The 69,313-nt window shown below is 52.5% G+C and overlaps 3 protein-coding genes across 5 annotated transcripts; 2 read left to right on the top strand and 1 right to left on the bottom strand.

Moving 5' to 3' along the window:
* Positions 1-23,559: 23,559 nt before the first annotated feature.
* LOC104681238 (claudin-4) lies at positions 23,560-28,503 on the top strand. 3 transcript variants are annotated; one of them, XR_004058018.1, is made up of 3 exons: positions 23,929-24,009; positions 24,220-24,305; positions 24,414-24,452. XR_004058018.1 is itself a non-coding variant. In XM_010387467.2 (2 exons), exon 2 carries the CDS (start codon positions 27,021-27,023, stop codon positions 27,648-27,650), a length of 630 nt encoding a protein of 209 aa, XP_010385769.1. In that variant the 5' UTR covers positions 23,560-23,637; positions 24,414-27,020; the 3' UTR covers positions 27,651-28,503. The 3 variants fall into 3 exon arrangements, 2 of the variants coding, with proteins under 2 accessions (XP_010385769.1, XP_010385770.1); XM_010387467.2 differs by lacking the exons at positions 23,929-24,009; positions 24,220-24,305 and adding an exon at positions 23,560-23,637 and having other exon boundaries at positions 24,414-28,503; XM_010387468.2 differs by lacking the exon at positions 24,220-24,305 and having other exon boundaries at positions 23,986-24,009; positions 24,414-28,503.
* A 2,253-nt stretch (positions 28,504-30,756) lies between these two features.
* On the bottom strand, positions 30,757-44,378 carry METTL27 (methyltransferase like 27). Its single transcript, XM_030932010.1, is given in 5 exon segments — positions 30,757-30,883; positions 30,885-31,005; positions 33,582-33,675; positions 33,963-34,097; positions 44,292-44,378. Coding segments are annotated over 5 exon segments (564 nt in total).
* A 7,598-nt stretch (positions 44,379-51,976) lies between these two features.
* Positions 51,977-53,852, top strand: TMEM270 (transmembrane protein 270). Its single transcript, XM_010387469.2, has 3 exons — positions 51,977-52,078; positions 52,955-53,383; positions 53,539-53,852. The coding sequence occupies exons 1-3, from the start codon at positions 52,007-52,009 to the stop codon at positions 53,833-53,835; spliced, it is 798 nt and encodes a 265-aa protein (XP_010385771.2). The 5' UTR covers positions 51,977-52,006; the 3' UTR covers positions 53,836-53,852.
* The last annotated feature ends 15,461 nt before the right edge of the window (positions 53,853-69,313 follow it).

Raw genomic sequence — 69,313 nt, 5'->3', positions numbered from 1 at the left:
GATTTTCTATTTTATCAGGATAATTTATTGTGCTTGATGACTGAACCAAAAACTGGACTTGTATTGTTCAAAGGAAAGAAGAATGTCTTTCTCTTCCCCAGTGCAAGACCCAATTGCAGTGCCCTTATTAAATGTCCCTAATAGTGATTACAATAGTCCCAAATAGGCCAGGCATGGTGACTCATACCTGTAATCCCAGCACTTTGAGAGGCCAAGGTGGGTGGATCACCTGAGGTTAGGAGTTTGAGACCAGCCCAGCCAACATGGTGAAACCCTGTCTACTAAAAATACAAAAATCAGCCGGGCATGGTGGTACATGCCTGTAATCCCAGCTACTTGGGAGGCTGCGGCATGAGAATTGCTTGAACCCAGGAGGTGGAGGTTGCAGTGAGCCAAGATCATGCCACTGCACTCCAACCTGGGCCACAGAGCAAGACTTTGTCTCAAAAAACAAACAAACAAACAAAAAACAAAGCAAAAAACAAAACCAAAAGCAATAATCCTAAATAAAGTCTTCCTTACTGTGCTTTAATGAGTATCATTGAGGCCGGGTGTGGTGGCTCACGCCTGTAATCCCAGCACTTTGGGAGGCAGAGGCAGGTGAATCATGAGGTCAGGAGTTCGAGACTAGCCTGACCAAAATGGTGAAATCCCGCCTCTACTAAAAATACAAAACAATTAGCGGGGCATGGTGGAGTGTGCCTGTAATCCCAGCTACTCAGAAGGCTGAGGCAGGAGAATTGCTTGAACCTGGGAGGCAGAGGTTGCAGGGAGCCGAGATTGTGCCATTGTACTCCAGCCTAGGTGACAAGAGCAAAACTCCGTCTCAAAAAATAAAAAAACAAAAACAACAACAACAAAAAAACACAAAACAACAACAACAAAAACCTCAAGTATTATTGAATAATTTTTTTCCTTAACATTAGTTTATGTTATACATATATACATTCATATATATGTGTTCATATATAGCTATATAAAATCCATCCTATAGCCAGTCTCTCCAACACCCACACTTTTTTTCCTTGGCTTAAGTTAGGCATTGTCAGTTTTGATTGCTTTCCATCAAAATAATCATATCTAGCACCTCTGCTATCTTCTATATGGAGGCCTTAGTCTGATTGGAGAGACATGGCCATGCCTTTGGGAGACGCTTCTGAAGGAGGCAGGCCCTGCCCTGGGAAGCCTTGGTCAGAAGGGGAAAAATAAGTCATTGCTGTCGGGTGCAGTGGCTCATGCCTGTAATCCCAGCACTTTGGGAGGCTGAGGCGGGTGGATCACCTGAGGTCAGGAGTTTGAGACCAGCCTGGCCAACATGGTGAAGCCCTATCTCTACTAAAAATACAAACATTAGCCAGGTGTGGTGGTGCACACCTGTAGTCCCCGCTATTCGGGAGTCTGAGGCAGGAGAATCGCTTCAATCTGGGAGGCGGAGGCTGCAGGGAGCTGAGATCACGCCACTGCACTCCAGACTGGGTGAGACAGACTAAAGAAGTCATTGCATATACAGGAAGCTCCAAACAGGTTTGCAACTTGGGTGCTCCGGCTGTGTATCCAGGTGCTGGGCTGTTCTGACAAGTATGGCCATGGACTCCAGGGACTTCCTGGAAGGGTGATTTCCCAGCTAACTTTTGTTATACTGACATCTAGGCTGAGACACCGATATTTATGTGTGTTCTCAGAGACAGAGCCTGAAGTGTGGAGACAGTACTGGGGGCAGGAGGCAGAAGAGGGAGGGGTGGGGGCAGCTGGTGCTCATGGACAGGAAATTTCCTCTTAGAGCTTCCTGCAAGTGGGAAAAACACCCACACCTTAGGTGCCTGTGACCATACAGTGCCTGGCCCTGGTGAGTTAAAACTCAATTTGAGGTGGGGTGCCGTGGTTTGCACCTGTAATTTCAGCACTTTGGGAGGCAGAGGCGGGAGGATTGCTTGAGGCCAGGAGTTCAAGATCAGCCTGGGCAACATAGGGAGACCCCTGTCTCTATTTTTTTTTGGATGGAGTTTTGCTCTTGTCACCCAGGCTGGAGTATAATGGTGCGGTCTTGGGTCCCTGAAATCTCTGCCTCCCGGGTTCAAGCCATTCTCCCGCCTCAGGCTTCTAAGTGACTGGGATTACGGGCGTCTGTCACTACACCCAGCTAATCATTGTATTTTTAGTAGAGATGGGGTTTCACCATGTTGGCCAGGCTGATCTCGAACTCCTGACCTCGTGATCTGCCTGCCTCAGCCTCCTAAAGTGCTGGGGTTACAGGCGTGAGCCACTGCACCTGACCTGCTTTTTAAAAAAGGAAAAAACAGTCCAGGTGTGAGGGCTCACGCCTGTAATCCTAGCACTTTGGGAGGCTGAGGTAGGAGGATTGCTTGAGGCCAGGAGTTCAAGACCAATTTGGCCAACATAGTGAGACCCTGTCTTTAAAAAAGAAAAAAACAAAAGAAAAAAGAAGGCCGGGCGCGGTGGCTCAAGCCTGTAATCCCAGCACTTTGGGAGGCCGAGGCGGGCGGATCACAAGGTCAGGAGATCGAGACCATCCTGGCTAACACTGTGAAACCCCGTCTCTACTAAAAAATGCAAAAAAACTAGCCGGGTGAGGTGGCGGGTGCCTGTAGTCCCAGCTGCTCGGGAGGCTGAGGCAGGAGAATGGCGTGAACCTGGGAGGCGGAGCTTGCAGTGAGCTGAGATCCGGCCACTGCACTCCAGCCTGGGCGACAGAGCAAGACTCCGTCTCAAAAAAAAAAAAAAAAAAAGAAAAAAGAAAACAAAAAACTACGTAACTTAATTTGTGTTTTTCTTCCTGTGAAAAAAACAAAAATCCAAAAAACCATGTAACTCAGTTTGTGTTTTTCTTCCTGTGCAGTGGGGTTACTGGCATTCACCCCTCCCCAATTGCCATTTCCCTATCTCTGTTGCCCCCAGGCTCCTTCTCTTCTCTGTCTAGCTCCCTGAAGTCCCTAAGCAGCCTCTTTTTTCAAGACGGAGTCTTGCTCTGTTGCCCCAGGCTGGAGTGCAGTGGTGCCTTCTTGGCTCACTGCAACCTCCATCTCCTGGACTCAAGCTATTCTTCCGCCTTAGCCTCCCGAGTAGCTGGGACTACAGGCGCCCACCACCACGCCTGGCTAATTTTTGTATTTTTAGTACAGACGGGGTTTTGCTATGTTGGTCAGGCTGGTCTCGAACTCCTGACCTCAGATGATTCACCCGCCTCAGCCTCCCAAAGTGCTGGGATTACAGGCGTGAGCCGCCGCACCTGGCCCCCTAAGCAGCCTCTTACTCTGGCCATCTGAGAAGCAGAACTCTTGAGGTGAGGGGTTTGGTTTGGGGCTCAGAGGGCCGTGTGTGTGCCTCTGTCTGTCTGGAGAAGGGGTGGGCGTGTTTGGCTTTCGAGGTGGATTCGTGCTTGTGTGAGAGGATGTGTGTTTCTCATTCCTGGTGTTCTCAGTTCCGGGCGTGGCCTGTCCCTCCGTGTGAGTGGCGGTGGGAAGGTGAGGTGAGAGTGGCCAGGGCGGGGTGGAACTCTTTTCTCTCGCCCGTCTGGGTTGGCTGCTTTTGGGTAATTCCCAGGCTCTGAGATGTCACAGAGCCAGGAAGGGAGGAGTGAGTCACCCCCACCATTCCACCACTGCCCTGAAGAAGCTTCTTCCCTGTCCCCAGGGCCCGGTTTCACTGGGAGCCATAAAAAGGCCCTGCCCAAGCTTGGTTTCTTCCGCTGCTAAAACCAAGCCTGGGGGCAGCCCAGATGGGGCCCAGCCCAGAGGGAAACCAGCCCAGCTGGGACCCATCACCAGCTAAGACCAGGAACCAGAGCCCACCCTTGGGGGCTGTTCTGTTCCTGGTCTCATCTGGTTTGTATCTTTTTTTTTTTTTTTTTTGAGACCGTGTCGAGCTCTGTCGCCCAGGCTGGGGTGCAGTGGCATAATCTTGGCTTCCCTCAACCTCCGCCTCCCAGGTTCAAGTGATGCTCCTGCCTCAGCCTCCTGAGTAGCTGGGACTACAGGCATGTACCACCATGCCCGGCTAATTTTTGTATTTTTAACAGAGACGGGTTTTCACCATGTTGGCCAGGCTGGTCTCAAACTCCTGACCTCAAGTGATCCACCCGCCTTGGCCTCCCAAAGTGCTGGGATTATAGGCAGGAGCCACCGTGTCTGGCCACATCTGGTTTATATCTTAAGCCCCTCTGCCCATCCTTCCCCTGCAGGACTATGCCCCAGGCCCCCTCCACTCCCAGACTCCCCTCTCTAAGGTCCCCTTTTTCCCCGAACCCCACTCCCCTCCAAGAGTCCCCTCCCCTATCTGAAGCCCCTCTTCTCCTGGAGACTCCTCCCCTTCCAGTCCCCCTGCACCCCCTCCCTCCACTGCCTCTCCCTCTTAAGTCCCCTGCCCCTCTGTGTCCTGTCGCTTCCTGGAGCTCTCGCTCCCTGGGGTGGGAAGGCCTGGGTGGGGAGGAAGGAGAGGGGGCTTGGCGAGGGGGCTAAGAGAGGGGAAGGGACTCAGGGTGGGGGCAGGGCGTGTCTGGGGGCTAGCCAGCTTGTCTTGGCCTGGCTGGCTCTCCATTCCATTATGAACATGTGGCCGGGGTTTCTGCCATCTTCCCAGGCCCTGGTGGGGTGGCTGGGACTGAGAAGGTAATGGGGAGGGGAGGAGGAAGGGGCTGCAACTCCAATCACATCACCCCAGGGGTTAGGAACACCTCCCACCTCTCCTCCTCCTCCCCTTCTTTCTCGCCCCCACTCCCCTCCCCACCTTTCAGAGTCAGTTAGCCCAGGGCTGCAATGATGCCCGCCACCACTAGAGACCCTCCCCTACTCCTGGGGCCATAGCTGCTCCCCCAAGGGTGGGTTACCCTCTTGCCTTTTGACCTTCCCAGGGACCTGGCAGTCCTGCCCCAGGGTGGCCACCTCAGCCTCCCCCAGAGCCTTGGCCACCCTTGCTGTGCCCTCTGCAAACACCCAAGGGGGCACCATGCCCAGTCCAGGAACCAGGTAGCCATCACCTGCCCAGCCAGACCCTGGGAAGGATAGACCCACAGCTAGCCATACACAGGGCACTGGGCAGCTTTTACTTTTCATCATGATAAGCAACTTGTCCAAAGAATCTGCAAATGGACAGGCGCGGTGGCTCCCGCCTATAATCCCAGCACTTTGGGAGGCCAAGGCAGGGGGGGGATCACCTGAGGTCAGAAGTTCGAGGCCGGGCGCGGTGGCTCAAGCCTGTAATCCCAGCACTTTGGGAGTCTGAGACGGGCGGATCATGAGGTCAGGAGATCGAGACCATCCTGGCTAACACGGTGAAACCCCCGTCTCTACTAAAAAATACAAAAAACTAGCCGGGCGAGGTGGCGGGCGCCTGTAGTCCTAGCTACTTGGGAGGCTGAGGCAGGAGAATGGCGTAAACCCGGGAGGCGGAGCTTGCAGTGAGCTGAGATCCGGCCACTGCACTCCAGCCTGGGCGACAGAGCGAGACTCCGTCTCGAAAAAAAAAAAAAAAAAAAGAAGTTCGAGACCAGCCTGGCCAACGTGGTGAAGCCCTATCTCTACTAAAAATGCAAACATTAGCCAGGCATGGTGGTGTGTGCCTGTAATCCTAGCTACTCGGGAGGCTGAGGCAGGAGAATCACTTGCACCCAGGAGGCAAAGGCTGCAGTGAACTGAGAGCTTGCCACTGCACTCTAGCCTGGATGACAGAGCAAGACTCCGTCTCATAAAAAAAAAAAAAAAAAAAAAGCCAGGCGCTGTGGCTCACGCCCGTAATCCCAGCACTTTGGGAGGCCGAGGCGGGCAGATCACGAGATCAGGAGATCGAGACCATCCTGGCTAACACAGTGAAACCCCATCTCTACTAAAAATACAAAAAATTAGCTGGGCGTGGTGGTGTGCGCCTGTAGTCCCAGCTACTTGGGAGGCTGAGGCAGGAGAATGGCGTGAACCTGGGAGGCGGAGCTTGCAGTGAGCCAAGATCACGCCACTGCACTCCAGACTGGGCGACAAAGCGAGACTCCGTCTCAAAAAAGAAGAAGAAGGAGGAGGAGGAGGAGGAGGAGGAGGAGGAGGAGGAGGAGGAGAAGGAGAAGGAGAAGGAGAAGGAGAAGGAGAAGAAGAAGAAGAAGAAGGAGAAGAAGAAGAAGAAGAAGAAGAAGAGGAGGAAGAGGAGGAAGAAGAAGAAGAAATTATAAATCCTACCTCTGGCTCACCATTAAAACAGCCAATTTGGGGGTGTCTGGGGCAACCGGTTACAATTCTCCCTCTCCATCCCTCCACCTGCCACTAGCACAGGTGCAATTTTCAAAATTTCCATCAACCGGTGTGGGACACCCTGGAGGTTGCAGTTCTCACAAGCAAACAGGCGAGGGCAACTCTAGGGAGACTCACCGCGGCCGTGGGCTGGCCTAGCCTTGGGGAGAGCAGTGACACACAGAGTTTGCCAGCACCACGGCCGGGATGCTGCCTTCTTGCTGGAGGTCCCTGCTCCTTCTGGACAGGGATTTGTGGTTGGGGGTAGGGTGCATTGCTTAGAATAGGAATTAACTAACCATTTGACTGACTTTTTGGTTTTTTGCTTTTTCCCCATCTATGTCACATTCACTGACTTCATTATCTCTGTTCTACTTTTGAGCTCATTCAAGGTTTTATATTATTATTATTATTATTATTATTATTTTAGAGGGAATCTCACCTGTCGTCCAGGCTGGAGTGCAGTGGTGTGACCTCAGCTCTGCAACATCTGCCTCCCTGGTTCAAGTGATTCTCCTGCCTCAGCCTCCTGAATAGCCGGGATTACAGGCGCACACCACCATGCCCGGCTAATTTTTTTTTTTTTTTTGAGACGGAGTCTCGCTCTATCACCCAGGCTGGAGTGCAGTGGCCGGATCTCAGCTCACTGCAAGCTTCGCCTCCCGGGTTTACGCCATTCTCCTGCCTCAGCCTCCCGAGTAGCTGGGACTACAGGCGCCCGCCACCTCGCCCGGCTAGTTTTTTGTATTTTTTAGTAGAGATGGGGTTTCACGGTGTTAGCCAGGATGGTCTCGATCTCCTGACCTCGTGATCCACCCTTCTCGGCCTCCCAAAGTGCTGGGATTACAGGCTTGAGCCACCGCGCCCGGCCTGCCCGGCTAATTTTTATATTTTAAGTAGAGACGGGGTTTCACCATGTTGGCTAGTCTGGTCTTGAACTCCTAACCTCAGGTGATCCACCTGCCTTGGCCTCCAAAGTGCTGGGATTACAGACGTGAGCCACTATGCCCAGCCTGGCTTTGTTTTATTATTGTGGTTATTACATTGTTTAGTTCTAAACTTTATTTAAATTTTATTTATTTATTTATTTATTTATTTATTTATTAATTATACAAGGTCTTGTTCTGTCACCCAGGCTGGATTGCAGTGGCACAATCATGGCTCACTGCAGCCGCCACCTCCTGGGTTCAAACAATCCTATCTCAGCTTCCCGAGTAGCTGGGACCACAGGCACAAGCCACCATGCCTGGCTAATTTTTAATTTTTTTGTAGATGTGGGGTCTTGCTTTGTCGCCCAGGCTGGTCTTGAACTCCTGGACTCAAGAGATCCTCCTGCCTTCGCCTCCCAAAGTGCTAGAATTATAAACATGTAAAATTTCTGTTTGGGGCTGGGTGCAGTGGCTCATGCCTGTAATCCCAGCACTTTGGGAGGCCGAGGTGGGAGGACCTCTTGAGACCAGGAGTTTGAGACCAGCCTGGGCAACATAGTGAGACCCCATTTCCACAAAAAAATAAAGTATTAACATAGCGTGGTGGCTTATATCTGTAGTCTCAGCTACTCTGGAGGCTGATGTGAGAGGATCACTTGAACCTGGGAGGTGGAGCCTGTAGTGAACTATGATAATGCCACTGTACCCCAACCTGGGCAATAGAGGGAGACCCTGTCTCAAAAGAAAACAAAAAATTGGGCCGGGCGCGGTGGCTCAAGCCTGTAATCCCAGCACTTTGGGAGGCCGAGGCGGGCGGATCACGAGGTCAGGAGATCGAGACCCTCCTGGCTAACACGGTGAAACCCCGTCTCTACTAAAAATACAAAAAACTAGCCGGGCGCGGTGGCGGGCACCTGTAGTCCCAGCTACTCGGAGGCTGAGGCGGGAGAATGGCGGGAACCCGGGAGGCGGAGCTTGCAGTGAGCTGAGATCCGGCCACTGCACTCCAGCCTGGGCGACACAGCGAGACTCCGTCTCAAAAAAAAAAAAAAAGGAAACAAAAAATTGTTTGGTTCTCCTTTGCATCTTCTCTTGCCTGCAAAGACTTTCCGTATTTCCATTGATTTCAAGAGTATTGGCCTTTCTTAAAACATTTTGATAATAATTGCTTTAAAGCCTTGATCTGATATTTCCAATTTTTTGTCATCTCAGCATTGACCACTGTTGATGGTCTTTTCTCCTGTGAGTTGAAATTCTCCTGGTTCTTTGTATGCTGAGTAATTTTGGAGTGTCTCCAAGGTATTTTAAATATTAGGGTATAGGAATCTGGATGTTTGTAAAATTCTATGGAGAATGTTGATATTTTTGTTTTTGCAGGCTGGGTTTTTCTTGTTGTTGTTGTTGTTTTCTTATTGTTTTTGGACATGCTGGACCTAGGAACCCTGAATTTCCACTACCTTGCCGTGTCCCCCTCCCTTATCATAGCCCCGTGCCATCTCAGGCAGCTCTGATTGCCTCCTGCATGTCCATGGCCTGACCAGAAGCCCTTGAAGAACTGGTGTGTGGGTTTCTGAGTTCCTCCCCAGCATAAGTGAGTTTGGGGTTCAGTAATGTCTTGGAAACAAACTCGGGTAGACTTGATGCTTGTTATAGTTACACACCCTGGTTATACTAAGTGAAAGAAACCAGACACAAAGCATCTATAATATGTGATTAATGATTCCATGATTCTGGACATTTCATAGACCTATGATTCCATGCCTGCTTTGAAATGTTCAGAATAGGCAAATCCACCAAGACAGAAAGATTAATCACTTAGGGATATATGAAATATATGGAACGGGGATAAAGGGTTTGGAATTTCTCTCTCTTTTTGTTGAGAAACAGGGGCTCACTCTGTCACCCAGGCTGGAGTGCAGTGGCATGGTCATGGCTCACTGCAGCTTCAAGCTTCTGGGCTTGGGCCAGGCGCAGTGGCTCATGCCTGTAATCCCAGCACTTTGGGTAGGCCAAGGCAGGCGGATCACCTGAGGTCAGGAGTTTGAGACCAGCCTGGCCAACGTGGTGAAACCTCATCTCTCCTAACCATACAAAAATTAGCTGAGAGTGGTGGTATGTGCCTGTAGTCCCAGCTACTTGGGAGGCTGAGGCAGGAGAATTGCTTGAAACTGGTAGGCGGAGGTTGCAGTGAACTGAGATTGTACCAATGCACCCCAGCCTGGGTGACAGAGTGAGACTCCGCCTCAAAAACAAAAACAAAAATCCCCAAAAACTTCTGGGCTGGAGTGATCCTCCCTCCTCAACCTCCTGAATAGCTGAGGCAGCTTTATTGAGATATAACTGTTTACCAATGGTTCTGCGTTCAAATCCTAACTCCACTAGCTGTGTGACTCTGGGTGAGTCACTTTAATCCACCAAGTTTCTGTGTCCTGAGGGTTAATAGTGGCTGTGTGTGGGGCCAGCCTGGCATTGGACAGGCATTCAAGAAGTGCTAATTATTATTTTTGAAGCAACTTTATTGACACAGAAGTCACATATCATACAATTCCCCCTTTCAAAATGCACATTTCAACGGCTTTTAGGATATTCACAGAGGTGTGTAACCATCATCATGGTCAATTTTAGAACATTTTCATCACTACAAGGAGAAACTGCAAACAAGAGCTGGGTGTAGTGCCTTATGTCTGTAATCCCAGCAGTTTGGGAGGCCAAGGTGGAAGGATCACTTGATGCCAGGAGTTCGAGGCCAGCCTGGGAAACATAGAAAGACCCTGCCTGTACAAAAAAAAAAAAAAAATGTAGCTGGGCATGGTGGCACGCACCTGTGGTTCCAGCTACTCAGGAAGCTAAGGCTGGACCGTCACTTGAGCCCCAGGAGGTTAGGGCTGCAGTAAACTCTGATTGCACCACTGTACTCCAGCCTGGGTGTCAGAGTAAGACCCTGTCTCTAAAAGATAAAAAATAGAAAAGAGCCTGTAGCTGTGTAGCAGCTCACGCCTGTAATCCCAGCATTTTGGGAGGCCGAGGTGGATGGATCACCTGAGGTTGGGAGTTTGTGACCAGCTTGACCAACATGGAGAAACCCTGTCTCTACTAAAAATACAAAATTGGCTGGGCGTGGTGGTGTCCTCCTGTAGTCCCAGCTACTTGGGAGGCTGAGGAGGGAGAATTGCTTGAACCTGGGAGGCGGAGGTTGTGGTGAACCGAGATCATGCCATTGCACTCCAGCCCGGGCGTCAAGAGCGAAACTCCGTCTCAAAAAAAAAAAAAAAAAAAAAAAAAAAAAATATATATATATATATATATATATATATATATAAATAAATGTTACTGGCCTTGTCCTCCAAGATGAAAAGGTCTGAGCTCTCCCTAGTCCATCCAGAACACAGAGAAGGGAAAGAATTGGGAGGGTCATTTGGACCAGATTCATCCAAGACGATGTTAGATGGGACAGGGATGCCACATCCCCAAAAGCAGGGAAGCCAGATGTACAGGGTGCTGGTCAGATGTTAGAGAGAGAGCAGGGAATTGTGGCTTTGGTGGTCACGGGGCTGAGGACACGGGGACAGGGAGAGCCTTGTGTGTGTGTCTGCTAGTATGACTCAGCCCTTGGGTGGCTCTGGGGCCTGGGCAAGGATGGACTGGATGAGGAAGCCAGGTTCAAGGAGCTTCCATCCTGCCTTGAGCTGATTGTCTGCTGCCTCTGTCCCCTTGCTGTCCCTGCACTGTCCCTGGGCTGGCACACCTGCACCAAAGCTCTTCTCAGCATCTCACCCTGAAGATTCTGATTCTGGCCTGTCTGGATGTCTTAGTGCCTTTCGTGCTGCTATAAAGGAATATTTGAGGCTGGATAATTTTTTTTTAATATACTTTAAGTTCTAGGGCACATGTGCACAACGTGCAGGTTTATTACATATGTATACATGTGCCATGTTGGTGTGCTGCACCCATTAACTTGTCATGTACGTTAGGTATTTCTACTAATGCTATCTCTCCCCCACTTCCCCCAAGGCTGGATAAATTTATAAGGAAAGAGGTTTATTTGGCTCATGGCTCTGCAGGCTGTACAGGAAGCATGGTGCCAGTACCTGCTTCTTCTTTTTTTAAGAAACGGAGTCTCATTCTATCCCCCCAGCTGGAGTGCAGTGGTGCAATCTGGGCTCACTGCAACCTCCACCTCTTGGGTTCAAGCGATTCTCCTGCCTCAGCCTCCTGAGTAGCTGGGAATACAGGTGTGCACCACCACGCCCAGCTAATTTTTGTATTTTTGGTAGAGACAGGGTTTCTCTATGTTGTCCAGGCTGGTCTCGAAATCTGCCTCTTTATAAGAGACAAGGTCTCACTCTGCTGCCCAGTGGGAGTGTAGTGGTGAGATCCTAGCTCACTGCTGCCTCCAACTCCTTGGCTCGAGTGATCCTCCCACCTCAGCCTTCCAAGTAACTGGGACTATAGGTGTGCACCAGTAAGAAAACGTCCTTTTTTGAGATGGAATCTCATAGTGTTGCTCTGGATGGTCTTGAACTTCTGGGCTCAAGTAATCCTCCCTAGCCTTGGGCTCCCAAAGCTTTGGATTCACAGGCATGAGCCACCTCACCCAGCCAGCACCTGTTTATGGTGAGAACCTCAGGAAGTTTCCAAAGGTGTTTGTAGATCACATGATGACAGAAGAAAGTAGAGAGAGTTGGTGGGGAGTGGGGGAAAGGAGGTGTCAGGCTCTTTTCTTTCCCTTTTTTTTCTTTTATTTGAGATGGAGTCTCACTCTGTGGCCCAGGCTGGAGTGCAGTATTGCGATCTCGGCTCACTGCAAGCTCCGCCTCCTAGATTCACACCATTCTCCTGCCTCAGCCTCCTGAGTAACTGGGACTACAGGCGCCCACCACCACGCCCGGCTAATTTTTTGTATTTTTTTCAGTAGAGATGGGGTTTCACTGTGTTAGCCAGCATGGTCTTAATCTCCTGACCTCGTGATCCACCCGCCTTGGCCTCCCGAAGTGCTGGGATTACAGGCGTGAGCCACTGCGCCCGGCCGTCAGGCTCTTTTCAACAACCAGTTCTTGCAGGAACTAAGAGTGAGAACTTGCTCCCTTCTGCAAGAATGGCACCAAGCCGTTCATGAGGGATCTGTCCCCAGAAGCCAAACACCTCCCACCAGATACAACTCCAACACTGGGGATCCATTTTCAACACTGGGCCGGGCGAGGTGACTCAAATCTGTAATCCCAGCACTTTGGGAGGACGAGGCAGGTGGATTACCTGAGGTCAAGAGTTCAAGACCAGCCTGACCAACATGGTGAAACCCCGTCTCTACTAAAAATACAAAAATTAGCCAGGTGTGGTGGCGCATGCCTTTAATCCCAGCTACTCAGGAGGCTGGGTCAGGAGAATCGCTTGAACCCGGGAGGCAGAGGTTGCAGTGAGTCGAGATTGTACCACTGCACTCCAGCCTGAGCAACAAGAGCAAAACTCCATCTCAGGAAAAAAAAAAAAAATTCAACGTGAGATTTCAAGTGGACAAACATGGAAACCATAAACCATAGCACCAGCCCCTCCACCTCCAGTTGCCCTCCCTCACCTTCTTTCAGCCACACCTCCCAGCCCAAGGTCCTACCCCGGCTCTCCCATGCCTCTGGGCCTTTGCACAGGTAGTTTTCCACCTGGAAGGTGAGTTCCTCCCACCCACTCACCTGACTCGCCCCTTCTTAAGTTTTCTCTCCAGTTTTTATTTTGCAAACTTAAAACCAGGCTGGCTGGGCGCGGTGGCTCACACCTGTAATCCTAGCACATTGGGAGGCCAAGGTGGGTGGATTGCTTGAGCCCAAGAGTTCAAGACCAGCCTGGCCAACATGGCAAAACCTCATCTCTTTTTTCTTTTTTTTTTTTTGAGACGCAGTCTTGCTCTGTGGCCCAGGCTGGACTGCAGTGGCCGATCTCAGCTCACTGCAAGCTCCGCCTCCCGGGTTCATGCCATTCTCCTGCCTCAGCCTCCTGAGTAGCTGGGACTACAGGCGCCCCCCCCACCTCGCCCGGCTAGTTTTTTTGCATTTTTTAGTAGAGACAGGGTTTCACTGTGTTAGCCAGGGTGGTCTCGATCTCCTGACCTCGTGATCCGCCTGTCTCGGCCTCCCAAAGTGCTGGGATTACAGGCTTGAGCCACAGCGCCCGGCCGGCAAAACCTCATCTCTACAAATAATACAGAAATTAGCTGGGTGTGGTGGTATGTGCCTGTAGTCTCAGTTAGGAGCCTGAGGTGGGAGGGCCACCTGGGCCCGGGGAGGTTGAGACTGCAGTGAGGCAAGTTGGTGCTACTGCACTCCAGCCTGGGCAACACAGTGAGACCCTGTATCAAAAAAAAAAAAAAAAAAAAAAAAAAAAGAAAGAAAGAAAGAAAAGAAAAACTGAAAAGCTACAGAAGTCTGAGTGCAGTGGCTTGAGCCTGTAATCCCAGCACTTTGGGAGGCTGAAGAGGGCAGATCACTTGAGGCCAATTGTTCAAGAGCAGCCTGGCCAACATGGTGAAACCCCGTCTCTACTAAAAATACAAAAATTAGCTGGGCGTGGTGGTGCACACCTGTAATCCTAGCTACTCAGGAGGCTGAGGCAGGAGAATCGCTTGAACCTGGGAGGCAGAAGTTGTAGTGAGCCGAAATCATGCCACTGTGCTCCAGTCTGGGCAACAGAGTGAGACTCCATCTCAAAAAAATAAAAAACAAAAAAAATCTACAGAAAAGTTGCAGAAATAGCCCGATGAACTTTCAGATGCACTCTACTCCGGTTCGCCAAATGCTAACATTGCTATGGTTGCTGTCTGTCTTTTCTCTCCCTATATACACGCACTTTGCTTTTTCCTGAACCATTTGAAAGCTAGATGAATATATCATGACAATTGACTACTCAGAACTTCAGCATGCGTCTTCTATGAACAGGACATTCTCCACCAGAGGTTCTGGAACTTGAGCAATGTTGAGTACTGAGTCCTGCCTGCTGGCTCCTTCAATGCCCCTTCACGGCCCAAGCAGAAGCCAGGAAGGCTCCCTGGAGGAGGTGAGACTCGGGCTCAGTTTCCCTCCTTTCTTCCTTTGATTTCCTCCCTCCCTCCTTCCCTTCCTTCCTTCTTTCCTTTCTGTCTCCCTCCCTTGCTTTCTCCCTCCTCCCTCCCTCCCTCCCTTTTTCCTTCCTTCTCTTTCTCCTTCCTTCATCCCTTCCACACTCCTTTGTTTCTTCCTTTCTTCTGTTTTTGAGATGGACTCTTGCTGTGTTGCCCAGGCTGGAGTGCAGTGGCATGATCTTGGCTCACTGCAACCTTCACCCCCACAGGTTCAAGTGATTCTTGTGCTTCAGCCTCCTGAGTAGTTGCAACTATGTTGAGGGCCACCACGCCTGGCTAATTTTTGTATTTTTAGTAGAGACGGGGTTTCACCACGTTGGCCAGGCTGGTCTGAAACTCTTGACCTCAGAAGATCCTCCTGCCTCAGCCTCCCAAAGTGCTGGGAGATTAGACTCGAGCCACTGTTCCTGGCGTGTTCTTTCTTTCTTCCAGCCCTTATTTTTTTATTTATTTTTATTTTTTTTATTTTTTATTTTTTATTTTTTATTTTTTTTTGAGACGGAGTCTCACTCTGTCACCCAGGCTGGAGTGCAGTGGCCGGATCTCAGCTCACTGCAAGCTCCGCCTCCCGGGTTCACGCCATTCTCCTGCCTCAGCCTCCCAAGTAGCTGGGACTACAGGCGCCCGCCACCTCGCCCGGCTAGTTTTTTTGTATTTTTTAGTAGAGACGGGGTTTCACCGTATTAGCCAGGATGGTCTCGATCTCCTGACCTCGTGATCCTCCCGTCTCGGCCTCCCAAAGTGCTGGGATTACAGGCTTGAGCCACCGCACCCGGCTATTTTTTTATTTTTATTTTTTAAATTTTTATTCATGTATTATTTTGAGACTGGGTCTCACTGTCGCCCAGGCTGGAGTGCGGTGGCACGATCTTGGTCCACTGCAACCTCTACCTCTCAGTTTCAAGCAATTCTCCTGCCCCAACCTCCTGAGTAGCTGGGATTACAGATGCCTGCCACCATGTCCAGCTAACTTTTTTTGTATTTTAAGTAGAGACTGGTTTTCATCATGTTGGCCAGGCTGGTCTCGAACTCCTGACCTCAGGTGACCCTCCTGCCTCTGCCTCCCAAAGTGCTGGGATTAGAGGCATGAGCCACTGGGCCCGGCCTACAAGCTTTATTTTTAAGAACAGTTTCAGATTTATAGAAAGATTGAGAAGATCGTACAGAGTTCTGTATATCCCCACACTTTCTCCTACTATTAAAATCTTACATTAATACTGCCTATTTGTTTCAGTTAATGAACCAATGTTGATATCAATATTGATACAATGTTATTAACTGAAGTGTATGCTTTATATGGATTTCCACAGGTTTTTTTTTTCTAGACAGAGTCTGGCTCGGTGGCCCAGACTAGAGTGCAGTGGTGTGATCTTAGCTCACTGCAACCTCCGCCTCCCGTCTTTAAAAGATTCTCCTGCCTCAGCCTCTTGAGTAGCTGGGACTACAGGCGCCTGCCACCACGTCCAGCTAATGTTTATATTTTTAGTAGAGACGGGGTTTCACCATATTGCCCAGGCTGGTCTCGAACTCCTGACCTCAGGTGATCCACCCGCCTCGGCCTCCCAAAGTGTTGGGATTACAGGCGTGAGCCACTTTGCCCAGCCACACAGTTTTTATCTAATGGCCTTTTTCTGTTCCAGCATCTCATCTGGGATCCCATATCACATTTGTTTACATACAGTTTACATTTGTTTACACACCATTTACATTTATTTACACATATTTGCATTTGTTTACACACCATTTACATTTATTTACACATATTTGCATTTGTTTACACACCATTTACATTTATTTACACATATTTGCATTTGTTTACACATATTTGCATTTATTTACACATATTTGCATTTGTTTACATATATTGATTTCCATGGCCCTTCCCCAATGTCCTGTTTCTGTTTTAGGATCCCACCCAGGACACCAGGTGACATTTAGTCATCACGTAATGACGCTCCTCTTGGCTGCCACAGTGTCTCAGACTTTCCTTGTTAGGACAATCTTCAGGTTTTAGGAGTGCTGGTCAGCTATATCACAGATGCTCCTGTCTGGGGATTTGTCTGATGTTTTTCTCATGATTAGATTAGGATTATGGGTTTGCAGGAGAAAGATCTCAGGTAAAGTGCCATTTGCTTTACATTCTATCACTAGTGTAGATTATCAACCTGACAAATAACTACTGATGTTGACTTTGATCTCCTGGCTGGGGCAGTGATTGCCGGCTTTCTCCACTGTAAGGTTACCCTTCCTGTACTGTACCCTTGGAACTAAGTCACTGTGCACAGCCCATACGTTATTCTCCCCTCCAAGAGGGCAGAAGTATCTGCCTACATTTTTTGGAGTTAAACATTTTTTTTAAAACTAAAAAAAACTTTTTTTTTTTTCAGACAGAGTTTTGCTCTTGTCGCCCAGGCTGGAATGCAGTGGCCTGATCTTGGCTCACTGCAACCCCTGCCTCCTGGGTTCAAGCATTTCTCCTGCTTCAGCCTCCCAAGTAGCTGGGATTACAGGCGTGCACAACTATGCCCAGCTAATTTTTGTACTTTTAGTAGAGACGGGGTTTCGCCATGTTGGTCAGGCTGGTCTCGAACTCCTGACCTCAAGTGACCCACCCACCTGGGCCTCCCAACGTGCTGAGATTACAGGTGTGTGGCACCATGCCCGGCCTAAAATCTTTAAAATAATTTTTTAATTTTTGTAGAGACAGGGTCTTGCCATGTTGCCCAGGGTGGTCTGGAACTCCTGACCTCAAGTGATCCTCTCACCTGGACCTCCCAAAGTGTTGGGATTACAGGCGTGAGCCACCTCGTCCGGTCCCACCAGTGATTTCTGATTCCTCAGTGTGGCTGCAAGGCCACTTAGACCCAGGCCCTGAAGAGACCACACAGACTGAAGCCTGGAGGTTTCCATGGCAGCCAAAGCTTGGCGATGGCTGATGGGACAAGTGAGGGCCTTCCATTCCCGATGTCCTGGGACCGCATATATCTAGGTCAGAGCAGGAGCTACAGGAGGGACTGACTGTGAGTTCTCTGCCAGCCTGCTGAGATGGCAAAGAATGGGAATAAAGTTGCCTGAAAGCAAATAAACATGGATGCTTGTTGCACGGCTGTGGGTGAGGAGAGCCAGCCTGTATGGGGACATGGGGATGGAGACTGATGCTGGGAGGTAGTGACACCAACTGGGTGGCAGCTAGCAGGCCCCTGGGCATCCACACTGCCCCTGCTCAGTTGGCAAGAAGCAAGAAAGCATGAAGGGAGGGAGGGAGAAAGGAAAAGAAGTGGGAGTGGAGTGCTGTGGGTGAGCACTGAGGCACACTTCAAAAGCTCAAGCCACGATGCTTATGCCCTGATATAAAAAGAGCATTGAGTTGAGCACGGTGGCTCACACCTGTAATCCCAGCACTTTGGGAAGCCGAGGCGGGTGGATCAGTTGAAGTCAGGAGTTCGAGACCAGCCTGGCCAACATGGTGAAACCCCGTCTGTACTAAAAATACAAAAGTTAGCTGGGCGTGGTGCACGCCTGTAGCTACTCGGGAGGCTGAGGCAAGAGGATCGCTTGAACCTGGGAGGCGGAGCTTGCAGTGATCCGAGACTACACCATTGCACTCCAGGCTGGGTGACAGAGTAAGACTCTGTCTCAAAAAAAAAAAAAAAAAAAAAAAAATTGAAAAATTACAAAGCTCAAACCTAATCACCAGTGTGGCTGCTCCTGGCCCCACCCTGCCTCCTAATCCCCAGGGGAGGGGACAGTTCAGACAAGGATGTGCCCTTCCAGGGGCCTGAGATGATCCAGACATGGGAGCTGGCAGGGAATGAGGACTCCAGCAGGGCTGGGTCAGTAAGTGCACCTGGCGATAGGGCAAAGATCTGGCAGCTGGACTTCTTGGGCCCTGAGAAGGCAAGAGATTAGTATCTGTGTGTGACAGGAGAGGGAGTGGCTGGTGTCTGCCCATCCACGCTGGGAGGAGATGTGGGAGAGATGGAGCAGGGGACACAGGGCAGGAGACAGGCCAGGCCTGGGGCCTCTGTGCCGGGAGGGATAATATGATCTCTGAGTCACCTGGAAATGGGGCGAGATGGTGCTGATGATCCCGGACTCCTGGGTTTTGTCCCTGGCTCTGTCACTGCTGACTCATGGGCTGCCAACCTAGGATTCTCCTGGTCGGCGTGCGGGTTTCGCTCAGCCTGTTGGTGTGTCACAGAAGCAGACAGCTTCTCTGTAAACGGTCATCATCAGGGGTGTGCCCGGCTTCTGGGTTCTGTGTTCTGGCATCCTCTGATCTTCCAAGACGGAGCAGGATGGGATGATCCCAGCTCCTTGCTCTGCTGACTGGTGACAAGGCCTGTCCTGGCCTGGGACCAGGGGGCGCTTCTCTGGGAGTCCTGGCTGGTCCTGAGACAGAGGCACCCTCTCAGTGAAGCCCCGCCTCCTCTGTCCTCCATCACCCAGCCCAAAGCAAGACCGCCCTCCTGACTCTCCCTCCAACTGACCCAAGCTCCTGGGTTGCGCCCTTAAGGCCCACACTGATGCTCCCAACTTATTTCCCAGCCCTACTCCCTCACCTGCCCGGCTTCCGACTCCTCAAGTTCAGTTTTCCACAGATACTCCCTCCCCACACACACTCCTGTTTTTGTCCCTGCTACTCTCCTTTTGGGAGAACTCTCTCCTCTTCATAGGTCTCTAAGCTTTTACTGACCCTTCAGGTTTCCTCTCCACCTGCCACCTCCTCCAGGAAGCCTGCCTGGTGTGCCCCAGGTGGAGTTGATTTTTCCCTCTCCAGTGCTCACACAGAGCTGGTTTTCCCTGCGTGGGAGTTGTTTATTTCAATACAGGCTGGGCTGATTACACCCTGATGAACTCCATGCCAGCCCTGGGCAATAGAAGAGGAGAGGTAGAGGATAAGCCCCAGAATCAGACATCGGGCAGGGTGTGAATACCGGTTTTGCCATTATTCTGGGGGCCCTGGAATGTCACATCAGCTCCCAGAGCCTTAGTTTTCTCATCTGTAAAATGGGAATGGGCTCGGCATGGTGGCTCACACCTGGAATCCCAGCACTTTGAGAGGCTGAGGCATGAGGATCACTTGAGGCCAGGAGTTCAAGGCCAGCCTGGGCATCATCAGGAGACCCTGTCTCTACAGAAAAACAAAAAGTTAGCTGGGTGTGGGGGTGCACACCCGTAGTCCCAGCTAGACCAGAGGCTGAAGGTGGAGGTTTGCTTGAGCTCAGGAGTTCGAGGCTTCAGTGAGCTATGACTGTGCCACTGCACTCCAGCCTGGGTGACAGAGCAAGGCTTCATGTCTTAAAAACGAAAACAAGAGAACGACAATGATGCCCCTATACTGTTTTGCAGTGAGATAAAATGATTTCCTGTTATTCAATGTTATTCGAAGGCACTTAGCATAGTGCCTGTCCCTGAAGCAGACGCTCAAAATATGGTTTACTGGCTGGCTTGCTCCCTGAGAGGCCAGAGCAAGAGGAGGCTGCCCTGGATGGGGAGAGGGAGGGGTGGGGTTGGGGAGGACTGACTCCTCCATCAGATTAGAGGGTCTTCAGGAATTCCACAGCCCTTAGGTCCTCTCCCTCCCCCGCCTCTGGGAAATTGGAGTAAAGTCCAGTAGAGACAGGACTGCCCTGAAGTGAGGTGGGGGGAGCCAGAGGGAGGGGTGGAGGAGGGTGGGAGGGAGGGTTTATGCCTAGGACCTGGAAGGACCTCTCTGTGAAGTGGGGGAGTGGCCTGTGAGGGGCTGGACAGCTGGGTAGGACGGTGGGAATGCCGAAGGTCATGGTAAATATGGGGCTTGCTAATTATTTATTTATTAGAGATGAGGTCTTGCTCTGTCACCCAGGTTGGAGTGCAGTGGCGTGATCATGGCTCACTGTAGCCTCCAATTCCTGGGTTTAAGTGATCTTCCTGCCTCAGCCTCCCGAATAGCTGGGATTTACAGGTGTATGTGACCATGCCTGGCTAATTAAAAAAAAAATTTTTTTTAATAGAAAAAGGGTCTCACTATGTTGCCCAGGTAGGTCTTGAATTCCTGGCCTCAAACAATCCTCCTGCCTCAGCCTCCCAAAATTCTGGGATTACAGGCATGAGCCACCATGCCTGGCCAGATGTTTTGAAACCGACGGACATAAACTGAAATCGATGCACCGATTTGGAGGACAGTAATTTAACAACGGTCCTCTCAGTCCTGTTCCCTGTGTAAGCCTCCTCCCCTTCACACAGTCATCTCCTCCGAGTCTCTCTAACTAAGCTCTCTCACCGAGTCCCCTCCCTTTGCTCAGCCCCTCTTCCCATCTCTGCCACCAGAAGTGCCCGACCCTGGGACTCCAGCCAGGAGGCATCAGTATGGTCTTTCTTCTCTTCCTTAGAAGAACCCCCAGACGTGGCCACCGCCCCCACCCACGGCCCACGTGGTGCCCAACCTGGGAGCAGCACCCGCTCAGCCAGTCTGGCCAGACTGATCAGCCACGCCTGCCATCACCTAGCACCAGGCCGAGGGGGTGGACGGTCCGCTGGTGTGGGCAGTCAGGCTGAGGGCCAGGGACTCTCCCTTTCAGCCTGGTGCCAAGACTCCAATCTGAGCTCAAGGACTTCAGAAAGAAATAGGATCTTGTTGCCTAAAGAAAAAAAAAAAATCCATCCTTTACTTTTTTTTATTACTATTTTGTTGAGACGGAGTCTTTCTCTGCTGCGCAGACTGGAGTGCAGTGGTGCAATCTCAGCTCAATGGAAGCTCCGCCTCCCGGGTTCACGCCATTCTCCTGCCTCAGCCTCCCGAGTAGCTGGGACTACAGGCGCCCGCCACCACGCCTGGCAAATTTTTTGTATTTTTAGTAGAGACGGGGTTTCACCGTGTTAGCCAGGGTGGTCTCGATCTCCTGACCTTGTGATATGCCCACCTCGGCCTCCCAAAGTGCTGGGATTACAGACGTGAGCCACCACGCCAAACCTACTGTTTTTTATTTTTTAAGAGACAGGATCTTGGTCTGTTGCTCAGGCTGGAGTGCAGTGGCGCGATCTCAGCTCACTGCAACCCCTGTCTCCAGGTTTCAAGCAATTCTCCCACCTCCATCTCCTGAGCAGCTGGGACCATAGGCACACGCCACCACGCCCGGCTAATTTTTAGTATAGACAGGGTTTCATCATGTTGGCCAGGCTAGTCTAGAACTCTTGGCTCAAGAGTTCCTTCCGCCTCAGCCTCCCAAAGTGCTGAGATTACAGGCGCGAGCTACTGTTTCCGCCCTAGGAATCAATTTAATATACACTGGCTTCCCTGGCTTTAGTCTTCCTGTTCCCAGAAGGCATGGAGTACAGGCTCTGGGAGCTAGACTGCTCAGCTCACTGAGATCTTTTTGGCTGCAGGACAGTCATCCATTACCGGCCCTAGGGCTCAGAAGCCAGCAGGAGCTTGGGGTTAGAAGGGAGACTTTGTTTTTGCCCCTTTGCTAAGGACTCCCAGGGAGCTGAGCTCAGGGCAAGCTGCATGTGTGTGTGTTACAACTGGGGACTTGGGGCTCATGCCTGTAATCCCAGCACTTTGGGAGGTTGAGACAGGTGGATCACTTCAGGTCAGAAGTTCGAGACCAGCCTGGCCAACATGGCGAAACCCCGTCTCTACTAAAAATACAAAAATTATCCGGGTGCGGTGGCGGACACCTATAGTCCCAGCTACTTGGGAGGCTGAGGCAGGAGAATCGCTTGAACCTGGGAGGCAGAGGTTGCAGTGAACCGAGATTGTACCACTGCACTATAGCCTGGGTGACAGAGCGACATTCCTTCTCAAAAAAAACAAAAACAACAACAACAACAAAAAAACTGGGGACTTGGCCAAGCCCCTGGAACTCTGGGGACAGGGGTCTGAAAAGTCCCAGCTCCCACCTGATATGATCAGGATCCGAACTGAGCAGCAGCTGCTTTGCGTCCAGGACTTTGCTCCCCTCCTCTTGGTATTACACTTTTCGGCTCACGAAGCATTTTTACATCCTTCCGACATTTCACGTGTGTCTCAGATTGGGGAGTGGGCCCCAGTGTTCTCTACAAAGGAGGAAGTTGGGGTTCAGAGATGGAATTGGCTTCTTCAGGGTCACAGTGCTGGTAGGATGGCTCATGGATGCACGGCTTCCCAGCTTTTGTCCTTTTTGGCTCGCGAAGCATTTTCACATCCCCATCTCATTTCACTGTTTTTGTTTTTGATACTGGAAGGGGTGCAACATCCTCATTTTTACAAAGGAGGAAGCTGTGGCTCAGAGATGGTCCCTGGGTTGGAAAGATGGTTTATGGGGGTGGGCAGAGATGGGTGAGCTGATCTGGTGGTTTTTTTTTTTTTTTTTTTTTTTTTTTGAGGCGGAGTCTCGCTCTGTCGCCCGGACTGGAGTGCAGTGGCCAGATCTCAGCTCACTGCAAGCTCCGCCTCCCGGGTTTACGCCATTCTCCTGCCTCAGCCTCCCGAGTAGCTGGGACTACAGGCGCCCACCACCTCGCCCGGCTAGTTTTTGTATTTTTAGTAGAGACGGGGTTTCACCGTGTTAGCCAGGATGGTCTCGATCTCCTGACCTCGTGATCCGCCCGTCTCGGCCTCCCAAAGTGCTGGGATTACAGGCGTGAGCCACCGCGCCCGGCCTGGTGGTTTTTATCCTTGATAAAAACCAGCACGTGTGGCCGGGCGCGGTGGCTCACGCCTGCAATCCCAGCACTTTGGGAGGCCGAGGTGGGCAGATCACCTGAGGCTGGAAGTTCGAGACCAGCCTGGCCAACATGCTGAAACCCTGTCTGTACTAAAACTACAAAAATCAGCTGGGCGTGGTGGTGTGCACCTGTAGTCCCAGCTACTCGGGAGGCTGAGGCATGAGAATTGCTTGAACCCAAGAAATGGAGACTGCAGTGAGCAGAGATCGCGTGGTCTCAAAACCAAAACAACAACAACAAAAGTTAGAAACCAGCATATGTGATCCAATTCTGTCAGCACAAAATCACACAGTGCAAGTTACAAAAAAGAAAAAGAAAATAAATGAGTGGCAACCCTGCACTCTCTGACCCCAAAACCAAGGTGATAACAACAGATGTTTTATAAGGTGTTCCTGTAAAAGATCTCTGGGCTTTGGGAAGAGGGCCAGATGCAGGCCTGGAGGTACATTTCCTTGTTTTCCTCTGCCTTAGGGCTGTGGGAGCCAGAGCGGGGAGGAGAGAAGCACCTCTTGCCTTTGCTGGTGTTTTTCCTGCAGCAGGTGGGTGGGACTGAGCCAACGGTCTCTTGGCATCAACAAAGCATCAACAAATCTCTCTCTAGCTCCACTTGTGCTGAGCTACTGGCTGATCCCCAAGGGCATCCTTCTGGCCTCTCCTTCACACCTGGGTCCTCTAGCCCTGTGTGAGGTCCGTGCTTCTTCCCCTGCCTTGTGTCTGCTCTATACCTGGAGGCCCTCCTGCACCTGCCCTCCCCTCAACCTCCAACCCCTCCCTGCTCTCTGCTCCCGATATGTGTGGCTGTGCCTGGCAGGAAAGGACAGCTTCTTAAGTCACTTCTGTAGGGCCACAGGTGGACTGTTGTAGGACTTGCATTCCCCCCTCCCCCATGCCTGCTTCTCCAACTGCCAGTTGGCTGTGTCCCAGGAAAGCAAGGGCAGGAAGTGGCGGGGCGGGGCAGGAGGTGGGGGGGAGGCGGGGGGCAGGTTCTGGCCATCTGGCCAAGTCATGTGTCTACTCAGAAAGCTTGCTAAAGGCTACCTGGCTGGAACCACAGGTAAGAGGCACCTGGGGAAGGAGGCACCCATGCTGGAGTGCCCACCCATCCTAGGCAAGCCCCTGGCCTTTTCTGGGCTTCAGTTTACTCCTTTGAGCCAAGGCAATAAAAGTCCCTGCCCTGCTGACTGGCTGGAGGCTGTGATGAGGTCATCGCCAGGAAAGCACTTATCATCAGTCATGATGGTTACTTATCTCTGGTGTTATTTAGCCCATAGGCTCTGTGTGCGGAGAGAGCCTTGTAAAGAAAGCCCCACGGAGGCGTGGTCCGGGCAGAAACCATCCCTGTTTGTTTTGGTGAGTGTGCTTATGATGGGGGTCAAGGTGTGGGAGTGTGGTTTGAAACTGGAGAATGCTTCATTCTTTCCATCATCAAACATTCTTTTTTTTTTCTTTTCTTTTTAGACGGAGTCTCGCTCTATCACCCAGGCTGGAATGCAATGGCGTGATCTCGGCTCACCACAACCTCCACCTCCCAGGTTAAAGCGATTCTCCTGCCTCAATCTCCTGAGTAGCTGTGATTACAGGTGTGCACCACCACACCCAGCTAATTTTTGTATTTTTAGTAGAGATGGGGTTTCACCATGTTGGCCGGGCTGGTCTCGAACTCCTGACCTCATGTTCCGCCCATCTTGGCCTCCCAAGGTACTGGGATTACAGGCATGAGCCACCGCACCCTGCCCAAACATTTCTTTTTGTTTTTGTTTTTTTTTTTGAGACAGGGTCTTGCTCTGTTGCCCAAGGCTGGAGTGCAATGGTGTGATTATAGCTCACTGCGGCCTCAAACTCTTGGCCTCAAGCGATCCTCCCATCTTGGCCTCCCAAAGTGCTGGCATTATAGGCATGAGTCGCAGCAACCACTTCTAACATTTCTTGAGCATCTGTGATGTATCAAGCCCGGTGCTGGGCACTGAGGTTGCGGAAGGCATTGTTCCGGTCTTCTAGGAGCCCCAGGCTAGCAGGGGAGATAGATGTGTATAGAGTTAACCACAATACCAGGCCTCAACTTCCCGTCTGTAACATGGGTGGATCATGCTAGATTGTTCCAGCCTGTCCGGTGCTTCATTAGCCGGTCAACAGATCCATCTCAAATACCTTCCATGGGTACTCACTGATTGCTTCAACCCAAACCATGGCACCCTTGATGACTTTCCCTCAGGAAGCTCAAGGACTATGCATCCTTCTGGGTCCGAACTGGGCACACAGCCACCAGTGCTGGACAATTGTGGCGGCTCAGGGACACACTGGAGTTCCCAGCAGGGTTGGGATGAGAGATGCAAAATGACCACACGGCGGGTGAGGAGGGGCTCCCTCGGTGCTGCTGGGATGAGCCCTAGACACTCTTGATCACCCCCACGATGACCCCTTCCCAGAGGTCCCCTCAGTCATCTGCCCTGAACCAAGATCTTCCTGATCCTAGACCCTCCTCCCTCCCTCTATATCCCAGGGCTCGGTGACATTCCGGGCAGAAATTTCTGACCCTTTTACTCTGGAACCTCCCTCCCCAGCCCAGTCTCTGGTCTAACTGGATTCCTGGCTGTTCCCAGAACAAGCTGCCTTTCCCCACCTTGCCACCTCTGCCCTTGTTCTCTCTGCCCGAATGTCCTCCTTCACCAGTCTCGCTGCCTTGCACATCTCTCCTAAGGGCTGTATTCCCAGAATGAGCTGCATTTGTTCAGCCTGGCCCACCGTCTACCAGAATGTCCTCCTTCAGCCAGTCCCGTTGCCTTGCAAAACTTTTCTGGGGGACCCGTTCATGATGCCTTCTGTGGCATAATCCAAGAATCCAGTGCCCCCTGGAGTTGTGCCCCACAGCACCCCTTTGTAGTCAAGCTCCCCCAGCACCACACCTCCCCACCCCCGAAGAGTTCCCCTTCCCTTTGAAATCTCATGGGACTTTGCATCCACCCTGGCTTTATTAGGAAGGCTTTGTATGTCTCCACAGAGTAAACATCCATTTACTGGGGTGATGATGTCTCCAGGATCTAGTTAATGTTTGTCGTCGTTGGTGACCAGCCCCACCCAGTTCTGGGCAAGCAGGGTGGCCTCTGGCAGGGACAGAGCCCACCAGACTAAACTTCTGTGGAGGTAGAGAGGGGCAGGCTTCTGTCTCTTTTTGGCTAAAGGTCATCATGTCCAAGGCCCCTCTTCTAGCCAAACGGAGAAGCCAGGCGATAGAGATGGGTGAGAGTGGGTGATGTACCCAGGAGTCCCGGCTTCCCGGCTCCTCACTCCCCTACACGTAACTTTATCCGGCCAGTGCCGCAGAGGCTGCTGGTGAGGCCAGGTGCATGAATGATCATAGTCACAACAGCAGTGAAACTGCCAGTGATGAAACTGATAAGGACAAGAAAGGACAGTAATCAAGGTGCGGTTTCTCGTGGATGTTTCCGAGACTGCATCCTCAAACTCTCTCCCTGAGGGTCTCCACCCTGTCCTCCCACCTAAACCTAGAATGAGGGGGCCCTGGCCTGTGGGGACCCTGGTCTTCAGGCTCCCAAACCTGGCTGGGTCTGGCTGCCCCCTGGCCTTGCCCTGTGAATATCCAGCTGTCCCTGGGCTGTGATTCAGTGTCTGTCTCCCGGGTGACCTCAGCATGGGCTTTGAGGAAGGGGAGAGGGTAGTTTCTTCTGAGACTGGATAGTGACTCAGGGACCAGGGACAGGGGCCTCAAAAGTGCCTTTGTTGGCCTGGGCTCAGGAATCCAGAGAAACTGGTCAGGAGGAGGTCCCAGTGACGAAAACTCCTCCCTCTGCCCCCGCCCCTCTGCCAGAGCCATATAACTGCTCAACCTGTCCCTAGCGAGAGAGTGCCCTGGCAGCTGTCGGCTGGAAGGAACTGGTCTGCTCACACTCGCTGGCTTGCGCATCAGGACTGGCTTTATCTCCTGACTCACGGTGCAAAGGAGCTCTCTGCGAACGTTAAGTCCGTCCCCAACGCTTGGAATCCTACGGCCTCCACAGCCGGATCCCCTCAGCCTTCCAGGTCCTCAACCTCCGCGGACTCTAAGCAATGGCCTCCATGGGGCTACAGGTGACGGGCATCGCGCTGGCCGTCCTGGGCTGGCTGGCCGTCATGCTGTGCTGCGCGCTGCCCATGTGGCGCGTGACGGCCTTCATCGGCAGCAACATCGTCACGTCGCAGACCATCTGGGAGGGCCTGTGGATGAACTGCGTGGTGCAGAGCACCGGCCAGATGCAGTGCAAGGTGTACGACTCGCTGCTGGCGCTGCCGCAGGACCTGCAGGCGGCCCGCGCCCTCATCATCATCAGCATCATCGTGGCCGCTCTGGGCGTGCTGCTGTCCGTGGTGGGGGGCAAGTGTACCAACTGCCTGGAGGATGAGAGTGCCAAGGCCAAGACCATGATCGTGGCGGGCGTGGTGTTCCTGTTGGCCGGCTTGCTGGTGATAGTGCCCGTGTCCTGGACGGCCCACAACATCATCCGAGACTTCTACAACCCGCTGGTGGCCTCGGGGCAGAAACGGGAGATGGGTGCCTCACTCTACGTCGGCTGGGCCGCCTCCGGCCTGCTGCTGCTTGGCGGGGGGCTGCTTTGCTGCAACTGCCCACCCCGCACAGACAAGCCTTACTCTGCCAAGTATTCTGCCGCCCGCTCTGCTGCTGCCAGCAACTACGTGTAAGGTGCCACGGCTCCATTCTGTCCCTCTCTGCTTTGCTCTTCCCTGGACTGAGCTCAGCACAGGCTGTGACCCCAGGAGGGCCCTGCCACGGGCCACTGGCTGCTGGGGACTGGGGACTGGGCAGAGATTGAGCCAGGCAGGAAGGCAGCAGCCTTCAGCCTCTCTGGCCCATTCAGACACCTTCCCAAGGCCGCCTCCTGCTAGCAAGAACAGAGTCCACCCTCCTCTGGATATTGTGGAGGGACGGAAGTGACAGGGTGTGATGGTGGAGTGGGGAGCTGGCTTCTGCTGGCCAGGATGGCTCAACCGTGACTTCGGGCTCTGCCTGCATCGGTGTTAGACACTGTCCCCATTTACATTTTCCCCACTCTGTCTGCCTGCATCTCCTCTGTTCCGGGCAGGCCTTGATGTCACCTCTAGGACTGTGCCTTGCTCACCGAAACCCACACCCAGGAGTATGGCTGAGGCCTTGCCCACCCACTTGCCTGAGGAGTGCAGAGTGGATGGACGAGTTTGGAGGGGAGGGGTGAAGGCTTTGTAAACAGGTTTGGGCAGCAGTGGGGGAGGGGGCCAGAGAGGCCGCTCAGGCTGCCCAGCTCTGTGGCCTCAGGACTCTGCCTCACCCACTTCAGCCCTGGGCCACTGGAGACTGATCCCCTCTGAGTCCTCTGCCCCTGCCAAGGACACTAACCAGCCTGGGAGGGTGGCAGGGAGGAGGGGACGGCTTCACCCTCAGGAGTCCTGGGGTTTTTCCTCTTCCTTCTTCATGGTTTCTGTTTTGTAATTTAAGATCTATTCATCACTGTAATTATTATTATTTTCTACAATAAATGGAACCTGTGCACAGGAGGAACTTGTATTGTCTCTGATTTCAGCTGTGGAGGTGGGTGGGGCAGGGCTGGAGGCCTGGGCAGGGGGGAGGTGAGGGGCAAGGCCACTGTGTTTTGGCCAGTACATGAACACTTAAAAAAAAAAAAAACGAGATCCAGGGAACTGTGAAAAACTGGAGCTGGGCTGGGTGTGGTGGTGAGCACCTGTAATCCCAGCATTTTACTAGGTCGAGGTGGGAGGATCGCTTGAGGGAGGAGTTTGAGACCAGCCTGGGCAACCTCGTGGCGCCATCTCTCCAAAAAGTTTAAAAAATGAGCTGGGCCATGCCTGTACTTGGGGAGGTTGAGGTAAGCGAATTGCTTGAGCCCAGGAGTTTGAGGCTGCAGTGAGCTTTGATCGCACCACTGCACTTTAGCCTGGGTGACGGGGCGAGACCTTATCTCTTAATGAAAAAAAAACATGAAACGGGCCTCCAAGGTGTCACCTTAAAAAATAAATTAAATGGGCCTCCAAGGTATCACCTTGTCCAGATGGGGGCCCTTCATTGGTTGGAGGGTAAACCCGTATACAGGAAACAGTGTATGCCTGGGACCCCGGTGAAGGGTTGGGGACCCTAGGAGAGAGGTCCCCGCAGGGCTCCCAGCTCTGAGGTATGGGCCATCAGCCACCCCCACCCTGCTGTTGCTCCAGCTTTGTCTGGGCAGCCAGGCTGGTCTGTTCCTCTTTGCTGAGTCACCCAGGTTCCCCTTCCCAGCCTCTGCATAGCCGGCCCCTGCTGCCAGCCTGGAATGTCCCTTTTCCCTTCTCCACCTTTCTGGATCCTGCTTGTCCTGAAAGCCCAGCTCCCAGCCGCCTCCCCCATGAAGTCTTTCCACTCTCTTGGATGGAGAAATTATTATCAGCCCTGTTCACATCCCTGAGGTGCTGAGGGTCACCAAATGCCTTTCACCTGGACGGCAGCCTCCAAGCCACGTCCAGAGCTCGGCATTCTGATCCATTGATCGATGAGGGAACGGAGTGTGGCCCAGGCCCAGACCTACCGCTTGGGACTTTGGACTCCGAATTTGGGTGGGGAAGCTGTCCAGGACAGAGCTTGGGCCTCAGCAACCACTTGGGCTTGGCCTTGGCCTTGGGTCTGCCCTGCCGCTGTTGCGGAAAGGATGTTCCAAGGTTGCTTGGGCTTCATTTTCTCATTTTCTTGTTAGTAAGTTAGAGGTGAGCGGACCTAGCACCCTGGAAGGAGTGACCCCTGGAGACCCCCTGGAGGGGTCTTCTCCATCACTTCCTTCTTTCCTTCTTTCCTTCCTTCCTTCCTTCCTTCCTTCCTTCCTTCCTTCCTTCCTTCCTTCCTTCCTTCCTTCCTTCCTTCCTTCCCTCCTTCCCTCCTTTCCTCTCTCCCTCCCTTCCCCCTGCCTCCCTCCCTCCCTACCCCCCCGTCTCTCTCTCCTCTCTCTCTTTCTCTCTTTCTTTCTTTCTTTTTCTTTCTTGACAGAGTCTTGCTCTGTTGCCCAGGCTGGAGTGCACTGGTACGCTCTAGGCTCACTGCAACCTCTGCCTCCCGAGTTCAAGTGATTCTCCTGTCTCAGCCTCCCGAATAGCTGGGACTACAGGCATGCACCCACAGCACCTGGCTAATTTGTACAATTTTTTTTTTTTTTTTGAGACAGAATCTTGCTCTGTTACCCAACGGTTCCATCTCAGCTCACTGCAACCTCCGCCTCCTGGGTTCAAGCAATTCTCCTGCCTCAGCCTCCCAAGTAGCTGGGATTACATGCATGTGCTACCATGCCTGGCTAATTTTTGTGTTTTTAGTAGAGACACGGTTTTGCCATGTTGGCCAGGCTGGTCTCGAACTCCTGACCTCAAGTGATCCTCCCGCCTCGGCCTCCCGAAGTGCTAATTTTTACAATTTTTCTTTAAGATGGGGGTCTCACTATGTTGCCCAGGCTGGTCTTGAACTCGTGGTCTCAAGTGATCCTCCTGCTTTGGCCTCCCAAAGTGTTGCGATTACAGGTGCCACGTCTGCCACCACACCCTGCCACGTCTCGATTCTGGAACCCACAGGAACAGATGTCACTCTTTTCTGGGGCTAGAGAACTGCAGAATCATGAGTCCTTTTGGCCCTTCTGGGAGCTCATTTAATAGGCAGGGCATTTCTGAGGGGCAGGGTCGGTTCGGAGGTCCCATTTTGCAGGGGAGGCAGAGGAGGCCCAGCAGATGGGCCCACCTAAGGCCACATGGAGTTAGGGGCCAGCTAGGAGCTGGGGGCTGGATCTTACTTCCTCAACCTGGGCCACCTTCTGCTTTCGGTACAGGTAGACAATGCCGAAGATGAAGCCATCCTTGGCAGAGATGCCGGATACCACCTCCAGCTTGGAGGTAGGCAGCTCCCAGCAGTCCACAGGCCAGCCCACCAGGTGCTCCCATGCCCCAGCCTGCTCCAGCCTTCCCAGGGTGGCCTCCAGAGCCTCCTTGTTTTGAAGGTTGGACAAGTTGGTCCTGGTGGTCAGACACACCAGCCCACCTGGGGGAGAGGGGTAGATGAGGTGGGGGAGGGACAGTCCCAGGCCATCTCTGCTGGGGAGGGTTGTACCTTCAAGGCAATAAATTTTTTCAGTTTCCTTCCCAGGACAGTCTTTCTGTGTCTTTTACATCGGGAATTCCTTTTTCTTTCTTTCTTGTTTTTTTTTTTTTTTTTTGAGACCGAGTCTTGCTCTGTCACCCAGGCTGGAGTGCAATGGCATGCTCTTAGCTCAATGCAACCTCCGCCTCCCAGGTTCAAGTGATTCTCCTGTCTCAGCCTCCCTTGTAGCTGGGATTACAGGCATGTGCCACCACACCCAGCTATTTTGTATTTTTAGTAGAGATGGAGTTTTGCCATGTTGACCAGGCTGGTCTCGAACTCTTGACCTCAGACGATCTGCCTGCCTTGGCCTCCCAAAGTGCTGGGATTACAGGCGTGAGCCACTGTGCCTGGCTCCCCGCTTTTTTTTCTTTCTTGAGATAGAATCTCACCCTATTTCCCAGGCTGGAGTGCAGTGGCCCAATCATAGCTCACTGTAGCCTCCAAATCATGGGCTCAAGCAATCCTACCATCTCAGCCTCCTGAGTAACTGGGACCGTAGGGGCTTACCACAACGCCTAGCTAATTAATTTTTTTTTTTTAGAGATGGGGTCTTGCTATGTTGTCCAGGCTGCTCTTGAACTCCTGGGCTCAAGGGGTCCTCCTGCCTCGGCTTCCCAAAGTGCTGGGATTATGGGGGTGAGCTGCTGTGCCTGGTGGGGAATTCTTGACTTAATCTCCTGGATTGAGGAGACGCCCTCCTCACCACTCACCCACGCCTCTGCTGGAGGATGTGACTGTGTCTGAATGGACAGGAAGAAAGCCGGCATGTGGGCTTTGGATCTTGGGCTAGTCCCTTCACCTCTCTGGGCCTCGTTTCCCAGCTGGCACAGAGGATGATTAACATCACAGGAAGGCTGGTATGTGTGTTTGAAGTGCCTGACAGTAAGTGCTGGCCGAATGACCTTGTCACCTCAGGTCCAGGCACCTATAGTGTGCCCAGGGTGGCCTCAGGTGCACTGAGAAGGAGAGATAGGGAAAACCCAATGACTGGTCTGGGAAGGTTTCCTGGAGGAGGGAGTAAGGACAAGCAGGGCGTTGCTGGTAGAAGGGAGTGCGGTGAGAGGAGAAGCTCTGGAGCAGGGGAGACCGTCACCCGTGGGCAGCCCGATGGGGCTGAGGGGTTTAGCAAGCACAGGTTGGTCTAGGATGTCCGATCCTGGCTGCTTCACCCAGTAAAGTTCCTGTCTTCTTCGGCCCAACTTCGACCTTTCCGGATGACCCCATCCATGTCCCTGCATTTGTCAGCCTTCAGGGCTCCCCTGGATGCCTGCCCAGACCTGCCCAGGCTTAGCCAGTCTCTGCTGGGCCTGGCAAGGGGTGCGGAGAGAGGAGGGAGAGGAAGCATTTTTCCCTCTGTGATTTCCTGTCCTGTGCCTCCTGGTTCTCATGCTCAGCCCCTCTCCTTTCCGCCTTAGGCTGTGCCCTACGTGGATTCCTCACCTGGTCTCAGAAATGCCTCTCTTCTCTACATTCTCGGAGCAGGGCCGGGCGTGGTGGCTCAAGTCTGTAATTCCAGTACTTTGGGAGGCCAAGGCGGGTGGATCACTTCAAGTCAGGAGTTCGAGACCAGCCTGACCAACATGATGAAACCCCGTCTCTATTAAAAATGCAAAAATCAGCTGGGTGCAGTGGTGGGCTCCTGTAATCCCAGCTACTTGGGAGCCTGAGGCAGGAGAATCTCTTGAAGGTTGCAGTGAACTGAGATCGTGCCGCTATACTCCAGCCTTGGCGACAGAGTGAGACTCTGTCTCAAATTAGATAAATAAATAAATAATACATTCTGGGAGCAATGAGCACTCACGGCTCTGGTGGGGCCACCTCTGACCAGACCCTGTGATCGCTGGGCCCCAGTGGGTTGGAGATCAAGGCCCAGAGGGCAGGGTCTGAGCCCTGTGCCCAGAGCAGAGCAAAGCCCCGAGCAAGAACAGAGCAGGAGACGGGAGATACATCTGCCTGGGCAGCGCCATGTGTGGAGTTTACCAACAGTGCTCACAGCTCTCATCTCCCCTAAGCAGCCCCATTTCCCAGATGAGGAAACAGACCAGGAAAGAGAAAGGGACGCCCCGAAGGCAGTCCACGAATGAGTGAGGAAGCAGGCAGAGGAGGGAACAGAACTAAGCCCTCACTGTGGGCCGGGACCAAAGCAAAAGCTTCAGAGACAGGATTTCACCTGATTCTCACTTTAGTCCTATGGGGACCACCTGGCTCCCAGGCTAGGAAATGGAGGCTGCAGAGGAGGGTGGAGTTGCTCCTGGTTGCCCATGGATAAGAGCCAAGCTGGCCACCTGTCTGCCCCGCCTGTTTGCGTGGGTCTGCCGTTGGTGGCTGGGATGTTAGGCTAGGCTGTATGTGGCGATGGGCAGAACGCTGCCCCTCACTTAGCATGAGGGACTCTGAGGCCTGTGTCTGTGCTGTGCAGAGGGGAAGGTGTATGGTGACGGGGATTGGGGGTGGTTGGCTGGGCTGCTCCTCACCTGGCTTGGTGACACATAGGAGCTCAGGTATCGCATTGCAGGGCACCTGGCCGTCACTGGGGGCGCCAACTATCAGTACCACGTCGAAGGTCCCAGTGTGCGTGGGGAGGAGTGGGGACATGGTGTGACGCTTGGAAGGTGCTTTGTCTATGGTGTGGCCTCAGACCACCCTAGAGGGGACGAAGCTACCACCCGCATTTGCAGGACCCAGGTCCCCTGGAGGATAAGGTAAGTATGGCCCAGTTCTGGGCTGCAGCCAGATCTTGGGGTGCAGGATTGAGTGAGGGACTGGGGCTTAGTGTGGGAGGGGGATGGAGGATCTGCAAGGGAAAGGGCTTTATGAGGGGGGCCGTGGGGTGTTGGGATGGGAGAGGAAGTACCTTCGGGGCCAGGCAGAGGCTCCTGGCCCAGGGTGCAGAGGCTGAGGCGCTGATAGAGGCCACGGGCCCTGGCCTGTTCCAGCATCCCTAGGCTCCCATTCACCCCACGTAGCTGGAGGAAGCCTCTAGCCCGCAGCTGGGGTAGGGGTGGGAGACTCAGTCATGGTTCACACCTGCCACTTCCCGGCTGGGTCCCTGTGCCTTGGGAGGGCAGTGGATTCTGCATTGAATGTGGCCCATGCGTTTGCTTTTCAAAAAATTTTGAGCCATGCCCAGCTAATTTTTGTATTTTTAGTAGCGACGGGGGTTTCACCATGTTGGCCAGGTAGGTCTCAAACTCCTGACCTTGTGATCCGCCCGCCTCGGCCTCCCAAAGTGCTGGGATTATAGGCGTGAGCCACCGCACCCAGCAAATTTTATTTTAGTAAGTTAAATAGCCACATGTGGCTAGTGGCTACTGTATTGGACAGCACAGAGAGTCTTGCTGCTGGAAGTATAACCTGAAGATGTGCAGTCTCAGCCTCCGCAACATCTTGGGTTCCTCTAGGAGATGCCCTAGGGAAGCTTGTTAGAAATGCAAAAACTAGGCCGGGCGTGGTGGCTCACACCTTTAATCTCAGCACTTAGGGAGGCTGAGGCGGGTGGGTTACTTGAGGTCAGGACTTTGAAACCAGCCTGGCCAACATGACAGAACCCCATCTCTACTAAAAATACAAAAATTAGCCGGGCATGGTGGCAGGCATCTGTAATTCCAGCTACTCAGGAGGCTGAGGCGGGAGAATAGCTTGAACTTGGGAGGCACAGATTGCAGTGAGCAGAGATTGCACCACTGCACTCCAGCCTGGGTGACAGAGCGAGACTCCATCTCAAAAAAAAAAAAAAAAAAAAAAAAAAAGGAAAAAAAAGTGAAAATTCTCAGTTGACCTGGGACCTTCTGAATCGGAATTAGATTGCTGGGAATGGGAGCCAGAGTTTCTGTGTTTCTACAAACTCTGCAGGCAATTTCTAGGCAGCTGAAGTTTCAGAAGCTCTGGTCTAGAGGAACTGTGTAGGAAGCAAAGGTTTGGGCAGGCAGAATCTGGCAGGCTGTCGCAGCTGTCCTGGTGAGAGGTGATGGTTGCATGACCTTGGGTAGAGGTCATGACTGGGGAGAGGAACAGATTAACTTCAGAGATGTTTAGGGGGCAGTAGTGTCAGAGATGTTTGAACCAGAGCAACTCCATCTTGAATAGCAGCTGAATAAAATGAGACTGAGACTTACTGGACTGCATTCCCAGATGGTGAAGGCATTCTTCTTTGACAGGGTCTTGCTCTGTCACCCAGATAGGAGTGCAGTGACTCGCTCTCAGCTCACTGCAACCTCCACCTCCTGCCTCAGCCTCCTGAGTAGCTGGGATTACAGGGGAAAGGCTTATCAGAAACTCAAAGAATACGACCATTTGTCTCTCACCTTCCTGTGACCTAGAGCCCTCTCCCTGCTTTGAGTTGTCCCCGCCTTTCTAGACGAAACCAATGTACATCTTACATATATCGATTGACGTCTCATGTCTCCCTAAAATGTATAAAACCAAGCTGTGCCCCGACCACCTTGGATACATGTCTCCAGGACCTCCTGAGGCTGCGTCACGGGCGTGGGTCCTCAACCTTGGCAAAATAAACTCTCTAAATTAACTGAGACCCGTCTCAGATTTTCTGGGTTTATGGGATGAAGAGTAGAATGAACCCTCTAGCGTTGGAGGAGGGTGGGAGATATTAGAGTAAACTCATGGTTTTTTGTTTTGTTTTGTTTCGTTTTTTTTTTTTTTTTGAGACCGATTCTCGCTCTGTCGCCCAGGCTGGAGTGCAGTGGTGCGATCTCGGCTCACTGCAAGCTCCACCTCCCAGGTTCACACCAATTCTCCTGCCTCCCCAGTAGCTGGGACTACAGGTGCCCGCCGCCACACCTAGCTAATTTTTTTTTTTTTTTTTTTTTTTTTTTTTTGTATTTTTAGTAGAGACAGGGGTTCACTGTGTTAGCCAGGGTGGCCTCGATCTCCTGACCTCATGATCCGCCCGCCTCGGCCTCCCAAAGTGCTGGGATTACGGGCGTGAGCTACCGCACCCGGCCAACTCATGGGTTTTAACATAAATAGATGGGAAGATATATAAGTAGACATACATATATCTGTGTGTATTTGTGAATTTCCTAGCTTTGTCTGCCAAAATTACCTAAACACAGTAACACTGCAGTAGTAATCACCACACTGCACATCCAGATCTTGTTCTAAAAATGCATTCTTGCCGGGTGCGGTGGCTCATGTGTGTAATTCTAGCACTTTGGGAGGCCGAGGCGGGCAGATCACTTGAGGTCAGGAGTTCAAGACGAGCCTGGCCAACATGGAGAAACCCTGTCTCTACTGAAAATACAAAAATTAGATAGGAGTGGTGGTGTGCACCTGTAATCCGGCCACTCAGGAGGCTGAGGCAGGAGAATCGCTTGAACCTGGGAGGCGAAGGTTGCAGTGAGCAGAGATTGCACCACAGCACTCCAGCCTGGGCAACACAGCGAGACTAAAAAAAATAGAGACACTAAAAAAAATGACTGAAATGCTTGGAGCAGGAAAAGTATGAGATATGCCTGAAACATCTTGAAATATCCCAAAATGCAAGCCTTCTCCAGTTTTTCTCCTCTCTGGCCCAGAAACCTGTTCTAGCCTTGGGGCTGGAAGGCCTTTGTCTGACTCATCAAGTTTTATTTATTTTTTTCTCTAATCCTTTACTCCCCTCAAGTCTTAAGTTTTTGGAGCCTCAAAGCCTTTTCTGTGTCTTTTGCTGAAAATGACCCTCTCACTCCCGGCAGTGGATATCAAGCTTCCCCTCCCGCCAAGTCCAGCTCCTGCCAAAGTGATGGGGGCAGCCTGGGGACTTGGGGAAGAGAAAACAGTTTGGGGTGGGAGATGTATTAAAAGAATCCATTGGCTGGGTGCAGTGGCTCACACCTGTAATCCCAGCCCTTTGGGAGGCCGAGGCTGGAGGATCGCTTGAGCCCAGGAGTTTGAGACCAGCCTGGGCAACATAGCAAGACCCCATCTCTACAAAAAACTTCAAAAATTACCTGGGTGTGGTGGTATGTGCCTGTGGTTCCAACTACTCAGGAGGCTGAGGTGGATTGCTTGAACCCAGGAGGTTGAGGCTGCAGTGAGCTAGGATTGTGCCACTGCACTCTAGCCTGAGCAACAGAGCAGACCCTGTCTCAAACAAAACAAAACAAAAAAACAACAACCCCCCCACCACACGACAAAAACCAACCCCAAGTGGTTTAAATATTAGGGGTTTGGTATTTTTCTTACAGCAAGAAGGCCAGTGGTCAGCAGCACAGGGGCCAGCCCAGGGGCCCACTGATCTCACAAGGACCCTGGTGCCCACCTCTCACTTACCACACTGTGTGTTTGCACTGTTGGCTCCTTCTGGTCACAAGTGGTGGCAGCAGCTTGAACATTCCTTGCATCCTTACATTCAAATCCCAAGGCAGGCCAGGTGCGGAGGCTCATGCCTATAATCCCAGTACTTTGGGAGGCCGAGGTGGGTGGATCAGTTGAAGTCAGGAGTTCGAGACCAGCCTGGCCAACATGGTGAAAACCTGTCTCTACTAAAAATACAAAAATTAGCTGGGCATGGTGGTGGGCACCTGTAGTCCCAGCTACTCGGGAGACTGAGGCAGGAGAATTGCTTCAACCTGGGAGGTGGAAGTTGCAGTGAGCCAGGATCGTGCCATTGCACTCCAGACTGGCGACAGAGCAAGTCCACCTCAAATAATAAAAACAAACAAAACAAAGCCCAAGGCAGGCTAGGAATGGCAGGAGCTTTTCCTTGTTTCTCCTTCCCTCCCTCCCTCACTCTCTCCCTCCCTTCCTCCTTCCCTGTCTCCCTTTTTTCCTTTATATTTTTAATTTTAAATTTTTTTTTTTTTTTTTTTTTTTTAAGAGGAGTCTTGCTCTGTTTCCAGGCTGGAGTGCAGTGGCACAATCCTAGCTCACTGCAGCCTCTACTTCCTGGGCTCAAGCAATCCTTCCACCTCAGCCTCCTGGGTAGCTGGGACCACAGATGCTTGCCACCAAGTCTGGCTAATTAAAAAAATTTTTTTGGCCGGGCGCGGTGGCTCAACCCTGTAATCCCAGCACTTTGGGAGGCCAAGACGGGCGGATCACAAGGTTAGGAGATTGAGACCATCCTGGCTAACATGGTGAAACCCCGTCTCTACTAAAAAATACAAAAAAAAAAAAAAAAAAACTAGCCGGGCGAGGTGGCGGGCGCCTGTAGTCCCAGGTACTCGGGAGGCTGAGGCAGGAGAATGGCGTAAACCCGGGAGGCGGAGCTTGCAGTGAGCCGAGATCCGGCCACTGCACTCCAGCCTGGGTGACAGAGCCAGACTCCGTCTCAAAAAAAAAAAAAAAAAAAAAAAAAATTTTTTGTAGAGATGGGGTCTCGCTATGTTGCCTAGGCTGATCTCCAATTCCTGGGCTCAAGCCATCCTCCCTCCTTGGCATTCAAAATGTTGGGATTACAGGCGTGAGGAATTTACCTGGCCTTTCTGTCTTTCTACGTGGGGAGGATATTTCCAGAAGCCGCAGAAGCTGGGAAGTGTGATCTGGCACTTTGAGGCTCAGGTGTGGGGGGTGAGCTTTCCATCCAGGAAGGAGGGAGGGGAGAATGGCTTGTGGTACTATTCCTGGACCAAACTGAGGGTCGGGCTGCTACTTCTCGCGGCCCAATAATGAGATGCACATAAACGGGGGAGGAAGAGAGTTTTTATTTCTGTCAGTGGTTACAGGGAGAAAGCCTGGAAATTATCACCAGACCAACCCAAAATTACAAAGTTTTCCAGAGCTTATATACCTTCTAAGCTACACGTCTATGTGTAAGTGTGCATTCATCTAAAGACATAAGTGATTAACTTATTTTAATCCGTAACTAAGCCTCAGTAAATTTACTTCTCTAAATGGGTCCAGGTGCTGGGGCGATTACCATTATCTCCTGCTAAATCATGGAGGTTTGAGGAGTTCCTTCAGACTGCCAATACGTTTGTTTGCGGAGGCCTGGGGAGTTTCTTCAGACCCACAGTAAAACTTCCTTAATTCTAAATGGTCCTGTTAAGAATTCCTTCATTATTTTGTCATGCTTTAAGGCCCAGGAAAGGCCTGGGCAAAACTCTTGGTGGGCTTTTGTTACATCCCAGCCTTTGTATAAGGGCACTGGCTTTTAATATTTAACTTAACTCAGTCAGTACTGAAACAGTTGTTAGGGAGACCTGGCTGCCACAGCGTGGGTTCCCGTGCTGCTCCTGGGGTGTGAGGGTGTGTGTTCCTTCATGTGCACCTGTGTGATGAGCAGGGAATGTTACAGGTGTCCATTTTGATGTGTGCAGGACCCAGGCTGTGGAGAGCTTGGTCCCCAGGCTACGGACTTCCTTCCTTCCTTCCTTCTTTCCTTCCTTCCTCTCTTACTTCCTCCCTTTCTCCTTCCTTCCTTCTTTCCTTCCTTCCTTCCTTCTTCCCTCCTTCCCTCCTTTCTTCCTTTCTCTCTCTCTCCTTCCTTCCTTCCTTCCTCCCTTCCTCCCTCCCTTACTTCCTCCCTTTCTCCTTCCTTCCTTCCTTCTTTCCTTCTTTCTTTCCTTCCTTCCTTCTTCCCTCCCTCCCTCCTTTCTTTCTTTCTCTCTCTCCCCTTCCTTCCTTCCTTCTTTCCTTCCTTCTTTCTTTCCTTCCTTTCCTTTCTTTCCCCCTCTTCTCCCTCCCTCCCTTCCTTCCTTCCTTCTTTCTCCCCTTCCCCTTCCCCTTCCCTTCCCTTCCTTCTTTTCTCTCTTTCTTCTTTTTTGTGTGTGTGTGAGATGGAGTCTCGCTCTGTCGCCCAGGCTGGAATGCAGTGGTGCGATCTTGGCTCACTGCAACCTTTGTCTTCTGGGTTCAAGCAATTCTCCTGCTTCAGCCTCCCAAGTAACTGGGACTACAGGCATGCACCACCACACCCAGCTAATTTTTTTTTTTTTTTTTTTTAGTAGAGATGGGGTTTTGCCATGTTGGCCAGGCTGGTTTCAAACTCCTGACCTCAGGTGATCCGCCTGCCTCGGCCTCCCAAAGTGCTGGGATTACAGGCATGAGCCACTGCGCCTGGCTTATGGACGCGCTTTCTAACCCTGAATGTGCAATGGGAGTTGTGGCTTCAGATTTGCATTTTACCAAAATGGCTCCAGAAGGCGGCGGGGAGAGCCGGCTGGGTGAACTGCAAGTTCCGAGGCTGTTGCAATTACTTGGCAAGAGCTGGAGTGTCAAGAGTCGGGGGCTGCGGAGGAGGGGGTGACCTTGGTGCTGATGGGGTGTGGGGCTGTTGAGGACCAGATGGCAACTTCCCTTCCTTGGAGTTTTCATCCTACCTCATCTTCTTCACCGCCTCCTCCTCGCTCTTCTCCTACCTCTAAGCTTAGGAGAGGCCCCTGGCTGTGTCCTGGGTCTTCCTCCTTCTCTGTCTACACCCACTTCCTAGGTGATCTCATCTAGTCCCATGGTTTTTTTTTTTTTTTTTTTTTTGAGACGGAGTCTTGCTCTGCCACCCAGGCTGGAGCGCAGTGGCCGGATCTCAGCTCACTGCAAGTTCCGCCTCCCGGGTTTTTTACGCCATTCTCCTGCCTCAGCCTCCCGAGTAGCTGGGACTACAGGCGCCCGCCTCGTCGCCCGGCTAGTTTTTTGTATTTTTAAGTAGAGACAGGGTTTCACCGTGTTAGCCAGGATGGTCTCGATCTTCTGACCTCGTGATCCGCCTGTCTCGGCCTCCCAAAGTGCTGGGATTACAGGCTTGAGCCACCGCGCCCGGCCGTCCCATGGTTTTAAATACCGCTTATTTGTGGGTGACTCCCAAATTGATGACTCCTAGTCTTGGCTCTCCCCCGAACTCTGAACTTGTTCACCCAGCCATGAAACTGACATCTCCTTGGAGGCCACAGGTCTGGTAATAAGCCCAGATGCGAGAGTGATTCTTTCCACTCCCAAATCTGCTCCTCCTCAGGGTCCCTCTCTGCAAATGGCCCTGAATGAGGTCAGGAGTTCGAGACCAGCCTGGCCAACATGGTGAAACCCTGTCTCTCCCAAAAATACAAAAATTATCTGGGTGTGGTGGTGGGTGCCTGTAATCCCAGCTACTTGGGAGGCTGAGGCAGGAGAATCGCTTGAACCCGGGAGGCAGAGGTTGCAGTGAGCCGAGATCGTGCCATTGCACTCCAGCCTGGCGACAGAGCGAGACTCCGTCTGAAAAAATTAAAAGGAAAAAAAGAAGAAAATCCCAAACACACACAAAAGAAGAGACTAGTGTAATAACTCCCCACGTATTTCTTCACGAGCGTTTCAATAGTTAACACACTGTGCCCAGCCAGAGGGGCGTTTCCACAGTATTCATCTAATTGAGCTTACCCCCCTGCTTAAAACCTGAAATCCAAGTTCTCTCCTCTCCACGTCTGTAGCATCTCTTTTCCTTGCTCTGCCACTCTGGCCTCTGCTGTTCCTGGAGAGTGCCAAGGCTATCACAGGGCCTTTGAACTATTTTCCAGCCAGGAAAATCCTCTCACCTTAGCCTCCCGAGCAGCTGGGACTACAGGCGTGCACCATCACACCCAACTAATTTTTATTTTTATTTTTATTTTTCGTAGAGGTGGGGTTTTGCCACGTTGCCCACTCTTCAACTCTGCTTCAGTGGCTTTTTCTTTTTTTTTGAGATGGAGTCTTGCTCTGTTGCCCAGGCTGGAGTGAAGTGGTATGATCTCGGCTCACTACAACCTCCACCTCCTGGGTTCAAGCGATTCTCCCGCCTCGGCCTCCCGAGTAGCTGAGATTACAGGCGCGCACCACCAAGCCTGGCTAATTTTTTGTCTTTTTAGTGGAGACAGGGTTTCAACAAGTTACCCAGCTGGTCTCAAACTCCTGACTTCAAGTGATCTGCCCGCCTTGGCCTCCCAAAGTGCTGGGATGACCGGCATGGGTCCCCATGCCCTGCCCTTTACGAGCTCTTTCTGTGTTGATGCTTGTGGACTGGGTTCATTTTCACCACCGCTTAGTCATCCCTCAAGCCTCAAGCTGACACACCCAGTTGATACATCTCCCCTTTCCTGGGGATAGGAAATAACGTTGCCATGCACGTGTCTCTTTGTTCACAAGTGGAAGTTTCTGGAAGAAATGCTTTAACCCACTGGAGGGTAGTGAAAACAATTCAGCTGGTTGTGAAATAGAATGAGTAGAAATTAGAAGAGCACATTGCATGTAGTAAGAGTAATTATTGTTTTGCTAGGCTCTTGCTTCAGTTTCACATGCGTGTTTAATGAGCAGCTTTGTGCAATACTTTTTTTTTCTTTTTAGAGACAAGGTCTCACTCTGTCGCCCAGGCTGGAGTGCAGTGGCACAATCCTAGCTCACTACAGTCTCAACCTTCTGGGCTCAAGTGATCCACCTGCCTCAGCCTCCTGAGTGGCTGAGATTATAGGCATGCACTATCACGCTTAGCTAATTCTTAAAAATATTTCCTAGAGACAGGGTCTCTGTGGTCCAGGCTGGTCTCCAACTCCTGGCCTCAAGCGATCTTCCCACTTTGGCCTCCCAAAGGGCTGGGATTACAGATGTGAGCCACTGCGCCCAGTCTCTTTAATACAATTTTTACCATGGGTGGCACCCTGAGACTAAAAACCAGCAGGGTACTATTGAGTCAGGGTACAGGCAGTGTCCGAGGCTCTGGTTGTCCTACAGAGTCATCAATGCACGTGTGCTGTAGACTTTTTTTGTTTTTGCAAATGAGGGTGAGATCATATCTCACTGTGGTTTCAATGTGCATTCCTCCCCAATGACTAATGAGGTTGAACCTCTTTCCATCAGTTTATTGGCTCCTGGAGTTTCCTTTTCTGTGAATGGCTTTGCTCTTGTATTCCACTGGGTCATTTGATTTTTTTCCCTTTCCCTATTTTTAACTGACAAGGAACAACCGTACATATTTATGGTGTATGACATGGTGTTTTGATATATGGATGTATTGTCGAATGACTTAACGTATGCATCACCTCACATACTTACATCATTAGTTTGCAGTGAGAACATTTAAAATCTACTCTCTTGGCAAACTTCCTTCCTTCCTTCCTTCCTTCCTTCCTTCCTTCCTTCCTTCCTTCCTTCCTTCCTTCCTTCCTTCCTTCCTTCCTTCCTTCCTCCTTCCCTCCCTCCCTCCCTCCCTTCCTTTCTCTTTCTCTCTCTCTTTCTCTCTTTCTCAGAGTCTCTCCCTCTGTTGCCCAGGCTGGAGTGCAACGGCACGATCTCAGCTCACTGCAACATCTGCTGCCTGAATTCCGGCAATTCTCCTGCCTCAGTCTCCTGAGTACCTGGGATTACAGGCGCCCACCACCGCACCTGGCTAATTTTTGTATTTTTAGTAGAGATGGGGTTTCACCATTCAAGACCGGCCAGGCTGGTCTTGAACTGCTGACCTTATGATCCACCCACCTCGCCCGCCCTCCCTCCCTCCCTCCCTCCCTTCCTTCCTCCCTCTCTCTCTTTTTCTTTCTTTCTCTCTCTTTTTTCCCTTCCTTCCTCCCTCCCTCCCTCCTTTCTTTCTTTCTCTCTCTCTCTCCTTCCTTCCTTCCCTCCCTCCCTCCCTCCTTCCTTCCCTCCCTCCCTCCCTCCTTCCTTCCCTCCTTCCTTCCTCCTTCCCTTCCTTCCCTCCCTCCCTCCCTCCCTCCCTTCCCTCCCTCCCTCCTTCCCTCCCTCCCTCCCTCCCTCCCTCCCTCCCTTCCCTCCTTCCCTCTTTCCTTCTTTCCTTCCCTCCCTCCCTCCTGCCTGGATCTTGTTCTGTTGCCCAGGCTGGAGTACAGTGGTGCAATCTCCACTCACTGTAACCCCTGCCTTCTGGGCTTAAGCAATCCTCCTACCTCAGCCTTCCAAGTAGTTGGGACTGCAGGCGCATGCCACCATGCCTGGCTAATTTTTGCATTTTATTTTTTTTTAAATAGAGACAGGGTCTCAATATGCTGCCCAGGCTGGTCTCCAACTCCTGAGCTCAAGCAATCCACCTGCCTCGGCCTCCCAAAGTGCTGAGCGAGATGACAGGCGTGAACCACCGTGCCTAGCCAGCAGCTTTCAAGTGTACACGAGATTGTTATCAACTATAGGTAGCGTGATGTACAACACATCTCTTGAATTCACTCCTCTGGCTAACCAAAATTCCGTGTGGGTCGTTTAATTTTATCTTTACTAGTTTGTAGGAGTTCCTCAGATACTTCAGATTGTGGCTACTGTTTGCGGGGTTGCAACCGTTTCCACCAGGCTCTCACAGCTTTGGCTTTGCTTGGTGATGGGCCAGGGCAGTGGCGGTGGCTGGTGGTGGCCGCGAGGGGCTGCAGGACTTCTTTCAACAACATGGTTTATGGTTTATTTATTTATTTTTCTGAGACACAGGCTCGCTCTGTCATCCAGGCTGAAGTGCAGTGGCGTGACCTTGGCTCACTGCAACCTCCGCCTCCTGGGTTCAAGTGATTCTCCTGCCTCAGCCTCCTGGGTAGCTGGGATTACAGGCGTGCGGCACCACACCTGGCTAATTTTTGTATTTTTAGTAGAGACTGGGTTTTGCCATGTTGACCAGGCTGGTCTCGAACTCCTGACTTCAGGTGATCCACCTGCCTTGGCTTCCCAAAGTGCTGGGATTATAGATGTGAGCCCCCACGCCTGACCCACAGTATGGTTTAAACAGAGAGGTGACGGGGCTCTGAGGAACATTTATTTTTTCTTATTTTATTTCTAACTTTGTGAAACCCTAGGAAATGTCCTAGAAACACCTGCTTTAGGACATGAGACATAAGAGCAAGTAGAGGCCAGGCGTGGTGGCTCACACCTGTAATTCCAGCACTTTGGGAGGCTGAAGAAGTGGGATTACTTGAGGCCAGAAGTTGAAGACCAGCCTGGGCAACTTAGCAAGACCCTGCCTCTACAAAAAAAATTTTTTTTAAACAATCAGCCAGGCTTGGTGACATGCATCTGTAGTCTACTCAAGAAGCTGAGGTGAGTCTGGGCAGGGTGGCTAATGCCTGTGATCCCAGCACTTTGGGAGGTCAAGGTGGGTGGATCACCTGAGGTCAGGAGTTCAAGACCAGCCTGACCAACATGGTAAAATCCCACCTCTACTAAAAATACACAGATTAGCCAGGACTGGTGGTGCGCGCCTGTAGTCCCAGCTACTTGGGAGGCTGAGGTGGGAGAATCGCTTGAACCCGGGAGGCGAAGGTTGCAGTGAGCTGAGAATGTTCCACTGCACTCCAGCCTGGGTGACAGAGTGAGACTCTGTCTCAAAAAAACAAAACAAAAACAAAAATAAAAAGAGCAAGTAGAGAAAGAGGGATTGGATGAGGATGGGGCAGGGGTGCTGGGAGAATGTCCCAGAGAAAGGTCTAGGTGAGCTGGCAGAAAACAAGTGTCTAAAAAGTTTGGTTCTGAACAAATTGATCAATAAATGAATTGGTAAATGTTATGAATAATTTCCATTGCTGTTTTTTTTAATATGTTGATGATTTTTAAATTTATTTATTTATTTTTGAGACACAGCCTTGCTCTGTCACTCAGGCTGGAGTGCAGTGTCGCAAACACAGCTCACTGCAGCCTCCACCTCCTGGGCTCAAGCGATCCTCCTACCACAGCCTCCTGAGTAGCTGGGACTACAGGTGTTCACTCCCACTCCTGCCTAATTTTTATATTTTTTTTGGTAGAGACAGGGGTCTTGTTATGTTGCTCAGGCTGGCTTTGAACTCCTAGGCTTAATCGATCCTCCTTCCTCTGCCTCCCAAAGTGCTGGGATTACAGGCGCGAGCCACTGTGTCCGGACTGCATTTATGCCTTTTTGCCCGTTTAATTTTATTTTGCACTTTTATTTTGGGATGAATAATGTTTTTGAACCATGGGATGGTTTGACGACTTTATATCCCTTTAAAAACATTTTAAAAGTATTTCCATTCGTTTTTCTTTAAACATTTTTGAATTAATTTTAAGGTAGCAAAGATTTTTCTTTACATTTGGCAGTGGGTTTTTTAAAATTTAAATTTCAAAATCATATCGGGTTCCAAGTGAATCGCCTGAAAACCGTTTGATTGCAATAATGATTTCCACACATTGGTTTGTGAATTAATAAAATTTTTGCACCCTGAGTGGTTTCTTTTTACAAATTTGCACTTATTTGAAAGTAATTTTGTCCCATTTGTAGCTTATTTTGTTTTGAAAAATTCTTGAGTTCCTTTTCCTTCACAGATACTGACTTCATTACTCATCAGCTTCCACACGCTGCCAAAGGCCCCTCACAGGCTCTATTTCATTGGTTTCTCCCCACAACTTTCCTTGCCCGGTTCTAAGTATTCTCCAGTTTTATAGATAAGGAAATGTGGGGCAGGAGCTCTTGTACTAGCTCACTTCAAACCCAAGTCTGTCATCTCCGAATCAATTTGTTTAACCAGGATACAGACCTTTATACTTTCATTGCTTTTTAATTATTATTTTCGCATGTAAGTGGCTTGGATAAAACCATCTTTAGAAATAAAAAATACAGGCCAGGAGTGGTGGCTTACACCTGTAATTCCAGCACTTTGGGAGACTGAGGTGAGAGGATCCCTTGAGATCAGGAGTTTGAGGTCAGCCTGGGCAACTTAGTGAAACCCCATCTCCACATGCACACACACACACACACACACATACACACACACACACACACACACACACACACAAATAGCCGGGTATGGTGGCGCACGCCTGTAGCTTAGCTACTCAGGAGGCTGAGGCAGGAGGACCATTTAAGGCCTAGAGTTCAAAACAACCTGGGCAACATAGCAAGATCCCCCTCTCTAAAATATTAAAAAAAAAAAAAAAAAAAAAAACAGAAAGAAGAAATACCAAGCTCCAATAAGTATACAGACATATTTATCCTTTTTGCATATTTTCTGGCAAAAAAAAAAAAAAAAAAAAGTGAAGATTTGAAACAAAATGAAGTTTTAACTTAGGAACATGACATAATAAAAGATTTTGGTCCTGATCATTTCTTTGTGATTTTTGCCTCCAGCAACCCAGGCATGACGAGACCTGCACAGGGCGAGTTCCTGGGGATGACGTGACCTTGCTGTTACCAGGAAACCGGCCTCGCAGGCCTTGGGGACGAAGCGAGTCATTGGGAACTCTCCACCCACTCGCGCGGGGCGCCCAGGCGCGCCCCGGTGTCTGCTGCCCCCGCGCGGCCGCCCTGCAGTCCTGCACCCTCAGGGGGCGCACGTGAGAGCCGATGGGTACCCGGGCTGGCAAAAGTCAGAGGTGGGCTTCCTGCTTCTCTTCTCACCCTGGGTCCTGGGGCGGAGAAGGGCAAAGGCCGGTGAATGGCGCCCTCCCGGCGTTGTGCAAGGCAGCGGCTACTGATAACTGGGGTTTCCCGCCTGGTCCTCCCTGCTCACCTGCAAAGTGAAACTCCAAGGCCACGCAGAGCAATAGTGCATGGATGGCCTTGAACCTGGTGCTGAATAAGAAAGAGAAGGGCGCGAGCGGGGGGAAGCTTTGGACTGAGGGTTCAAGGCTCCCAGTTCATCTACATCGGAGGCTTCTCCCACAGCAGGTCCTGCTGCCTTCAGGTGCAACCTGGTAGGTAGGGCCGTTATTCATTTCTTTCTTATTTTTGGACAGGATCTTACTTTGTCACCCAGACTGGAGTGCAGTGGTGGAATCACGGCTCACTGCAGACTTGACCTCATGGGTTCAAGTGATCCTTCTGCCTCAGCCTCCTGAGTAGCTGGGACCACAGTTATGTGCCACCATGCCTGGCTAATTTTTGAATTTTTTTGTAGAGATGGGGTCTTGCTATATTGCCCAGGCTGGTCTAAAACTCCTAGGCTCAAGCAATCCTTCCACCTCCGCCTCCTAAAGTGCTGGGATTGCAGACCTGAGCCACTGCACCCAGCCGTCATTTTTTTCTTCTTTTCTTTTTCTTTTCTTTCTTTTTTTTTTGAGACAGAGTCTCGCCCTGTCACCTGGGCTGGAGTGCAGTGGGCATGATCTTGGCTCATTGCTTGCAACCTCTGCCTCCCGGGTTCAAGCAATTTTCCTGTCTCAACCTCCCGAGTAGCTGGGATTACAGGTACCCGCCACCATGCCTGGCTAAGTTTTTTGTATTTTTAGTAGAGATGGGGTTTCACCAAGTTGGCCAGGCTGGTCTAGAATTCCTGATCTCAGGTGATCCACTGGCCTCAGCCTCCCAAGGTGTTGGGGTTACAGGCATGAGCCACCGTGCCCAGCCAGCTTTCATTTCTTAATTCAAAAAATTTACACAGAGTTCCTTCTGTGCCCCTGGCACCGTTCTAGGCATGGGATGCAGCAGTGAGGGAGGTTCACGGTCCTTGCCTTCAGAAGTGGCTTGGCAGGAAGGTGAGAAGGCAGGAAGATGAGAAGGCGATCCCGGGGTTTCTGGCTTGTGGGCCTGCGTGTTTGGGACTGCTGTCCCTCAGTTAGCTTAGGGGACATCCTGAGTTGGTTTCACTCCCCAGCAGAGGCTTCTGACCTCTGACACTAGATATCCAGGCTTCTGTGGGCACCTGTTCCTGTGGTCTGGGCAGCCACAGAGCCACAAAGAACCCTGGCTAGAATCTAGCTTGGGGACCAAGACCAGGGCTTTGGTGGGGGTAGGGAAGGGCAGGTGACTACAGCTAGGACTGAGACATGAGCCTAGCATTCCCATGGGGCCACCGTAGGGGCTGTGGGGCAGAGTGAGGTCTCTTCTGCTCTAGCTCCCACCCTGACCATGGGAAGTGTGGTCAGTATGAGGCTGGAGATATCAGCTTAGCCTCTGTGGCGGTGGAGTTCTGGGACAGGGATGCCAGGTGATGGTGGCAGCAAACCAAAGAGAGGAGGGAAAACAAATTGCAAATCCCAGTCTCAGCCACCACTTTCTTTCTTTCTTTTTTATTTTTTGAGATGGAGTCTTGCTCTGTCACCCAGGCTGGAGTGCAGTGGCCTGATCTCGGCTCACTGCAACCTCTGCCTCCCGGGCTCAAGAGATTCTCTTGCCTCAGCCTCCTGAGTAGCTGGGATTACAAGCGTGCACCACTATGCCCAGCTAAGTTTTATATTTTTAGTAGAGACTGGGTTTCACCATGCTGCCCAGGCTGGTCTTAAACTCCTGGCCTCAAGTGATCCGCCTACCTTGGCCTCTGAAAGTGCTAGGATTACAGGCGTGATCCACTGCACCCGGCTCAGCCACCACCTTCTGACCCCCAGCAATCCCTTTGCCTCTTTCCCCAAACCTACTCCTTCTTTTCCCACCCCCACTTGGGCAGCACTACTCTCTGCCCTTCACTCAAGTCTCCGGGGTTGGGCGTATCCCTGACTCATGTCTCGCATTACATCTTTTCCTGTTCATTCCTCTGTCGGGATGCAACTCTCTATGAGTCTTTCATGTTTCTGTATGTCTTGTGAGTGAGGCACTAATGGATTGCCTTTTGCCCTGGACTTTCTTTTCTAGGATATCTGTGTATCAGACAACCTTGGAAGATATAGTGTCTCCTTCTGGGGCAAAAGGCAGCCCTGCTTACTGTTCATTAGAAAAGATTTGGGTTCCCTGGCCAGGCGCGGTGACTCATGCCTATAATCCCAGCACTTTGGGAGGCTCTGGCAGGTGGATCACCTGAGGTCAGGAGTTCAAGACCAGCCTGGCCAATGTGGTGAAACCCTGTCCCAGCTGAAAATACAAAAATTAACTGGGCATGGTGGTGCGTGCCTGTAATCCCAGCTGCTCAGGAGGCTGAGGCAGGAGAATTGCTTGAACCTGGTAGGTGGAGGTTGCAGTGAGCAGAGATGGTGCCACTGCACTCCAGCCTGGGCAACAGAGTGAGACTCCATCTCAAAAAAAAAGAAAAAAAGAAGACTGAGCAAGGTGTCTCCCGCCTGTAATCCCAGCACTTTGGGAGGCATTGGCGGGTGCATCACCTGAGGTCAGGGGTTTGAGACCAGCCTGGCCAACCTGGAGAAACCCTGTCTCTACTAAAAATACAAAATATTAGCCGGGTATGGTGGTAGGCGCCTATAATCCCAGCTACTTGGGAGGCTGAGGCAGGAGAATCGCTTGAACCTGGGAGGCAGAGGTTGTGGTGAGCTGAGATTATACCGCTGCACTGGGTGACAGAGCAAGACTCCATCTCAAAAAAAAAAAAAAAAAGAAAAAAGAAAAGAAAAGATTTGGGTTCCCTAAGCTCAGGCCACCTCTCCTGTAACACACCCACCTCAGATACTGCCAGGCATCATCAGGCCCTTGTCACATCACCCTGTGGGATTTGGGGCTCAAGGAATGAATGGAAAGTACTTATACTCTAGTTCACTGCTATTGCCATGAGTAACGTTGTCTTTGATCTCTGACCTGGGAGTCTCGTGTCTTCCTGTGGCAGCCATGGAGCTCTGGCTGGTTAACTTGCTAGCATGCAAGTGGGCATCGTCTCAGATCATCTTGGGTCTTGACATCCTCCAATTCTATCTGTTGTACCTGCTACAGATTTCTGGCCTCTGTTGTCTCCATTCCTCAGCCCAAAGCTCCCGTCATTACATGTGCAGCGGTTTATTTGTTCTGGATTCCTTTTTGCTCTCCCTACCCCAGAGTCCTCTGCCTCAGTTTCCATGCACATTGCTTGAGCCGCCTGCTGCAAGACCCCCACCTGACCATCTGCTGGAGGGCTTTCTCTGGTGTTTGTGCTGATGAGGTCGGAGGTTCAGGGGGAGTTAATGTCCAACAGGAAGCAGACAGGTCATGGAAGACAAATACCCCAGTATTCATGCTCCTTGGGTGGGGTGACTCTGAGGTGTGTTCTGCACCATTTCCAGGGGATTTTGGGGGTCAGCCCCAGTTGTCTGAACCCAAACCCTCCTCATGAACTCATCTGTCCCTTCCTTCCTTCCTTCCTTCCTTCCTTCCTTCCTTCCTTCCTTCCTTCCTTCCTTCTTCCCTCTGTCTTTTCCTTCCTTCGTTCCTTCGTTCCTTCCTTCCCTCGTTCCTTCCTTCCTTCCTTCCTCTCTCTCTCTCTCCTCTCTCTCCTTCCTTCCTTCCTTCCTTCCTTCCTTCCTTCCTTCCTTCCTTCCTTCCTTCCTTCCTTCCTTCCTCAGAGTCTTGCTCTGTCACCCAGGCTGGAGTGCAGTGGTGTGATCTCAGCTCAATGCAACCTCCACCTTCCACGTTCCAAAAACCTCCTACCTCAGCCTCCTGAGCAGCTGGGATTACAGGCTCACACCACCACGCCTGGCTAGTTTGTTTATTGTATTTTTAGTAGGAACGGGGTTTCATCATGTTGGTCAGGCTGGTTTCAAACTCCTGACCTCGTGATCCACCCACCTTTGCCTCCCAAAGTGCTGGAATTACAGGCGTGAGCCACCGCGCCTGGCCACTTGCCTCACTTTCTGACTTCCTACGGATGCTTGCAGGGTCCACTCCCTAAATAAACTCCTTGCACTTCAATTTTTTTCTTTGTTTAGAGATAGGATTTTGCTCTGTCACCCAGGCTGGAGTGATCCTGGCTCACTGCAACCTCTATATCCTGGGCTCAAGCGATTCTCCCACTTTAGCCTCCTGTGTAGTTGGGACTACAGGTGTGCACCACGATGACTGGCTAATTTTTTTGTTTTTTTGTAGAGACAGGATCTTGCTATGTTGCCCACGCTGGTCTCAAACTCCTGGCCTCAAGCGATCCTCTTACCTTGGCCTCCCAAAGCACTGGGATTACAGGCATGAACCCCGTTCCTAGGCAGCACTTGATTCCTGTTCCAAGATCTGGGAAAATCTGACCCGAAGAAAGCTTTGCTCTAAGACCTCCTTGGCCTTGTTGGGGTCAGACGTGGACTGAGGTTTCAGAGGAAGCAGTGGAGCAGCAGGGGCCAGGTAAAGGCGGGGAGTCTCTGGTGGCAATCGGGTCTCCATGGTAACTTGGCCCCCACCCTGTGGCATCTATGAAGTCACCCTGCTTTTTCCAGCCAGAGGAGGAGTGGGAGGCCAGACATGGAGGCTGTTCCTCCAGTCAGATCCAGCCTTTTGGGGATTCTGTTGCAGGTTATAAGGCTCACAGTGCTGGTGAGTGGGGGCTGGGGGTAAGTGGGGCGGGAACCACACACCAGGCCCTTTACAAAGCCGCCTCAGAGCTGCTGGACCCAAGCCCTGCCTGTCCCATCCAGTGGAACTAGGTAGCTGCTTGCCTTCCAGAATAATCTGACAGCTCCCAGAAGCCCCACTCCAAACTACAGTGCTGAAATTTTCTTTTCTTTTCTTTATTTAGAGACAGGGTCTCTCTCTATCACCCAGCCTGGAGCACAGTGGTGCCGGCTTAGCTCATTACAGCCTCCAACTCCCGGTCTCCAGCAATCCTCCCCCTTCAGCCTCCAAGTAGTTGGGACTATAGGTGTGCACCACTACGCCCAACTAATTTTTGTATTTTGTAGAGATGGTGTCTCACTATGTTGCCCAGGCTGGTCTCTACTTCCCCGGGTTCCGGTGATTCTCCTGCTTCAGCCTCCTGAGTAGCTGGGATTACAGGTGCCCACCACCACGCCTGGCTAGTTTTTCTATTTTTAGTAGAGATGGAGTTTCATTATCTTGGTCAGGCTGGTCTCGATCTCCTGACCTCGTGATCCGCCCGTCTCGGCCTCCCAAAGTGCTGGGATTACAGGCTTGAGCCACCGCGCCCTGCCTGAGATCGTGTTTCTTAAAAAAAAAAAAAAAAAAAAAAAATCCAAATCCAATGGAAACGAACCCAAATATAATATGAAACACCTTCTAATGTTCCCTTCTCAGAGGGGAGTCCTTCAAAGTGGACAGAGTTCATCCTTGCACATGTAGGGAGCTGAGGCCTTGGGGTGGGGATCTGACTCAAGGTGGTCCAGCAGCTTCACCTCTACAATAAAAGTGGGGATCCTGGCCAGGTGATGATTGTCTCTCTCTCTTCTCCTGCAGCTGGTTCAGAACCGACATCGCCTCTATAATTTCCTGCTCCTCAAGATCAACCTCTTCAACCACTGGGTATCAGGGCTGGCCCAGGAGGCCCGGGGGTCCTGTAACTGGCAGGCCCACCTACTCCTGGGAGCTGCAGCCTGCCTGCTGGGCCGGGCTCTCCGGGCTGGGCTGGCTCTGATCCAGGTCCCCGTGTGGCTCATGCTACAGGGACCCAGGCTGACGTGGGCTGGCATGTGGGGCGGCATCAGGGCCCTGGGCCTGGCCTTGCTCAGTGCCTGGGAGCGGCTGGGCCTGTCTGTGGCCATCTGGACAGACCTATTTTTGTCATGTCTGCACGGCCTGATGTTGGTGGCCTTGCTCCTGGTGACAGTGACCTGGAGGGTGTGTCAGAAGGCCCACTGCTTCCGACCGGACAGGCAGCTCAGTAAGGTGGGTGGTTTCGGGGTGAGACTGGGGTATGAAGGGCAGACCTGGGGTGTTGTGTGTGGCCAGGGCTGGTTGGGCTTGTGCGGGGGAGCCACAGCCGAGCAGTGTAACCCTATGAGCTCCTAAGGGCCACCCGCCCATCTGTCTCCCTGTTCCAGGCCTTGCAAATGAACTGCGTGGTGAGGAAGCTCCTGGCACAGCTGAGACGTCTGTATTGGTGGGTGGAGACTATGACTGCCCTCACCTCCTGGCACCTGGCCTATCTCATCACCTGGACCACCTGCCTGGCCTCCCACCTGCTGCAGGCTGCCTTTGAACACACGGCCCAGCTGGCCCAGGCCCAGGAGGTTGAACCCCAGGAGGTCTCAGGGTCTTCCTTGCTGCCCTCACTATCTGGGTCCTTGGACTCGGAGTCTGGACTAGTTTTGTCAGAGCAAGAAACTCCCAGAGCATAAATGTATCCCCATCTGCCTCTCCTGGTCTGGCCTGGCCTACGGTCTCACTCCCTCTTCCCTAACGGGCTGGAGAGATGTTGTGTGAATGATGTGCATGTGTGTGCGTGCATGTGAGCCCAGGACTGCCTCTGGGAAGGAAATTACATTCTGTCAGCATCTTCTGTGGGCCAGATATCAACTATCTCAGACAATTTACTGATAATCTGGTTTAAATCTCCTAGCAACACAGGCGTCAGGTTTGATGAGCACCATTTACAGCTGAGAAAATTGGGCCTCAGAAGGTTGAACTTTCCCAAGGTCACAGTCTGTCAAGGGCAGAACCAGCACTGGGTCTCTAAAGTTTTTGCTTCCCAGAATCCTTAACTTTCTCTAGGTGCGTGCCCCTGATTCTCAGAAGTATTGGTGCCCAGGGTTTTAGGGGAGATGGGCAGTTAGAGACTTTGGCCTCTGGGGGGTGCCAGGGCCTCACATTTCAGAGATTTAGAAACTTCCTTTGAGAAACAGTTGTGAGCCAGGCTTCAAGGAACCCATTCATTCATGCACTTGGCCATTCATCCATCCACCTATCCACCTGCACACAAAAGCATCCACAGAGCCATCCATCCACCCACCCACCAATCCAATCATCCACTCATCCATTCACCTGCCCATCTACCCACACATCCATCCATCCATCCCTCCACCCATCCATCCATCCACTCATCCACTCATCCATCCATCCATCCATACATACATACATACATACATCATCCACCCACCAACCCATACATCCATCCATCCATCCCTCCAACCACCCACCCACTGATCCATTTATCCATCCACCCATCCATCCACCCAACCACCCATCCATTCACCCACCCATCTACCTATCCGTTTAATCACCCATTCATCTATGCATTCATCCACCCATTTGTGCATCCATCCATCCATCCATCCATCCATCCATCCACCCACCCATATATCCACATACCCACCCATCCATCCATCTACCCACCCACTGATCCATTTACCTATCCATTTATCCACCCACCCACACATCCATTCACCCACCCGTCTACCTACTCATCCACTCACCCATTCATCTACCTATTCATCAACCCATTCATGCATCTATCTATCCACCTACCCACCCGCCCATCCATTCACCCATTCATCCATCCGTCCATCTATCCAACCAGTGATCCATTTACCCATCCATCTATCCACCCACCCACCCACCTATCCATTCACCCACCCATTTGTCTACCCATCCACTCGCCCATTCATTTACCCATTCATCAACCCATTTATGCATCCATCCATCCACCCACTCATCCATCCACCCACCCACCCATCCACTCATCCATCCACCCATCTATCCATCCATTCATCCATCCATCCATCTACCCATCCACTGATCCATTTACCCATCCATCCATCCATCCATCCATCCATCCATCCATCCATCTATCCATCCATCCATCTATCCATCCACTGATCCATTTACCCATCCATCCACCCAACCACCCATCCATTCACCCACTCATCTGCCTACCCATCCACTCACCTATTCATCCACCCATTCACACATTCATTCATGCATCCATCCATCCACCCACCCACCCACCCATCCATTCATTCGCAGAACCAACCACACTCACCCACCCAGTCTGTTGAAGAGCCATCTGTCTCCCTGGGGAAAGGGGAAACCTATCCAGTATCTCAGCACTCCCCTAACCTGTGAGTAAGGACACAGGGTCCTGCTGCAGGAGTGGCTCATGCTGCTGTGCCAGCTCAAGCTGTGGTGCTTCCAATCCCCAAGACTCAGCCTTCAGGTGAGTGATTCTGCTGAGAGGGGAAGGGATGGTTTCTTGAGTGTTGGCAGTCACCTCTCACTCACTCCCAAGCCAGAGGGTGGTGGTGTGAACGTGGCCCTTCTCCACTCAGGTTCCCAGCTCAGTGAGGGCCTCCCTTATAGCCCCGGGTAGATGTGGGGTGAACTTCCAGACCCTTCCTCCAAGTCTGAGCAGCAAGCCTGTCCTGCCCTAGGAGGTACATCTGAGAGGTCCCATCTGGCCAACGAGGCAGAACATGTACCCGGAAGGACCTATAAGCGCCTGGTCAGAGGGGTAACACGACTAGAATTCTAGGACATACACATAACTTTCAGGGAAGCGTGAGTGCAGGAGTAGGTGATGTCAGCCCATTGCTGAGGTGGGGACTGGAGGAAAAGAAGAGGCCCCAGAACAGTCTGGGGCCAAGGTGGGGACAGACAAGGATGTGGCCCAAGCCCCATGGAGAAGATCCGGGCTTGGAGACAGAAGCTTGGATTCTGTGCCTCTGCCTCTGCCCTGCCGAGGTCACTGGGTGTGACCTTGGATGAGGCTCTCTTTGCCTGCTCTGGGCTTTGGTTCCTATGTCTGTGCAATGCGGGATGGGTGGGGTGATCCCTGATAAGGGAGTCAGCATTTGGTTTGTTTTTGTTTTGTTTTTTGAGACAGGGTCTCAGGCTGGAGTGTGGTGGCGTGATCTCAGCTCACTGCAGCCTCCGCCTCCCGGGTTCAAACGATTCTTATGCCTTGATCTCTCGAGTAGCTGGGACTACATGTGTACACCACCATGCCCGGCTAATTTTTGTATTTTTAGTAGAGACGGGGTTTCACCATATTGGCTAGGCTGGTCTCAAACTCCTGACCTCAGGTGATCTGCCCACCTTGGTCTCCCAAAGTTCTGGGATTACACGTGTGAGCCACTGTGCCTGGCCGAGAGTCAGCATTTGGGGTTCCTCGATGCCAGGCCTTGTTTCTGAATGCCCAGGTAGGAGGTGGGGTGGGGCAGGAGAGGAGCAGGCCCTCTGTCTACGCAGCCTGCCGATAAGGCCCTACACTGGCTGACTTCTGGCTCCCCGAGTCCCCTGTCCTGGAGTTATTGCTGCTTTTGCAATCTCTTCTAGGATTTGAAGTTTTCCTGGCCTTCCAAGGTCCCCGGCATCCTGGGGAAAAGGGAGAAGGCCAGTATCTCCCCTCAGCTGCCACTCACAATGGTAGGCACAGGAGAGGCCTTGGGATCAGAGAGCGTTGGGTTTGGATGCTGGATCCACAACCTCTCAGCTGTGTAACCTTTGGTGAGTTACTGAACCCTGAGAGCCTCAGTTTCCCCTCCTGTGATCAGGGTATAATCACAGCACCCCAGATGTCACAGGGCTGTTGCCTGGTCTGTGCACGTGCGGGTCCCGCTCAGGGCACCTATGGGAGGCTCTTGGAACCCCATTCCCTGGCTCCTCATTTCCCAGGCCTGCCGCCTTCCCGGGGGCTGCAGCTTCTGGGGCCTGGGGTGGGAGCAGTCAGTCCGTCTGTCTCAGGCCTGTGAGCATGGAGGGGCCCTGGCCTGCTGGAGGAAAACAAGTGGTGGCCGGTGTCAGGGGTTGGAGGGGGCACGGGCAGGGTGGGGGGAGCTGGCTGCAAGGCCGGCCAGCAGCTTCACGCAATCTGTCTGCTATGCAGTCCCGGGCCTGGCCTGTATTTATTTATGCTGAGCGTGTATTTATATCAGTCCCTTTTTCATTAATAGGGCAGGAAATGGCTGGAATTGTTACATACCTGGCGGGCCAGGGGTCCCGCTTCGCCAAGACACACAAGGCCCTGGCTGCCCCGCTATGGTTGTAAGGGGCCCCCTCCTCAGTCTGCCCGCAGGCCCTGGCCCTTCCCTGACCCCCCTTTGTTCTGAGACCTTCTCTACCTCCCAGAGCTCCTGGAACCCACATTCCCTGGAGAGGGGTTCATTTGCAGGCTTCTCCCTATCCCCCGGTTCATCCTGACCTCATCCCAACCCCAGGAAAGGCTGTGGTGTTAGGGGCTGTCAAAGTGCACACTGGAGGATGGGGGAGGGGCTGGCAAAGTCCACCCAGAGCAGCAGGAGCTTAGGGGAGAGATCAGGGTCGGGAGGGTTTGGGGATGGGATCCCGGTGCCCAGGATGGGGGGACTGGACAGAAGAGGAAATGAGGGGATACATAATAAGAGGGTTCTCCTGAGCAGGTCCCATCCCTGGAGCTTTGCTCTCCACCAAACCCAGGCCCATCGTGTAAGCATGGGTGGCCTCTGTCACCTGGGACCTGCCTAGCCTACCAGAGGGGTCTCTGTGTCTGTCACCAGCCACCCTACTGCCCCAGGCCTGGCAGGGGATGGGGGGCTCACTTCTGTCCTGCCTCCCTTCTCCCCGGTCTGCACGCTGGGTTCAGCACCGAGCCAGCGCCTCTCTCCAGGCCCCAGCTCTTGGGCTCAGACCCCAGGTGGGGCTGCCAGAGCTGAGAGGCGTGGCCCCTTCCCCAGAGCGCTCGCCTGACATAACCTATTAGTGCTTCTCGCCTCAATCCAGCTCCCCCAGCCAGCCTTCCCACCCAGGCCAGACTGTGCCGGTCCTGTTGCCTCTCTCCCGAGCTGCTTTGCCCCGACAGGGTGAGAAGGAGCTGGCAACATGCCCGACGGCCCCAAGAATAGCTGTGCCTGTTCGCCCCTCCCCTGCTAGGCTGCCCTATGGTCAGGTGGACTTGATCGTTGACCTTGACCGGTGACCGCTGTGGCCATGATGACTTCCTGTCTCAGAGTCCAGAGCTGGGGCCGCTGGACGGTCATGGGACTGAAACTTAGAGGACAAGGGGCTTTCCTGCATTCCTGCCCTGTGCCTGGGTCTCTACCTTCTCAGCTGCACTGCTTTTTTTTTTTTTTGGAGAGACCAGAGTCTTGCTCTGTACCCAGGCTGGAGTGCAGGGGTATGATCTCGGCTCACTGCAACCTCCGCCTCCTGGGTCCAAGCAATTCTCACGCTTCAGCCTCTCAAGTAGCTGGGATGACAGGTGCCCCGCCACCACGCCCGGCTAATTTTTGTATTTTTAGTAGAGACAGGGTTTCGCCATGTTGGCCAGGCTGGTCTCGAACTCCTGACCTGAGGTGATCCGCCCACCTCGGCCTCTCAAACTGCTGGGATTACAGGCGTGAGCCACCGCGCCCGGACTCTCGGCTGCACTTCTAGGGGCCGATGGAGGGTGCTGGGAAGAGGCTGCAGACCTTGGGCAGCTGTTGGTATTGAGAAGGGGGCTGCTAGGAGACTTGGGGTTCTCTAGGATGGAGCCCTCTGGGTGGCAGGAGGGGGAGGCTACAGGGTCTCAGGACCATGCTGGGGGCTAATGCAGGGGGTCTCTGGGCTTCCCGAGCTGCTCCCCATATCCGTGCTAGATGGGTGAGGATGGCTGGGCACCCGGGAAGCCGTCGTGTCTGGGATCCCTCTGGAGGCTTTCTCCAGCGCCCCCGTCCAGTGCCTGCTTAGCAGTGGTAGTGCCTTCTCTTCCTTCACCCCTCTTCGCCTTTGACCACCTTGACTTGGGGTTGGGGGCTTGAGACCCCAAAAGTGCCTGGGATTGGGGGGTCAATGGCAGCCCCAAGTCCTCCACCTAGCGGGGTTCTTGCACTCTCTGGGTGGAACAGGAGGAGGCTGAGGGGTGGGGCCCCCAGGACAAGGTTGGATTCTTTGAGATCCCTCTGGGGCAGGACTGTGTCCCCTGGGAATTCTCCTCCACCGTGAATGCAGCCCCTCCTCCCGCTGCTTGGCCATGGCTGTCCAGATTACTTAATTGTGAGTGTCTGAGAGTGTCTGTGTGGGTTAGGGAGAGGAAGGCATTTCCGCAGACCCCTCATCTGCAGCTGCCTGTGACTGGAGGGACCCCAGACTCTCTACTCTTGTTGGGGGTCCTGCCTGTCCCTGGCTTGTGTGGCATTGGGCAGGTCCCTGGGCTCTGTCCCTGTTCCTGCCATGAGGGTGCCTGTGGGCTCTGCCAGCTTCTGAGCCTGAGTGAACCTTGAACCCCTCTTAGCCTAGGGGCCAGTAAGTGTGGATTGGGGTGCTGGAGAAGTGCCCGATGGGGGAGCCCCTGGGCCTGGGTGCTGCAGCTGGGCCCTGCAGCTTCGCCTGCATATAGTGCATGCATCTGGATCTGTGTCCCGCCCCTCACCCCAGGCCCACATCTGGAGACCAAAACCAGCTAGCCGGCTAAACATAGAGCATCTGGGCCCCGAAGAGCCTGTTCCCAGGTTAACGCGGCCCATCTGGGCCCCTCGTGGCAGCTCCGCCCCGTCTCCACGGCAGAATGCTGGCTGCACATCTGGACAGCTGGGGCCCTGTGGTCACCCAGCCTCTTCCCGTGCGTAGCTGGGTCTGGAGTCGGTGCTGCCTGGGTTCCCTGTCCTGAGGCACGGTCCCATGTGTAGAGGGCTCATGCGGCTTCTCCTGGGTGCTGCCTGGGGAACAGCTTAGTTTAGACATAATCTGGACACATGTCCCCTCCCAGGGGTGGTGACAGCAGTCACTCTGCACCAACACACCTGGCAGCCCCTTGGCAGCACTTGAAAAAGCCTCTGAACCCCCCTGGATCTCCTGGTTGCCCACGCCCTCCTGGGATGCCTCAGGCACGGCAGGGGGTGCCACCAACTGTTGGAGGGCGGGGCACTGCCCTGGGTCCCCATCACGAAACTCACGTCACACAACCAGTCCTGCTGTCCCTTCCCAGGAATCCTCTCTTCTCCTCCCTGCTTCCCTGCCAACACCCGTGCTCGGCAGGGTAGAGGCTGGATGTGCCCCCAGGGGCCCTAGACTCAGAGACGAAAGCCTGAGGATGAGATCACCCAAGGGCATCTGGAAGAAATGAACATCTCAGGCACAAAGGACTGCCAGGGCAAAGACACCCATGGGAACTGCCTGGTGGTGGCGTGGACAGGTTCCTCTTCAGTGGGGTTGTAGGCCCCTCTGACCTCACTAGGGACATGTGAGCTAAAGCATGTGAGCTAAAAGCATGTGGGAGTCTTAAGTCACAATTGTGGTAGTGAGCTCCCTGTCATGGAGGGATCCAAGCTGGTGGGACTGCTCTCTGTTAGGAACATGGCAATGGCAGAGGTTATTCTTTTCTTTTCTCTTCTCTTCTTTTCTTTTTTTTTAAGATGGAGTCTCACTCTTGTCACCCAGGCTGGAGCGCAATGGCACGATCTCAGCTCACTGCAGCCTCTGCCTCCCAGGTTCAAGCAATTCTACTGCCTCAGCCTCCAGAGTAGCTGGGATTACAGGCGCACGCCACCACGCCCAGTTAATTTTTTGTAGAGACAGGGTTTCACCATGTTGGCCAGGCTGGTCTTGAACTCCTGACCTCAGGTGATCTGCCTGCCTCGACCTCCCGAAGTGCTAGGATTACAGGCGTGAGCCACTGAACGTGGCCGGCAGAGGTTATTCTTGCAAGGAGCCTGAGGCTGTGTGAGGCAACCTCCTAGCACTACGCTAAAGCATTGTAACTCCAAGATTCAAGGATTCTGTAATGCTGCCTTCCCAGATTCTCAGTCTCCTAGGATAGGGGATGTGAATAGCCTTGGGGTGAAGGCCGGAGATTCGGCATGCAGGGTTGGGGTGAGTGGGGGTAAGGAGGGAAGCAGGGGACGGCCGCAGCCCGTGGCCTGGAACTAGGGACCTTGCTGCCTGCTTGCCCGAATGGTCTCAGCTCTGGTGCTGGCCCAGCCTCCGGGACCTGGGGTGTGTTTGCAGAGCCTGGCAATCCTGCATTCTGTGGTCAAGCTTTATCGAGGCATCATTGGCTCTGATTGAAAGAAGTTCTTTATTGTTTTAGCCTGCAGCCCGGAGGCCTGGAGCAACAGGCAATTCAAACCACAGAGCCCCATGCCTTCTCCTGTACCTCCTTACCCATGGAAAATTTGAGTCAGCAAACATGCAGGATGAAGACACAAATACAAAATAATGAGGGCTAGCATTTATTAAATATTCGCTATGGGCCAGATACTGTTCTGAGGACTTTGCTTGTGTTAACTCGTTCCAGTCTCCCTGGGAGGGAGGCACTATTGTTACCATGTAACCCATTTTACAGATGGGGAACCTGAGGCTTAAGTTCTGCTTGGTTATTGGGTAGCAGAGCTGGGATGCAAACTGGGAAGTCTGGCTCCAAAGTCTGTGTCCCCCACCTCCTTTTGTTAGACAAGGTCTCTGTTGCCCAGGCTAGAGTGCAGTGGCATGATCATAGCTCACCGCAGCCTTGAACTTCTGGGCTCAAGCAATCCTCCTGCCTCAGCTTCCTGATTAGCTGGGACTACAGGTGCAAGCTGCCACACCTGGCTTTTATATATATATATGATTTTTTTTTAAGAGATGGAATCTCTTGGCTGGATGCGGTGGGTTATGCCTGTAATCCCAGCACTTTGGGAGGCTGAGGTGGGCAGATCACTTGAGCTCAGGAGTTCAAGACCAGCCTGGGCAACATGGTGAAACTCCTAAAGATACAAAAATTAGCTGGGTGTGGTGGCGGATGCCTGTAGCGACAGCTATTCAGGAGGCTGAGGCAGGAGAATCACTTGAACCTGGGAGGCGAAAGTTGCAGCGAGCCAAGATCACACCTCTGCTCTCCAGCCTGGGTGACAGAGTGACACTCCATCTCAAAAAAAAAAAAAAAAAAAAAAAAGTAGAGGTGGGGTCTCACTATGTTGCCCAGGCTGGTCTCAAACTCCTGGACTTAAGCGATCCTCCTGCCTTGGCCTCCCAAAGTGCTGGGATTACGGGTATGAACCGCCATGCCTGGTCAAATCTGTGTCCTTGACCACTGCTCCTTCGAACTCTCTGAAAGTTGGGGTGGGGTGGGGGAGACAGAAAGAGCAGAGACGGAGGTAGACAGAGCCAGACAGCGAGAGGGATGGCACTGAGGCCCTCAGAGGTGATGTCCCTGGGCTCTGCCCAGGAGGAGAAGCAGAACTGGCTGAGTTACCAGGGCCATCTGCCCTATCTCCCCCAGGCCATCAGACGAGGTGTCCAGGTGTGGAAGGGCAGTGCCCTGCCTTATCAAGCCTTCCAAAGTCAAACAAAGATGGGCTTTGCATGATCTGGTCCCGATGGCCAGGGATGGAGCTGGGTTCCCCTGGCTCTTCTAAAGGGTGGGAGTTTGGGGCTGCACAGGGCCAAGAAGTCAACCTTGGAGAACCCACCCACTGTGGCCCAGTCTCCTGGGGGAACAGCTGATCCTGAGGTGAGGGTGCTGCCTGGGATTCAAACCACAGGGTCTGACTTCAAAGCCTGGGTACCTCCACGTTTTTGTTTGTTTTGTTTTGTTTTGAGATGGAGTTTCACTCTTGTTGCCCAGGCTGGAGTGAAGTGGTGCGATCTCGGTTCACTGCAACTTCCACCTCCTGGGTTCAAGCAATTCTTCTGCCTCAGCCTCCGGAGTAGCTGGGATTATCGGCACGCGCCACCATGCCTGGCTGATTTTTGTATTTTTAGTAGAGACGGGGTTTCACCATGTTGCTCAGGTTGGTCTCAAACTCTTGACCTCAGGTGATCCACCTGCCTCAGCCTCCCAAAGTGTTGGGATTACAGGCGTGAGCCACTGTGCCTGGTCCATGCCTTTTTTTTTTTTTTTTTTTTTTTTTTCTGAGACAGAGTCTTGCTCTGTTGCCCAGGCTGGAGTGCAGTGGCACAGTCATAGCTCACTGCAGCCGCTCACTGCAGCCTCAAACTCCTAGGCTCAAGCGGTTCTCCCACCTCAGCCTCCCGAGTAGCTGGGACTACAGGTGCACATCACCATGCCTGTCTAATTTTTAAATTTTTATAGAGATGGGGTCCTGCTATGTCCTGCTATGTTGCCCAGGGCTAGTCTCAAACCCCTGGGCTCAAGTGATCCTCTCATCTCAGTCTCCTGAGTACCTGGCTAAAAGTATGTGCCACCACACCTGGCTAATTGTTTTTATGATCACCAGGGCTTCCAAGGCTGGGGTTAGGGGTCTCCCCTGGTGTGTGTGAGGGGGCTTCCCTCTGTGTCTGTAGCTGTCTGACCTGCTAGCGGACCTACAGAGACAGACAGAACGAGCAAGAAGCATCCCGGGGCCATTGGCATCATCCTTGGACCACCCTGATGGACCTTGCCATCTCATTCCATCCACACGTATGCTCTAGCAACTTCTCTCGTCACCCAGAGTCCCCGATCTTCTCTAGGAAGCATGAGAGGTGCCCTTCACGAGGCCCTTCCTTCGTGCCAGGCACACAGAGAGGACGTCTACATGATGTGATAACCCACATACTCCCTACAACACCCTTGGCTGGAAGGCCCCGGTGTCATCCCCATTTTACAGATGAGGAAACTGAGGCTCAGAGAGGCAAAGTCATGTATCTACATAGCTGAGAAGTGGCAGAGCCGGGACTCCAGTGCAGGTGACTTCATCACCTCAGGGCTGTGTTGAGGTTGGCAAAGGGACGTCCCATTAGAGGGGATGGGAAGGGCTGCCGGGAGGGGACCCCAGGAGGCATTGGAGTCTTTATCGAACATGGGGACAGGACCTCTGGTTTTGCAAACTATGCACCGATCCTCTAATTTCCATGGTGGGCGGCCACACGGCTGCAGGTACATTTGGTGACAGGTCCCCTAGCCCATCCCAGTCATGTGTGTGCCAATCTCCCAAGCCTTTAATTTAGCCAAGGTTGGCATTTCCCAGGGGGAACTTCAGCTGGGGACCAAGCAGAGCCCCCTGCCCTCCGATTCCATTGGTGTGTCTCTGTGGTGCTGCCCCACTGAGCCCCTAATTCACAGCTCAGCCAAGAGGGCCGAGAGGCAACTTCCCGCATTCCCCAAATTCCGGGTGTGGGATCAAGCTTCCCAGAGCCTTGGCGTGATGTCCCTGTGCCTCAGCTGGGCTCAACCTGGCCTGTGAGGGCTGGCCCAGGGCCAAGGGCAGTGGAGGGGGTCAGCAGTGCTGGGAGAACAATGGAGTGGAGGGAGCAGAAACTCTCCGGGTAGCAAGAGCAGGGAAGGAGGCCAGGCCAGCAGGGCTTTCCATACAGGCTGGGTCCTTGGGTCCCTGGGGCAGGGGGCAGAGGCGGGGAGAAAGGGGGCACCCCGGCCATGCTTCCTGTGTGCTTTTGAGGTGCTCTGGCCCGGCCCTGCACGGGGAGACTGAGGCAGGAAGGACCAACATGGGCCCTGTCTTGAGGTCCTAGGGGCCTGGCTCTCCCTGGGGAGCTGTGGCCTGACGGGGTCAGTGGAGATGGTTTTTTTCTTTTTCTTTTTTCTGTTTTGTTTTTGAGACAGAGTCTTGCTCTGTCACTCAGGCTGGAGTTCAGTGGCACGATCTTGGCTCACTGCAACCTACGCCTCCCAGGTTTAAGAGATTCTCGTGCCCCAGCTCTCCAGGTAGCTGGGATTACAGGTATGTACCACCACACTCAGCTAATTTTTGTATTTTTATTAGAGACGGGGTTTCACCATGTTGGCCAGGCTGGTCTTGAGCTCCTGACCTCAGGTGATCTGCCTGCCTCGACCTCCCAAAATGCTGGGATTACAGTCATGAGCCACCATGCCTGGCCTCTTTATTTTTCTTTTTGGAAACAGGGTCTTATTCTGTCACCCAGGCTGGAGTGCAGTGGCATGATCATAGTTCACTGCAGCTTCCAACTCATGGGCTCAAGTGATCCTCTGGCCTCAGCCTCCTAAGTAGCTAGGACTACAGGTACATACCACCACGCCCGGCTAATTTTTTTTTTTTTTTTTTTTGGTAGAGATGCAGTCTTGCTATGTTGCCCAGGCTGGTCTTGAACTCTTGGCCTCAAGCGATCCTCCCACCTTGGCCTCCTAAAGTGTTGTGACTCTGGTAAGGCTGAGATTAACTTGACTTTACACTGTTGAACCTGGCATGAGGAGGAAGCTGCTGGTTCAGCCCCTGGGCAGGGAGTTGGGGTGATGGGTTCAGCACCCCTGCCTGGTGCTGGACAGAAGGCTCTGGTTTTACCCCCGGCCAGTCTGGCTACCCCCACAATCTCTCAGGGTGGCCGTTCCTGGTCCCTCGCCCCATCCTGAGGGCCTGAGTACAGATGGGCAACCCGGGTCAGTCTGAGTCATCCTTGATGTCCCTTGCTATGGTCCTAAGGCACATGTCCAGCAGTGTTTAAGGGCCACTTGCCCTGTTCCACCCCTGGTCCCCAGGAGTGTGTGTCTCTGGGCCTCGGTGCTCTGGTCGGTCACCCTGGAGGATGTGTCCTGCCTGAGTCCTGTGAGATGGGAGACTAGTTCTCAAAGTGGCCTTGAACACCTGTGTCCCTGCAGCTGCGCTCACTTGGGGATTGTCACACATGATACCAACGGACAAAATGGCAAGACTCAGCCTTGTTCTAGGTAGCCAGGATGGGTCGAGTTTCTGGATGTGACTCTTTCTCTTCTTCCTTTTTTTTTTTTTTTTAAGTCGGAGTCTCGCTCTTGTTGCCCAGGCTGGAGTGCAATGGTGTGATCTTGGTTCACGGCAACCTCTGCCTCCCTGATTCAAGCGATTCTCCTGCCTCAGGCTCCAGAGTAACCGGGATTGCAGGTGCCGCCACCACGCCTTGCTAACTTTTCCTATTTTTAGTAGAGATGGGATTTCGCCATGTTGGCCAGGCTGATCTCGAACTGCTGGCCTCAGATGATCTGCCCACCTCTGCCTCCCAAAGTGCTGGGATTATAGGTGTGAGCCACCACGCCCGGCCTGGATGTGACTTTTGACTATCAAATCAGTGGCCCTGTTACCCTAGGCTCGCTCCCCATCCCAGCAGCCCCTGGCCTCACAGCGGATGCTTCTCTTTCCCTCTGGGAGCTGCCGCTCTGTGGTCCTGCTGCCACCAGCCTGCAAGGGCACGGTTCCTCCCCTCATCCCAACCCGGGGAGGTGGCTTCAGGAGTGGCTACCACCGTTCACATCTGGGGAAGGAGGGAAGGAGATGATGGGAGGTGGGGCTCAGGGAGGTGGGGCCTGTCCACCTTCCGGTGTGCCCTGGGGTGGGGGTTTCAGGGAACCCTGCCTTCCTTTCCTTCCTGGGCTCAGCTGAGAGGGATGGGTGCAAAGCGCTTTTGTCATTTTCTCAACCCACAAACACTTCCGGATGCCTCCTCTGTGCTGTTAACAGATTCCAGTGCCTGGGATCACTCATACCCTGCCTCTGCCTCAGTTTCCCCCTCTGAAGGGTGGAGCTGGCTTTGAGAGGGTGATATACCTTTCAGCTCTTGCTTGAGTGAAGTCCACCTCTTGCCCCATCACGCATGACCCACCCACATCCCCAAAGTTGCAGGGCTCCCTGAGCTGGTCTTGGTCCCAAGCTGTGACTATGTCACTCTTTCCCCGCCTGGGTCCAGCAAGCCCAGCTCTGGCCCCTCCCCGACACCCCAAGGGGACTTGTTACAAACAGTAAGAGAGGGTCTCCTGGCGTCACCCTCTCTTTCAGAGGGAGCAAATTCTCCCAGACAAACCCAGCCCATCAACAAACCGGCAACCAAAACAACAAGGCAGATTACGAAACCCAGATTGAGGGAAAGAGGCCACTCCGAGCCTTTCTCTGGGACAGGGGGTGGCGAAATTGGGCCAGGCCTGTGGGTCACAGCCTGCCTGGCCTGGACTATTTTTGTACTGTCTGGGGGGTGGGGGCTGATGAAATCCCAGCTGCATTTCACCAAAACACTTTCCCCTTAAGCCCGGGCTCCATGTGGTTCAAATTCATTGTCACTTAACTCATCACTCAAAGCTCTGAGCCGCAGCCCTCCCCCTCCAAGAAAAAGACGAAAACACACAGTCTCTGGCACACGGGCAAGGTGGGCGTGAGGGGCCGTGACAAACAGACTGACTGTCTTGACCTTAGCCGCCCCTGGCCTCCTGCTCTCCATCTTCCTGGCCCTTCCACCTCATGCTTGATGTCGCCAAAGGTTAAGACGGTCCGAGCTCCACTAGGATTGAGTTGGAAGCCTGGGTGGGGTGGGCAGTCATTGTTTGACTGTTTCACTGGTTCTCCCTCCCCTCCACACCGCGCTGCTGGAAACGGGAAGTTGACATGTCCCAAAGGTCAATGCACAGGAATGCCCGGAGGTCATCCTCTGGGAGTGTCCACGTATTTGTGTTTATGCCCATGAGCCAGGAGAAGCCGATCTTCTCTTACCCCGTGTTACTTTTCTCAATGGTCTGTTGGCTCACAGCTGATGTTCATCACCTCAGGGCTGTGTTGAGGTTGGCAAAGGGACTTCCCGTCGGAGAGGAAGGGAAGGGCTGCCGGGAGGGGACCCTGGAGGGCATTGGAGTCTTTATCGAATATGGGGACAGGACCTCCGGTTTTGCAAACTATGCACTGACCCTATAGTTTCCATGGTAGGGCAGTCACACGGCTGCAGGTGCATTTGGTGACAGGCCCCCTAACCTGTCCCAGCCATGTGTGTGCCAATCTCCTGAACCTTTAGTTTAGCCAAGGTTGGCATTTCCCAGGGGGAACTTCAGCTGGGGACCAAGAAGAGCCCCCTGCCCTCCGATTCCACTGTGTGTCTCTTCCCCCCGTTAGACCGTGGGTCTCTCCAGGGCAGCGTTTAGCTGACCCACACTGGATCTCCAGTGCCCAATGCTAGGCTTGGCACAGAACCCAAGAGCAGCAAATGCTTGTGGAATGAATACATTTTTCAAATCAAGTCAAAGTGCTATTTTCATTATCTTTAGGCCAGATTAAATTCAGAGCCACAGCTCTCCAGAAAAATACTGGCAATCTGGCTTTTGCATATTTCACAGTCAAGGAGAGAACTCCTTTTCTGAATTAGCCAGGAAGGCAAGCCCGGGTCCCTAGAGAGAGGTAACCCCTGAGCTTTCCCCTCTTGCCCACCTTGGGACGCCTGTGACCCCTTTGGCTCTGATAACCCCTTGCTGGGCTGCCCCTCGGGCCTTGATCCCTGGTTTGCAGACCGAGGGAGCAGAAGGGTGGAGCTCTAGGAGTTTACTTTCCTGGGCAGGGTCAAGCAGTTCCTGATGCAGCAAAGTTGTTTGGGTGCAAACATTTCCCTGTATTGTCTAGCTTCAGAAGGCAGCCAAGAGTCTAAGCAGGCGGGAGGGAGCTGAGGCAGGAGTTTTTTTTCTCCCCTCCACTCCAAAGAGGACGGGAGCCTCCAAGCCCCCAGGTGGGGGGTTAAGGGGTCATCTCACACCCTAGGCAGATGCAGAAGAGCTAGGAGAGGACACAATCAGGGGAGGGGGAGTGGACAGATGTCGGATGTCCTGCTGTGCAGAGCTGGGGAGTCAGGTGTAGACAGATGAGCTGGTCTGAGAATTCAAGTCCAAACAGGGGACCAGGCTGTACCTTCCCCTGGGCATGCTGGGAGATGCCCATCATTCCCTTGCTGGCTGGGTGCACCAGCCTACCCGAGGCTGTCTCTTAGACAGCTAAGGGATCTTGCCCCTTCTCTGAGGTTTCTGCTCAATGACACCTTTTCTGGGGACAGTGGCTCTGGAGATGGGGGCTTCTGGAGGTTGAGAGAGGCTGAGCCTTTGTGGATCTCCAGTATGCCCTGCCTTCTATGCCTCCTTAGCAAGATGCTTCTCCAACTCCTGTTTTCCTCCTCAGAACTCTGGAAGGATGCCCTCTGCATTTCGGATGTGTTTCCCAAGTGATGCTCCATCGACTATTACTTTGGGAGGGGGAAAAT

The sequence above is a fragment of the Rhinopithecus roxellana genome, chromosome 6, assembly GCF_007565055.1.
Source record: "Rhinopithecus roxellana isolate Shanxi Qingling chromosome 6, ASM756505v1, whole genome shotgun sequence".
Taxonomy (NCBI): Eukaryota; Metazoa; Chordata; class Mammalia; order Primates; family Cercopithecidae; genus Rhinopithecus; species Rhinopithecus roxellana.
Note: the sequence above shows the minus strand (reverse complement) of the source record. Positions and strands in the feature narration are given on the sequence as shown.

Bases quoted from the DNA above. Each gene is read 5' to 3' on its own strand.
- LOC104681238 (XM_010387467.2), top strand. From the start codon at position 27,021: ATGGCCTCCATGGGGCTACAGGTGACGGGCATCGCGCTGGCCGTCCTG.
- TMEM270 (XM_010387469.2), top strand. From the start codon at position 52,007: ATGGAGGCTGTTCCTCCAGTCAGATCCAGCCTTTTGGGGATTCTGTTG. The intron at 52,079-52,954 runs GTGAGTGGGGGC...CTTCTCCTGCAG, and splicing joins TTATAAGGCTCACAGTGCTG to CTGGTTCAGAACCGACATCG. The intron at 53,384-53,538 runs GTGGGTGGTTTC...TCCCTGTTCCAG, and splicing joins CGGACAGGCAGCTCAGTAAG to GCCTTGCAAATGAACTGCGT.